Genomic DNA, 72089 nt, shown 5'->3' on the forward strand with positions numbered 1-72089 from the left:
CAGAGCTTCCTCGAGGACAACCATCTTTTCCCCGATTGGATGTTTGGCTTTCGCCCATCCTTCTCTACCCAGAACGTCATGCTCCAGCTTTCCGAAGAGGTCCTTCACCCTCTTCACGCCAAGTGCACTCGAAGGATTATTGCACTGGACTTGACGAAAGCATTTGACAATGCCCTCCATGCCGCCATCCTAGGCACCCTTTCCACCCTTACCGTGGGTTTTATCACTTGTTACATCAAGGCTTTTCTTGCCTATAGCAGGGCTGAGATTCGGCCCCTCTTCTTTCCCGCTTTCCCTCTTGGAAATTGAGGTACCCCCAGGGTTTTGTTCTTTCTCCCCTTCTCTTCAACATAACCCTTTTTCCTATGACACGGGCCTTAGCTGCCATTTCTAACCTCTCCCATGCTTTCTACGCTGATATCACCCTCTGGGTGACTACCGGCAATCTTGGAGAGATGGAAGCCGCTCTCCGGGCGGGCGCTAAAACGGTCGCCGATTATGCTCGCATGGTCGGGCTAGCTTGTTCCCCGTCCAAGTCGGAGCTCCTGCTCCTCCTGGCTCGAGGTGTAGTTCCAACCTCATCTCCTAACCTTAACGTCACTATCGACGGACATCCCATCCCTTCTGTCTCTTGCATCCGTATTCTCGGTCGCTTTCTGCAATCCTATGGCACACTACGGTCCTTTCCCGCCTTACTACCGCCAACCAGCAGACAGTACGGCTGATTCAGCGGGTTGCGAACCGACACTACGGCATGTACAAGCACGACCTCGGTCATCGTGTGCAGGCCTTGGTGCTAAGCCACCTTGTCTACCCCCTCCCCTATCTCTTTCTGTCTCGTGCCGAGGAAGAGAAGGTCAACCGTCTCATCCGCCAAACCTATAAGTGGGCTCTCGGACTTTTCACTTCCACCCCCACTTCTCGTCTGCTGGCGATGGGTGTTTATAATACTCTTTCAAAACTTGTGGAGGCCCATCGCGTGGCACAACTCAATCGATTATCTCGCATCATCCCTGGCATAGCCCTCCTACCCTTTGCTTGACCCCTGTCTCCCCTGTCTCTGTCACCCATTCCTTGCCCAGCTCACTCTTCTCCATGCTCACTGTCAAGCCCCTTCCCAAAAATATGAACCCTGAGCATCATGCCGCTCGCCGATCTGTCCGCGCCCCCACCCTCTGGTGCCAGTACGGTACATGGTCTGACGCCATCTATGTTGATGCAGCATCCTACCTCTCGCATCCCGCCTATGCCCTGGCCACTGTTTCGAATACACTGTTTCCCTCTTCGTCGCCACTATCCTTGCTCTCGCTTCCACTGCCACAGAGGAAGCAGCCATCGCCCTCACCATTGTCAATACTCCGGCCCTTTTTATATTTAGCGACTCTAAGACCGCAGTCCGCAACTTTGCAAAGAGTAGAATCTCTGCCTCTGCTCTCAACATTCTTAAACACTCCACCCCCCGTTCCATGATATCCAACTCTTCTGGGTACCGGCTCACGCAGGGCACCCTCGAAATGAGGCGGCAAATTCCATCGCTCGCGAGATGACCGACTGAGCAGGCAACCTCAAATCCGGGATGGACAAGCGTGACTCACACCTCACCTTCCATGACATTACCCTCCACTACCGCTACTCCCACTTATCACTCCCTCCTCCTCACAAGTCCCCATCTAAAATCGAACAGAATACGTGGCGCCATTTACAGGCTCACACTTTCCTCTCCCCTGCAACTCTCGCCCTCATTCACCCCGGTGTCTTCTTGCCCAAACGCACGCTTTGCAGCTCTCCCCAAGCAATGTTCACATTCTGTACTCTTGTCCGGCGCACTTTCCCCCCGTCTCCTGGCAAATAAACAGCCCGCAACTGCGGAAGGCTGCTTTTGCCAGCCCGGAGCCGCATATTCAACAGCGGCTTACTACCTGGGCAGTGGAAGTGGCCGCCAGGCGTGACCTGAAGGGCCACGACCACAAGCCTGAAGCAACCCACGGAACAGCGGCAACATAATTTTATTTTTTGGCCTTCACTGAATAAAGTTTTTACAACCATCACCCACCGCTCGAGCACTCTACTGTCCGCCTTTACGTCCACCTTCATACTGTCCCTTACGGCGTGGTTCAGGCGTTCACAGAAGTGTGGCAGATAATGCGCCTTTCCTTACCTGCGAACCAGTTATTTTAAATTATTACCTAGTTAACGTATTTGCCCGATTATTTTTCGCACACATTACGTCACCTTTTATCGATTGACACCACAAATAACCTCAAACACTCCTCAATGACAACTGCTGCAGATGAAATTTTGCGGACACGTTCTGCGGACACGACCTGCGGACACGGTCTGCGAACAGAAATTTGTGAAATTAGTGAAGTAATGATTTCGCATTAAAAAGAATCAATCGCGTCTCTGCACGCTTGATCCAGAATGACAACATTTCGCCTACGAGAAAAATGCTTTCCCAATTATCGCCCATGACAATTGGTTGATTTTCGCGTAAAAGGGGAATAACCAACAAATCTCGAGAATCTGTTAATGTGCTCTCGACTGGAGCTCAGTTTTCGATGTGTAGGTGTACCGTCTTTGCCAAAAGTAACCAGGCTGCTCCGAAGGCTGCGGGAGCAAGCGCGTTGCCGTATGGCGGCGTTGCGCTCGCTGCGGCTTATCGGTGCTCGTCAGCTCGAGGGTACAACAGCTGACATAACTTCGCACCCTCACTCTCGCCCGTTGGATGATAAAAACTAGGCGCGTATGATGTGTGGGCTGCGGTTTCACGCGTGCGAAGCCTGGTTGTGCCCAGCGAGGGCGCTCAGTATAGCGACGGGGCTATTCGCTCTCCTCGTCAACTGCGGAAAACAAAACAGCAGGTGATAGTAGACACGGTGAGCTGTTGTTCGTTTCTAGGACGAATATGTGCTAGATTTGCAAGACAATGCTGCTCTGGAACAAGGGTTCCGCGAACGAGAAAGCAGTCACGTGCATATAATGGCTAAGCGTGAGGAAGCATTCCTTATCGTTTGTTACCTATACCAAAACTTACCTACAAGCAAATGCAAGAATAATCAAACATTGATCTTATTTATACACAGCCTCCCCAAGGGACTAGCACAATTTTCAAGCCTAAAAGAGAAATAAGGTGGCTTGGAAGGGTTTACAAGCTTTCCCATAACTTTGTACCGGAGTTACGGTCCGTAAAATTGCAGTACGCAAGGCACCTCGGAGAAAGCATGTTGAAATTTCAAGGTGCGTTATCATTCTTTATGTACAGGCGCATCAAACAGGCAGGAGAGCGCAATTCTGCTGGTGTGTTTCAGTAGCGGGTTGCAGAATACAAGCACGTATAATTATATAGCGAGAAATGCGACATCTGCTTCAGGGCAGTTGCCGAGGAGAGCGAATAGCCCCGTCGCTATACTGAGCGCCCTCGCTGGGCATAACCAAGCTTCGCACACGTGAAACCGCAGCCCGCACATCATACGCGCCTAGTTTTTATCATCCAACGAGCGAGAATGAGGGTGCGAAGTTACGCCAGCTGTTGTACCCTCGGAGCTGACGAGCACCGATAAGCCACAGGGAGCGCAACGCCGCCACACGGCCGCGCACTTGCTCCGCCAGCCTTCGCAGCAGCCTGGTTACTTTTGGCAAAGACGGTACAAGGAGAGTGCTGGCTTTGTTTTGGCTGGCACGGAATGCTTGATTGTTGTCTCGCATAGTCTTTCCACTACCGCCAGCGCAGTAAGATAACTTCGGTAGCAGCCCCAAGGTGGCGACACGCTCACGTACCTTCACTGAGCCGGAAGCCTCCTTGGCTCCATCCAACAAGTCTATGAGGTGTTGCTCCATCCGACCAGCCCTGATGGGGCTGGGACAGGTAGGTCACTGCCGCTTGCGGCGGGGGCAAGCCTGTCCGAATTTTTACCTGTTGCAGGCCGTCATTGCACCCGCCACCTCTTCGGTAGTCGACGGCGGCTGTTGTTGCGGCGCGCGTCTTTCTCTTCCTTTTCTGTGCTTTCTATTTTCTATTCTTTCTGCACGAGGCAGCGGAGGTGGCTCAGCGACAGAGCCAGTAGCAGGCCCGTGCATTTTAACGCGATAGCGTTAAGGAGCTCGTGTCGCAGAAAAGCCGGTGTCGTCGGCGTCGGCGGCGCTGGCCGTGAGCGATAAATCCCGGCATGCATTTCATAAATAGAAAGCAACTTCCAAGATGGGCAGGGTAGGAATCGAACCAGGGTCTCCGGAGTGTGAGACGGAGACGCTACCACTGGTGCAAAAGCGCTTCTAGTGAATGCGGCGCTGCCTTAGAAACGTGCCGTAGAACGTTATACTGCGGTGTATATCGGTAATTATGAGCATGTTGCTTACAGAAGTCGCAGTTACACGAGTAGCGAAGTACGTTTCCGCTACATTTCTTCTGCGCTCTGCACACATGCAGAGCCATCTTGCGGCAAACACAGAAGAACCCCTCCTCGCAATGTGCGGCGCTGCCCCGACACGTGGCGTGCCACTCGCCCCTGACGTTTTGCCGTGCACCCTCACGGGTTGTAGAATCAAGCGTCTTTCCTTTCTTCAGATCACTATCTTCGCTCACCCGCTTCTCCTCTTCGGGCCGCGCGGGTACCGGTGCGAGGATGCCCCAATACCCTTGCGTTGGTGTGTCTGTATGTGTGTGCTGACTGACCGACATACTCAGTGCGTGTGAACGCTAAAGGAACACGGGAGCAAGAAACGTTGTAGTGTGTACAACACAGTGTGATAATGTAGATTCTGAGAAGCACTTGTTTGAACAAATAATTAGAAAAAAGTTGTACAGTGCACTTAGAAGTGTTGAGTATTAAAACTATGTCTTTGTGTGACTCAAGAGCATACCGAGCGAATGAGTGGGCGGTGCGAACGAGGTGCAATAACGCTATCGCGTTCCAGTCTTGAAGGCGAAGCTTAAGCGTCCTCCAAATTTTCGTTTCTTTCTTCCTACAGCCACAATAACAACTCCATCCGATTTGTGGCAGGCGCCAAGTCACCCACAATGGCTACTCAACCCATTCACTCTGTGGTAGATCCACGAGCCGCCATGGCAGGTTTCCTGGCAAGCTGTTTTCAGCCGGCGGCACTCAGTGCACGCTTCCCACCTGTGGTTCCGTAACGAAGTAGCGCCGTGTTTACATCAAGCCAGAAACCTAAGCAGCACACTAATAGCGAACCTATAGTGGCGAAAAAATTGCAAAACTGGCGGAAATATGGGTCCTAACTTGGCGTTATGAAAAAGAGTGCTTTTTACGAGCGTCGGCCAAGGTTCACGCCAACAGAAGACTGAAGATCTGCCACAATGGCCCCATATGAAAATCATCAGTGATCGGTCCAATATTGGTTAACAGGGGTTTTATACTGATTGTCATATTTTGGCCACCCTCCGACATTACCAATATGGCAAACCATTGATTTCACCTTTAACCCCAATAGGAAATTACTTCGAGCAGTTTGAGGCCTCCACTTTGTTTTCAAAGTTGGGGGATTTTGATGTCTGTCATCACTCGAAATAACGTTTAAGAAATACTGCAGTATTTTGGTACCATGCGTTTTCACTTCTCAGTAGCAAACCGTATTATTCTCGGACTTGTTCACAAGGAGGAGGAGGAAACAACTTTATTCAAAGCACTATTATCCGTCGAGATTGTCCTGGGCCAGAGTCACCAAGGCCGACTGGTCCTTCAGCTGGCCAGAGGCTAACCAAGCCCGCCAGGTTGGGGGAGGAGGGTGTGGGAAGTGAGGTGACTGTATTGCAACAGGGCAGGAAAACATGCAGTGTTCTAAGTTTGCACAATGTTTAGAACTATTTAAGCATGTGGGAGAATGTCTGATTCGGTATAGAAATGATCGCGCAGGAGTAAGGATTCTATTTAGTTGTATGCATCTAAGTATGCGTATTTGCGTGGTGGTGGGGGATTTACCAGGAAGAGGAAGTGTACGAAGAGTTTCCCTAATGTTGTCATTGTGAGTGTTGATTTCTTTTTTGTAGTCAAGAGTAGCATCCCATGTGGGTGAATAAGGCCAGGGGATCCCAGGCGCCCGGTGCTGAAGTGCTGGAATCCCAGGCAATTAGGAAGTCCATCGCATCGCGGGCGAGTCGATTGACTACCTAATTGCCTGAGGTTGCAGAGTGACCAGGAATCCACCTCAGTGTGACAGTTTTGAGACGTAGTTTGTCGAGAGCTCTACTCTGTGTAGATCATATCGCAGTTCTTAGGATTGTGACCAGTGTGAATGGCGCGTATAGCCTGTATTGAATCAGTGTATATTGTATATCCTGAAGGGTTAGGGGGTGCTTGTGCGTGGTCTTGAATACTGGCGGCTATTGGAATGGTCTCGAGAGTCGCTGTAGGAGGAGGATCTATGTAAGGACCGAGGGTATGCGTCACTACTTCACTCTCAATTGAGTAAGCAGCTGCTCCGATGTCAGTTCGTGTTGCATCTGTGTAGACGATCGTGGAGTATGAACATGATTGGTAATGCGAGCGCAACGCCTGCCTAGGTTATATATCTGGTGCAACGTTTTTTTGGAATGGGAGTTACTCTTAAGTTACCTGGGAGCGGGGAAGGAGTAATGATAGGGAGGTCGATAGGTTTGAGTGCAACTTGTTGAAGTATCCAATGTTCTTGTTCGGTGCCTGAAAGGCGTGCCATTTGCCGGTCTAGATTTTGCTGTATGAGGTCTCCCAAGGGCAAGACAGGCCTGTTGAGTGTAGGTGCTCCGTGGACGTATGTACAGGGACGTTAAAGGCAGCCTTACACAATATATGAAGTTCAACCTCAATTGGATGTCTTGGCGACAGGTTAGGGTAAGGTACGGAACTGTATATAGAATTTTGCTCAGTGCTAATGCGTGGACAAGCTGCCTTACTTGACCCTTGCGTAGCCCAGCGTGCTTATTGACAATGCGGCGAACTAGATGCGTAAGTTTATAGTAAACTTTAACGGTTGTAGAAACAATGGCCTGATTAGTTGAGTCATGGATATGTAGTCCAAGGATCCGGCAGGACGATACGCGAGGGATGGGGTGACCTCCCATTGTGAGATTGATTAGATGGTTATGCTGCCGTTGATAGCGAGTTTTTGCAATCAGCCGCAATTCGAATATTTGAGGTGGAGGACGTTGCCTTGCTTTGTCAAGATGCTTAGCTCCTGCAGCGATACCTTGCTGTGAGGTCTCCTCTACTGCTCCAGGAGACCCAGAAGTGCACCAGAGTGAGGTCGTCTGCATAGAATGTATGTTCTAGGTTTGGGATAAACGCTAGAATACGAGATAGGGGAGCGACTCCAAGGTTAAAAAGGGTGGGTGACAGAACAGCATCCTGAGGAGTGCCACGTGTGAGGGGGAAAGGATCAGAGACAGAATCGGGGAGGCGGAACTGAGCCGTACGGTCGCGGAGAAATGCAGTGAAGTAGCCGTAGATCTTTGGAACACAGTTATTAGAGGCCAGGATGTTTAAAAGAGGATCATGGGCAAGGTTATCAAAAGCCTTACGCACATCAAGGGCAACAGTGGCTTGGATCTGGGAAGAGGGCGGAGGATCAAATTCGTGCATGAAGAGAAAAAAGAGGTCCTGAGTAGACACACCTTTTGGGAAGCGAATTTGCTGAGGAATATGCCACCAGGTGGATAAGGCATGTATCGCGGCATGGCACATAGTGAGCTCAGTGAAGCAGCAATCAAAGAGATTCTGGGGAAAACATTTATTTATCAAATAGATTTGTGTTGAACCGTGATCAACGAACCATCTACCCTCCTCCTCATAAATCTATGACTAAGCTACAACAGGTGACGTGGCGCCAGCTTCAGTCCCGTACATTCCCATCCTCTGCTTTCTTTTCTTTGATCCATCCAGGACTGTTCTCGCCGCAGTGCACCCTGTGTGGGTCACCTAAAGCTGATTTTGAGCATATTATGATCAAATGCTCGGAATTCCACCCTCCAGCCACTTGGCAACTCTCCGACATCGAGCGATGGGAGGCTGCGGTGTCCAGCTCTGACCCGGCCGTTCAAAAGCGGCTGACAGACTGGGCTTTGGGTGTCGCTGGGAAGCACCAGCTTCCGGCCACAACACGCAGCCAAGAGCCGACCCATCATTAGCATGTATTCCCTTAAGGCTCCCAAATATAAAGTTTTTCACCACCACCACCACCAAGGATTAAAAGGGTGGGTGACAAAATGGCGCCCTGAGGAGTGCCACGTGTGAGGGGGAAAGGATCAGAGACAGAATCGGGGAGGCGGAACTTAGCCGTACGGTCGCGGAGAAATGCCGTGAAGTAGCCGTACATCATTGGACCACAGTCAGTAGAGTCCAGGTTGTTTAAAAGAGGATCATGGGCAAGGTTATCAAAGGCCTTAGGCACATCAAGGGGCACTGTGGCTTGGATTTGGGAAGAGGGCGAAGGATCACATTCGTGCATGAGGAGAAAAAAAAGGCCCCGAGTAGATACACCTTTTCGAAGCCAATTTGCTGAGGAGTATCCCACGTGGTGGATAAGGCATGTATCGCGGCATGGCACATAGTGACCTCAGTGAAGCAGCAATCAAAGGGATTCTGGGGAAAGCATTTATAAAATAGATTTGTGTGGAGCCCGGCACCAGGATCCACATTTTTCTTACCACCGTCCTACTCTAACGAACATGGCACTTATTTGCGGATTAATCCCAGGATATGAAAACGTACACACTGCCTTTCACGTATGGCATCTGTAAAAAGAGTAAAACATAAGCCTAACTACAGGATTCTGAAGCAATGTTTGTTATTCAAAGACAAGCAGAGGAAGCATAGAGATGCATACATGTAAGTCAAGCTAATGAGTACAGCAGTAAACCCATGGTTAACTAACCAAACAAAATATTTCCACCTATTTAGCTGAAAACGAATGTCTTTTTCTGATAAATTGAGCAATATCAATATCATGGTGAGACGGCAGACGACTGCCGGCGTTAACACTGCTTCCTGGGCTGCTTGGTGCATACTTGAATTGGGGGGAGAGAGAGAGAAAACTTTTAATGAGCATAATAATCAGTAAGAATTGGCAGGAGCTGGGCGGTTGGTGCCCCTAGTCCAGGGCTCCGCTGGCAGCAGCTGACTTGCGGACTAGCTGGATAATCCAGGCTTGCTGGTCCAGGTTGTAGCTGGTCAGGGCCGCCTCCCACTGCTCGTGTGTCGGGCATGGCACTAGTAACGTTGGGTCAGGTTTATCCTGGCATTCCCAAGAGATGTGATAGATTGTGGGGCTTGCACCGCACCAAGGACAGTAACTCGTGTATTTTGTTGGGCTTATCTTATTTAAAATGTGAAGAATAGGGAATGTGTTTGTTTGTATTTTTCTCCAGTCTATAGCGTCCGAGGAAGGAAGTTGTGTGTGTGGTGGTGAGAAAATTCTTCTTTCTAACCGTAGGTGTTCCAGCCTGTCGCCGTAGGGTCCTAGGAGAGGGGTGGGGTAGGGATTGGGATCCGCCCGGTTTGTGAGAGCTCGGGCTAGATCATTCGCTACCTCATTTCCTTCTAGGCCTTCGTGTCCAGGTGTCCCTGTAATTGTGTGCGTCTGGGAGATGGAACGTAATATTGCACACGCTCTTCTGTGAGGTTTTCCGGTCAGGTAGTCCCTGCAGGCTGGTTGGGAGTCCGTCACTACGCGTGATGACTTCTTTTGGTGGTCTTGTGTTTTTATGGTGACGGCTATTGCCAGTGATTCCGCTTCCGCAGGATCCTTGGCATAGATCGAAGCCTGAATAATTGGCCTGTTCTGGTGGTCAACTGCAGCTATTGTGAACTTGCCAGGCTCGCCGTAAGCCCCTATGTCCACGTAGACAGCTTCCGCGTCTTTAGACAATTGTTTTTCCAATGATTTTACTCTGGCTTTCCTTCGACCCTTCTGTAACTCATGGTGCATGTGCTTGGGTATCGGGTTCACATAGATGTTGTTTCTTGTGGATGTCGGAATTTGTGATTTGATCTCAGAAGTTCTTAGTGCCTGGCATAGCCCTAGTTTTGACAGGATTTCCCTACCCGCCTGCGTTGTTGTTAGGCGTTGTTTCTGACTCTCTAGAACCGCCTCCTTGAGCTCCTCGAAGTTGTTGTGCACTCCGAGGGCCCAAAGACGTTCCGTTGATGTTGTTGGCGGGAGGTGTAGGGCCGTTTTATAGGCTCCTCTTATGATAGTGTCAATGGCCCTTTTATCAGTGATTCTAATTTCGTGGTATGGGAGCCTGTAGGTAATCCTGCTAACGACTAGGGCTTGTACAAGGCGGAGGGTGTCCTCCTCCCTCATCCTTTTCCGGTGCCAGGTCACCCTTCTAATCATTCTGGAAATTTGGTTGACTGTCGTTTTGAGTGTTTTGATTGTATAATTCACCATCAAATTGCTTTGCAACCACAGCCCCAAAACTCTGATCTTGTCCTTCTCTTGAATTATCTGGTCTCCTAGAGAGAGCTGAATTTCTCCTGGGGACTTGTAATTTCATCAGTGTAGCCTGATAAGTTCGGATTTTTCTGGGGAGCATTGCAGACCGCTCTCCCCGGCAAATTCCTCGACTAGGTCTATAGCGGCTTGCAGAGCTTCTTTTTGCGCCAAGGATCCCTGAGTAGCATAGATAGTGATGTCGTCCGCGTATAAAGTGAAGACAATATCATTGCGGGTCAACAGTTTTTTTGCTAAATATATCATTGCTATGTTAAATAGCATTGGAGATTATAGAACCCTGCGGTGTACCTTTGTTCAGCATGGGTACTTTTGGTGATCGGATCTCTCCAATTCCTATGGTGGCTGTGCGATCTGAGAGGAAAGCCTTCACGTATTTCAAGGTTTCCTCCCCGCAGTTGATATTGTTTAATTCGTGCAATATGGTTTGGTGGCCAATGTTGTCGAATGCTCCTTTGAGATCTAGTGCCAGAATGAAATTTTCGCCTTTTCGGGGTATGGTGTTGATGACTTCTTCCCTAATCCGGAGGAAAGCATCTTGCGTGCAGAGTCCCTTGCGGAAGCCCAGCATCCAGGAAGGAAAAATGTTGTTTTCGTCGATGTAATTTTGTAGCCTGAGGTGGACTACTTTTTGATAGAGTTTTCACAGGCAAGAAGTGAGGGAGATAGGACGGAGACTTTCCACAGCCGGTGGCTTTCCAGCCTTTGGTATGGTGATGATATTCGCGTGCCTCCAAGCTGATGGGACCTGTCCCTTCTCCCACAGTTCTTCGTTGATGTACTTCGTTAGGTCTTGCAGATGTTCGGTGCTTAAGGTCCTAATCATGGCGTAGGTGACTTTGTCTCCTCCAGGGGCAGTGTTTCTTGCAAATGTACGGGCGGCTGAGTAGACCTCCGCCAGTGTTATGGGGGAGTCAAAGGAGGGGTTTGGTTGACCCGCATATGAAGTTTGGCAAGCCGGAGCAGGGTCTCCTATGTATTTCTTGTGCATGGCGATGATCAACACTGCATCTGTGCCCGGGCATTTATGGGCTATGGTGTGGAGGGTTCTTCTTGTGGCCGTTTTGGTTTTTGAGGGTCTATCATGCTTCTTAATATTGACCATGCTTTTGCCCTGCTTAGGGTACCTTTCAGCGAATTGCAGAAATCTGCCTTGTTTTACTTGGCGAGCTTTATAGCATACTCTTGTGCTTCAGCCGTAACCTGTGCTATCTTCACTTTAAGTTTTCTATTTAATTTTTCCATTTTCCACAGTTTTAATAGACTTTTTCGGGCTTCCCATAAATGTAGGAGATGTCTGTCTACCTCTGGGGTTTTTGTCGTTGTGTTGATGGTCTGGGTCGTTTTTGCATGAGCATCCTTTAGGCTTTGAACCCAATCTTCAATTGTTGTGATGCCGTCGTGTGGCGGTCTAATTTGTCTGAACTTATCCCAGTCCATTATTTTAGTAGAGCCAATGTTCCTTTTCATACGGGTTGTCATTAGGGATAAGCTAAGGATTTTGTGATCGCTGCCGAGTGTTTCTTCTAGATTGGTCCAGGTGCAATGTCTTTTGTTTTTGGTGAAAGCTAGGTCTGGGCAGGTGTCTCCTCTTACACTGTTTCCTATTCTAGTGGGGGACATAGTGTCCGTCATAAGACAGAGATCCAGCTGCTCAGACGCTTCCAACAACTTGGTTCCCTTCGGTGTGCCCTTGTGGTAGCCCCATGCCGTATGTACAGCGTTTAGGTCCCCCATAATAATAAGGGGGTTCGTTCCCGCTATGCGTGTGCATTCCATTAAAAGTGGCTTGAAATGTTCCTGCGTGTTGCTTGGAGGACTGTAAAGGTTTAGGACAAACACACTCTGCTTTCTTCTTTTTTGAGAAATGACCTCGATGATAACTTGATTAATTTCACTGAAGGGAAGGTCGTGCGGTATGACTGTTAGTGTGGGGGCCACTAGTGTAGCTATTTTAGATGCCGTGTCATAGGTGTATGTGAGGTATCCTTTGAGGTATGTTGTGCATCCTGTTTCTTGGAGACAGATGACGTCCGGAGGTATCGGATTTTGAATAAACATCTGCAGGGAGCTGCGTTTCCTCTTGAAGGAGCGACAGTTCCACTGCCAGAGCTCTAGGTGGTTTGGTTGCCGGTTAGGGGAGGCAGCCATCAGCGTTGCTCGCCACTGACTCGCAGTCGCTGAGATCTGTCATGCCAGCGGACCTTCGGTGGGCTTTTAGTCGAGGGTCATCGGGGATTCCCGTGCGTTTTCGCACCCCCTGAGTTATTATTTGGATTTTCGAATTGAATTCTTCTTGAACTGCCGCAAATTGAGTTTGCGTGGCAATTTGTTGGTCTTGGAGTTGTTTGGTTAGTTGTGTCATGGTCTGCTGCATTTGTTTAATCATTTGTTGCATTTGAGTAAGAATGCTTGGTGCGTTTTCTTGAGTGTGAAGTCCGAGAGTTTGTGTAAGCGGTTTCTGCCGTTGCGTTTGGAGTACACTCGCCTGTTGAGTTTGAGATGCGGAGGCGTTTACAGCATTTTGTACCGGTTGTGGCTGTACCGATACTATTGATGAGGGTTGGGGGGCAGTTTGCTTCTGACCCATTTGTCGGAGTTGTTGTAGTTGTTGTTCTACCTTATTGAATTGGGGAAAAAATTGCGCCGAACCATGCACACCTCAAAAAAGAAGAAAGAAGAACGCTTGTTTTTCGTCTTCTTTCTTGTGTGCATGGTTCGGTGCAATTTTTTCCCCAATTAAAGACGACTAGCAGACGAAGGACAACTGACTGTAATGCCTTGAAAACAATTAGACATGAACAGTTCGAGACCCTCTGCTCTGAACATGGGCAGCTTCTGTTATGTTACTGATTTCTACACAACGAAACGTTTGAGATAACTAAGTTTTAAATAATTTAAGCAGCCTCATATCGACCATTTCTTATATAAAGAGATGGTAGAGAACGGTGAAAACTGAAACAAAAGCTAAAGTGCAGAAAAATTCGATCATCAGAAATTTAAATGCGTGCACCTTGACAATATTGTAATTGAAAGCTACAAATAGAACATAGTAACAAAAAATGCGGGTTTTCTTGTACCCAAGGATTTACAGGAGTTACAAGGGCGAAAGCATTTCAAAATTTTGAAAAGCAAATGAAAATCCTTGTGATCGTTGCTGCCGCGTCGTAAGAAAAGCTGTTTCGAGAACTTGCGGTGGATCAAGCGCTAATGCAACGACATTCCAGAAAAAATCAAACTTTCGTCGCATTCCGCCTTCTCTCACCAAATTCGCTACGTCGTGTTCTTTCAAACTAGCTAAGAGACGTGCAGCTGTAGTAGAGCACGCGCTCCTAATTTTCTCTTCTGAATTATAGATATATAATAAACTTCTTACCTTTTGGTTGCAATTGCTCTATCCACAACGTCAGGCTTGACATTTCCCAGAGAGAATTTTTGAAAAGAGTCTGTCTGTCTGTCTGTTCCTGCCGAAAAACAAAATAAAGCAGAATGCAGTCCGAACTCATATCCAATGTATCGGATGGTAAAGTGAGGGTGGTACTCACAAGTAGGATTCCTTGCTGGTCAGACAAGTTTTTTATCGTGTATATGATATAGATGCAACTTCCGCAGATTGCAAACGAATCCATATCCAGCGTGCAAGCTTTCTTTTCGAGGTGGTTGAGTGTCTTGGGGACAGCGTCGCCGCCACGGCACGGAAGCGTATGACAAGTCGTGAGGGGAAGACGAGACCGTTTTTTTTTTTGGAACGAGAAGGTATGTAGCCTAAAGTTGGCTCAGTGAAATCGCCAAAAGTTCAAGGAGGCGAGGGGACAGTTGACCTTCGGCGTGGAAGCAAGTTCGAAGGGCTCAGCACGTAAAATCACAAAATAGAAAACAACGCCTTGCAATGTGGAAGCTAGCGCTCTTTCCCGAAAGTGTTCCGGCAGGAACAATAGAAGCAGAGAAGCGACTTTTTGACGTGCTGTTCTCAGCAACACGGGCACGGCATGCGTGTCTCATTTCCTCCTGCTCCTGCCCGCGCTGGTAAATGTCTTTAACCCAACAGGAAGAAACCCGTCCCATAAAATTTCCTTGCCCGAGTGCCTGACTTTGGAAAACTTGTCCATATGCATCCACAGTGACGGGCGAGGGCGGGTGCCATGCCAATCTACGAGGCTTTACCATTATTGTAGCGAAAGCTGCACTGGGCTAGGCTTTCTAACCTTCGGCGTGGCACCGTGAAAAACGAAGACAAAGAATAAGAACGCTCGGTTACCCGCAGATAATGATTTCGCTGCAGATTCGGTTCAGAAGCGTTGAACCCTTCTCACTTTTTTAGCGAAAGCTACACTGCGCTAAGTTTTCAAGCCGTTGGCGTGGCACCGTGGCACGTGGCCGAGACTGAAAAATAAAAGAAAAAGAAGTACAATAAGAAATGAAGAAGGAGAAGAAGACAGATAACTCGGTAGTTGGTTTCGTTTCAGAATTCATGAATAAAGAAAATATCCTAAGCCCTTGCCAAATTGGTTTCCGTCAAAAGTGTTCCATCTGGAATGCACATGGGGATCTCGAGAGTCGAGTTCGTTTAGCGCGGCGCCAAAAAATGCACGCTGCCTTGATAACGCTAGATATAGCCAAGGCCTATGATAGCGTTGAGCATAGAATTCTATTGCAAAAATTAAAATCTCTTCAGTTTCCACATGATTTAGTAGCCTGGATATCTGAATTCCTCCAAAACCGAGAGTTTTACTGTGCATTAAATGGCGTTCATTCTGACAGATATAAGCAAGCCAAGGGAGTGCCGCAAGGAGCAGTCCTTTCACCAGTCCTTTTCAACATACTACTCAGATCAATACCAGTTTATCATGACGCTCGCACTTACGTCTATGCGGATGATATTGCGTTTTTTGCAACTGCATCGGATATTCAATCCCTTTATCTCCACTTGCAAACGTGCCTAAACTCTATTGAGTATTGGTTGTGTGGCTTGCGTCTCACATTGAATGTAAACAAAAGCGCAGTCCTCATATTAAATATAAAAGATTCTGTAAGTCTGTCTGTAATGTATCAGCAGCAAATAATACCACAGGTTAAATCAATAAAGTATTTAGGGGTCACTTATGATGATAATCTTTCATGGCAGCCCCACATTAACCATATTGCTACGAAAGGGGCTCGGGCCGTGGGCATGTTGCGCCGAATTAGTCGTACCAGGTCTGGAATGCGGAGAGATGTCCATTTAATTATTTATGTTATGTATGTGCGTCCAATTTTAGAGTTCGGTTCAGTCTTGTTTTCAGGATCAGCAGCTTATAAAATTCGACCGCTTGTTTTCTTGGAGCGAGGAGCGCTTCGGTTTTGTCTTGGACTTCCGAAATTTGTTGCCAACAATGTGCTCTACCTTGAAGCCCGGATTCCACCCTTGCTATATAGATTACAAATTCTAACCGTTCAGACGTACTTAAGGATATATGAATCAGAGTTTCACCGATCTATGTCTATTTTTTGCTGTCAACCGACCTCCTTTTTCAGTGTCCATTGGCCTAAATTTCACACCCCGCAGGTTGTTATGGTCAAATATTTGCTGGACCCTTTAAATGTTTCTCTTCCTAGTATTCTACCCATACAAACCATCGGTTCATCTATTGAAATTGTCTTTGACGACATATTCCCGATTAATGCTAAAAACTTATCATCCGTTATTCTAAACGGATTATTAGAAGATCATTTAAGAAGCCTTTCTGCTAATTTAGTTGTAGCTACTTACGCATCTCAAAGTAATGAAAAGGCGGGTGTGGGTATATATTGTCCACATTTAGACAGGTTGTTTTCTGTCCGGCTTCCGGACTTCACCCCAATTTTTGAAGCGGAGTTTCTGGCGGTGGTACTCGCTTTACGGAAATTAGACTCCTCATTTTCTAAAGTGGCTGTAATTTCCGACTCTCTATCCTTGTGTTCATCTCTCTCTTCGTTGGTGGATTCTGCAATAGTAAAAACCTTTGTCTCCCTGATCCCTAGACATTTGAAAATTGTACATATGGTATGGGTACCAGGCCACAGCAATGTGACTTTAAACGATTATGCTGACAATTTGGCAAAAGAGCCCCTTAATGGCCCCGTATTATCTATCCTTCCGGCGACCGCGTACATCACCGCAGCGAGGTTTCGAAGAAACGTTCTATTAAGTATAAAATATGGACATCTTTTAAGATCTGATGACTACCTGCATCTAAATTATTCTTGGAATAGAAAATGATGTCAATCACGGCAACTCGAGATTTCACTAACAAGGCTGCGATGCCGTATCCCACCTATTTAAATTTCTATCTTTATAGGTCTGGTTTGGCACTGTCTCCCGTCTGCGCATTTTGCGGTGAACAAGAAACATTAGATCACTTTTTATTGTTTTGCCGCCGCTTTACTACGTTGAGAAAACAGTTGATGGAAAGGCCATTGCAACAGCTTGGCCTTAGTTTAAGCAGCCCAACATTGTTATCATTTGGCGCCACCATCCTTGGGCACAGTCACAGGTCTGTTTTTACCACCATGCAAAATTTTTTACTGGACTCAAATCGTTTGCCTTGCTAAATATTTAAACATCACTTGTTCTACAATTGTAGTGTCAATCTCCCGTGAGTGTTACCACTTTTCATTTTATATTTCACTTATTTCTCGTTTTGCTTCCTTTCCTCTATCCCTCAAATAATGTTTTTTATGCAAGTATATTTAAAAAAAAGAAAAAAATATTCTTTGCTACCCAATTCTTGGCCGATCCCCCTCTCTGGGTATGTGCCATAAGTTATTTGGACAAGAGCAACAACAACAGCAAATAACAACAGCAAGTTGCTAGTACAGAAGGTTCGTTCGAACATCGTGACGGCGGCACATTAAATGCAGGTGTGCGCAGAAAAAATCTCTGCAACACTGGCAGCTTTCGCTCTTCACTATGTTCACCCTCTCTGTTGTCCTCAGGATAACCGATGGTCGCTTAGGGTAACAAACTGGATTCCAATTAGGGAAGGAAAGCGTAGCAGGGGGCGGCAGAAAATTAGGTGGGCGGATGAGGTTATGTTCGCAGGGGTCAAGTGGATGCAGCCAGCACAGAACCGGGTAATTGGAGAAATATGGGAGAGGCCTTCGCCCTGCAGTGCGTACAGTCAGGCTGATGATGATGCTGATGATGATATTTACCCTACGCTCAACCCCCACACCCCCCTCCCCCCCACACACAATTTTGTTTTCTGACTACCCTCCTTCTTCTTACTGTCCAGGCTGTCCCTTTCTTTATGTAAATTTATGTGTGCACAATAAACCTGTTAATCTCTGTAATGTCTTCAGTTAAATAGTTATATTGCTACTAATACAATACAGTTAAAAACGCGCTTCGCAGTCATGTATTCCTCCGAACCGGCGGCCCTTTGACATGTAGGAGTAAAAATGCTGCGCCAGAATAAAACATTTCTCAGATAATATGCATGCATTTCGCTAACTAGAATAACAAAATTCTAACCAGAATCAATCGTCTTTCTGTTTATTTCCGTGTAGATGATATACCTCTGATCGGCTTCACAGAAGACGTTTCGCACAGCACCTTGCGCGGATATAGGCTAGTTCGGAGGAGGCGATTGCTGTAGAATCAAGTTAGCGATTTGAACACGTTTGCATTGCAACTGCATTAACAGAAACAAAATGAGCCAGAAACAATTGAAGTACATATAAAACTTGTCATATGCTTTTTAATAATGTCGCCATATGAAGCCCAAAACAGGTCAAAAAAGGAAACAAATACACCGGCAAATATACAAGATACCGCAAAATCATATTAAACACAGGAAACAAATCATTACCCATTGCAAAAGGCTGTAAGAATGAAAACAGCGCATCACAAAATGCAAGGTTGTAGTATGGCTAACACATGGCGAGACGTAGGCCAAGAGTGGAATCTTGGCGCATGGCTGCCTGCCTTCACAAAGCCTGCCGCATATTTCGCACGTGCGCCACGTATGATTCCGATGTAATTGTTTTGCTTATTTGTACCTAATAAAACCACGTGCATTGTTGCTGAGCCGATAGCCTCGCATAAAAAGTTTAAATGTTGTAACTTTGGGTCCCTTGCACAGACTGCGCTTCAGCGGTGTCGAATCAATTCATTATAATGAAGAACTGTTGTGTTCGATACCGGTCCCAGAAAAGCACACCAGTTTCAGCAGACAACATGACGATCTCTTAAAAATATTCACATGCTTGTGGTCAGACATCAGGCAAAGTTCAACTGATATGCGGTACCTTGCATGTTTTGACGAAGAATGTATGCGTGATTAGCCGCTTGGCTAAGCCATACTTCATTCATTTCCTACGGGTTGCGCATGCTTGTGAAATTTGAAATCATGGAATATTTTCAAATGTCATTTCATATAATTTTTAAAGTCTTGTTGCTTCAGTTTATTGTATTTCGTGCTTCAGTCACATGAAATTACAAACGTCAAAAACTTCTTATGGCTCTTTAGCTACATACGCTTCGGCAAAAAGTTCATATCAGACTTTTCACGAATTATGCCCTTATTCCCCTCGCCCCGCCGGGGTGGCGCAGTGGTAAGACGCCCGACTACTGTGCCTGAGTTCCCGGGTTCGAACCCGACCACGGCGGCTGCGTTTCGATGGAGGCGAAACGAAGTGGCGTCCGTGTGCTGTGCGATGTCAAGCACGTTAAAGATCTCCAGGTTGTCGAAATCACTCCGTAGCTCTCCACTACGGCTCCCCTTTCTCTCTTTCCACTTTCACTGCCACCTTCCTCCCTTCCTTTACGGTGCGGTTCAGGTGTCCACAGAGCAAATGTGACAGATACTGCGCCTTTCCCTTCCTGTGAACCAACCAACCAACCAACCAACCAACCAACCAACCAACCAACCAACCAACCAACCAACCAACCAACCAACCAACCAACCAACCAACCAACCAACCAACCAACCCTTATTCCCCGTAAATGAAAATGTTCAAGGATCGCCGGCAAATCACGGGCAAATACTGCCACCTTGTAGAAATAGCGTAGCCGATAGTGGAGCAGATTTATTAGCTGCGGCCATCAAGGGCTCTGTCATGGTGTGGCATTGCCAATATGGGGGAACAGTGCACAGCTAGGCCTTTTGTTGGAAGTGTAAAGAAGTGTTAGACCGCCGACATCATATGCTGCACTTTTAGTCTGGAAATTAATAAAAGTGTACGACAATGTTGAGCTTAGGCCCATGCTGCACAGACCTATTTATCATGTAGGTGTCAGCATTCTTTACAGGCAAGAGGTTTGACTGCTGCCAACATGGGGTATCTTCACCTAAATTCAAACAAGCCAGAGGGGTGCCCCAAGGCGCAATTCTCTCTCCCTTGCTTTTTCATCTTTTACTCAGTTCTAGTCCGACAACCCTTGACGTGTCTAGATATGTGTATGCTGATGACATGACGACTTACGACTGACTGATGACTGACGACTTACATTCTCTTTATAGGGTTTTGCAGTCACACCTAGAGCCTCTTGTTCAATAGTTAACAGATATTCATTTAAGTCTTAATGTACATAAATGTACATTGTTACTATTCCTCAATTTTTTATCATCCTGGCCTCGGTGACCGCTTTTCAATGGAGGCGAAAAGCAAGGCGCCCGTGTGCTGTGCGATGCCAGTGCACGTTAAAGAGCCCCAGGTGGTCGAAATTTCCGGAGTCCTCCACTACGGCGTCTCTCATAGCCTGAGCCGCTTTAGTACGTTAAACCCCACAAACCAAACTAAACGAAACCGTTTCTAATCAGGCTCAGCAAGTTAACATTCCACTAACTTACCGGCATATTGTGATACTTTAGGTGGGCTCTGTAAAGTACCTCGGGGTCACACATGATGCCTCTCTGACTTGGCAGATTCATATAAAGCAAGTTCCTGCGATAGGAAGCATTGCGTTGGAAATGCTGCGTAGGCAGAGCAGCCCCAGGTGCGATATGGGCAGGTTCACTTTTTGATGATTTACAAAATGTATTGTCGCCCAATTTCAGAATTTGGCTGTGTCCTGTTTTCTGGAGCCGCTCCATATAAATTGCATCAGCTTCTACGCTTAGAGAGAGAAGCACTTCGTCTCTTTTTGGGACTCCTTAAGTTTGTGTTCAACAATCTTTTATGCCTTGAAGCAAGTTTGCACCCCTTACCTCGAGGTTTCCAATTCTGACAGTCAAAACATTCTTACAATTAGGCTAATGGGAGGGACATATGACCAAGTTGATTTTCCGTGCTCATCAGGAGAATTCTTTATTGTAAGGTGGTCTCAATTTCAGTCTGTTCACAATTTTTTTTTTAATCCTTGCTGGGACCACTATATGTGCTAATGGCTGACATTGTTCCGGTATGATGGATCACATCATTTTTTAATATAATCGTAGATGATATTTATCCAAATTCCCACTTTTTCTCTTGGTAAACGGCATACTACAGGAATACTTGAGGACCTTTCGCTCACATGTTATAATTGCGACAGATGCCTCGACATGTGATGAAAAGTTGGGTGTGGGCATTTTCTCTCAATCTCTTGGCTGGACCTACATCGGCCGTAGCGGGGCAAAAAATGGACATGCCCACATGCTGCCCCAATCGGCCCCTTGTAGGTTACTTGAGGGCAGGTGAAATATGAATAAGAGGTCAATTTGGGATTCGAAGGGAAGGAAAGCGTAGCAAGGGGCGGCAGAAAGTTAGGTTGGCGGATGAGGTTAAGAAGTTCGCAGGGGTCATGTGGATGCAGCTAGCACAGAACCTGGATAAGTGGAGAAATATGGGAGAGGCCTTCGCCCTGCAGTGGGTATAGTCATGCTGCTGATGATAATGACGATGATGATGATGGTCAGTTTCATAAGGCAGACTTAGCTAAACCGCTTTAAGTCCCACATAGGCTGTAATGGGGCTGGAAGGCGGGCATGCCCGCATGGTACCGAAATTGATCCTTGTGGGAAATGTGAAGGCACGTGCAACCGCAGGTAGGCTCTAGGTTCAAAAACAACACCCAGCCCAATTGGGGCTGCCCACACAAAACCGCTGTAGGTCCCACATTGGCCGCAATGGGGGTAGAAGGCTTGCGTGCAATTGTGTAATGATTCTTTCCAACCTTTATTTGTATTAGCTGCTCTCCTATATTATTATTATAGATGATTAGTATAACAGTTGTTGCCATGTTTAGTCGATTAGAAACATTACGTGGCTTTAATTCTCGCGCTCATGCAAATTGCACTAAAAATACTAAAACATACTTATTGCTAGCTGTTGCTCCTAATGTGGTTGCTGTGGATAGCCTGCAACACTCGACACAAAATTGCTGTTCTGAGCTCTCATCTCCATAGCCTCAGTAAGATGTACACGGAGTCATTTAGGCTAGATTAATGTTAAGAATTATTGTAAAATTGAATATTGTGGCTGTTTAGAAAGGGCAGATATGCATGAAATAATTACTTAATTATGTGCATAAATAATGATTGGGAGAACTCGTACAAGGGCTTCCCATCGATTTCCTGCGTCGGACCCCTCTGGAAATAATGTGGGAAAGCCCAAGTGCGGCTTGCCCTGTAGACCCCGCATCGGTCCTATGTCATTATCTGAGGGGCTAACCGAAAAAAAAAATGTTCATCCAGAGCGGCTGCCCGAATCTGTCCGAAGTAGGACCATCGTGGGGAGTTGGCGGGATGTGTGCTTTTGGCAATGCGGGAAAAATGTGGGCAGCCCCGCAAGGTCTGCCTGCATCGGTCCCTAGTGGGGCCCATCCGGGCATTGTCGACAGCCCCCTTCAGGCCTACGTCGGCCCCTCTTGCAGCAACCACAGTGAGCCCACCGGGGCGGTTCTGCATTGCCTACATCGGACCCACCAGGGGCCCCCATTCATAGCCCACTTTGTGCTACCTGGGGCACAACTGCTACATAACACTCCCGATGGCAATGGCACCTGTGGTGCGAGAAGTTCTACACAAATTCATTGAATGTTTATATATGGCGAACGTTCTTTGTCATTGAGCATGGTTGTCGTCGTCCTGATGCAGCGGCCACAGCATGATTTGCAGTGAACATGTCTCTGGGTTATTTCGCAAGACCAGCAGCGCTCAAGCTTTTCCTCCAAGTACGAGGTTTTACCAGCACCAGTTACAAGAACTTACTTGTGGGGCATTTCAGTCCATGTCGATAAGCTGTCATCTGCTACCGACGTCTCGGGAATCGCGAGCCTATTCTCCATGCCCGAATTAATTGTGGCTATAGATGAAGCCAACCGAAAGACAGCGTCCGCTCCGGACTCCATTACATACGAGGTTTACAAGACCCTCAGTGGTGATGCACTTCCTCAACTCTTTGACACCATAAAAAGGTATGGCTAGACGGCGATGTACGAGAGAGCTGGAAATCGACTATTGTGGTCCCTATTCCAAAGCCGGGGATAACGCCAACAGACTTTAAGAACTTTCGACCTGTATCCTTAACGCCAACAATTTGCAAGCTTGCTGAGAAAATGCTCGCCACACGAATATCGTGGTGGCTTGAACATCACGGTTTCAACCACCCGGCCCAAATTGGCTTTAGACAATCTATAGGCGCAGAAGACGGCCTGCCTGTCTTAGCATCCTCAGGTTGTATACTACTCTACCTGATAGATCAACACTAACGTATGATCTGCGAACACGAAAACACTTGTACCTATTACTCGAACCAACTATGGAAAGCAGAAATTAACTTTTCAGGTGCCATCCCTAATCAACAACACAACAAATGTGGAATTTTCATTGGCACCTAGGGTATTTAAAAAGAACGTAACACAATATTTAAATGACTATCCCCTTTAATTTCAATGGTTGTAGTAACTGTATTTTTCCCATGTGCAATCGTTGTTGTGTAAATATTTTTTGCTATGAAATTTATGTTTTGACAGCGTGGTCTGTTGATTTGTATATCCAATGAATACTGCATGTATTGATATTTTTTACATATCGGATGTAAGTGTTGCATAATGTTTTTTTTTAATATTTTATATACACTAGAGGTGTGTGCTGTTGTCTGTTCTTATCTGTTTTGGGAGCCTTATGTCGCCTTTTGCCTTGGCTTCCACTTTCTTGTAAAAAAAAGAAATAAACTTTAACTCCAATTATCATCCACCCGCTACCACAATGTACGCACCGTCCTCACCATGAATGTCGAAACGGCTTACCATAATATCAGTCATGCTGCCATTCTGGATTCAATAGACATGCTCCATTTACCACATAGAGTACGCAACTTTGTAAAATTTTTCCTTGAAGGTAGAAAATTTGCAACACGCCTCAGTGGTGATGCCATAGTAATATTTATCCCTCTTCGCGGTGTACCCCAGGGATCAGTGTTGTCACCAACATTACTTATTATACGCATTGATCTCCCTTTTATGGCGGTTACATAAAATTTCTGATGTCAAATTCGTAATTTACGCTGATAACATTACAGTGTGGAGCACACAAAACGACCTACTTGACTTAATACGCTGCCCTGCAGTCAGCTTTAGATATTAAGTCTACATATACATCGTCCATTGGCCTCGAACTTCCCGCCAGAAAAACTACGCTTATATCAGTCGCCAACCGCTGGAGGCGCCCTAAACTAGGGGCAACACCTATTCATATCAATCCGTCCGGAACCCCATTTCCGGAAAGTTCAAAACTAAAATTATTGGGTTTAACGATTCACGCGTCACGAACTGGAACTTCATGGCTGCGTCAGGCTAAAAAGCCGGTATTACAAACCCTGGGTCTGATCAGCCGCATTGCTCAAAAACGGGTGGCGCTCGATCAGGTATTGCAAGACAGTTGGTGCGGGCAGTTGTCCAACCGCGCCGTGTTTATTAAGCCCAATTCCAGCATTTGGCAAGACCCGGTCTGGATATTCTCGCAAGGGCTCTGCACATCAAACGGACATTCAGAGCCGTCGAATTCCACTAACAAAACGATGGCTTCGTACTATCTGCCGACACGGCTGCGAACATTCACTGAGAAGGCCCTACACCACAACACCCCGCATGCAGGGTTATCCCTATCATTTTACCGAACCGCAGCCACGGCCTTGAGTAACTGGAGGAAAACTCGTCTGACATTGACGTACGAACCATGCACCTGAAAGATATTATAAATATGATCACCCCTTCGCTCCCTGCCCGCCTATCAAGCTACATGCTACGTGCAGAAAGACCCAGCTGGCAGAACATAACCGCCCACTTCTTCGATGCACGCCGAGCCTCCCTGATGTGGACGTTCGCATGAGGCATCTTACCAATCAGAAGGCGTGCCTTCGTCTTTGCGACGTTGAGAATTATTGACCTGTTCCCCTTCTGATTGGCCCGAGAGACAGCGGAGCACATCTTTCTTGACTGCCTAAATCCCGCTGCACTCCTAGAGCATCTGAGAGATATGTTCGGCCTCCCCGGGATCCCATACCCCACCGTGCGCTACTTCACACCGCTTCCAAAGGAAGGGCGCAAGCAGTTTGTCTTGACACTGGCAAAGGTCAACTATCAGGTGTGGTTGGCCCGCTGCAAAGCCGCATACTCGAACAAGGCACCCTCCCCTCCATGAAGTGAAGGCCAAATTCAGAAAAGAACTATGGTTCCACCTAGAGAGAGAGAGACGCCACTTAGGGAGAAAGAAGTATTTGAAGAATGGGGACACCCCCTGGTGATCTTCAAATAAAACGGAAAAGTAGACGTGAGACATTAGAAGACTTGCTCGCGTCAGGCTTCGACGTGGTGCATATGCCCTGCAACCCCGCCCCGGTGGGAACAGGCCGGATTGCATGAGCCCCTTGGCTGGAAAAAGCCCGCTCCCCGAAACAAAAAACCCACCAAACCTTCTCTGTGCGGGAGGCCTTGACTGGGGTAGCCATAGGACGATGATGGTCGCAGAATGAGGTCTGTACCCTCACAGGAAGATCTCACCTAGTGCATCCTTCCTTCCATCTGACAAGGCAAGGGAACAATGAAATTGCCTTAGAGCTATAAACTGAGAGGTAATGAGGGTCATCACCTGCCTCCCCCGCATGACACCAAACCTGGCACTCCAAAAAAACGCGCAGCTAAGCACAATATATGAATTGGTGCGGCAACGACATGATGCACGCTGGCTTAAGGCCACACTCTCTCGCGCAACGTCCACTCTGAGGGTTTATGCTTTGACACATTCACTACTACCGCCGATACTGCCAGTTCTTCCTCCATGGCGTATTGTACAGCTGAGCGATAACAAGCCAACTGATTTACGACGGCCTAGAACGCAGGAAACGGCGTCGTCAATTCGCGAGCGAATTGTAGGATCCGTTATAATTTACGTCAACGCGAGCATCCAAGCCTGAGAAATCGCAACTGCAGTTCACTGCCGTAGCAAATATTCACTGAACAGGATATCAAAGTTTCAATTACTGCAACCTCCATCTTCTTTTTGTACGGAACTGCTAGCAGTGCAAGAGGCGATATGCTCTATGACCATCATTCCCATGCCTCCCATGGCCCATATTGTCACACGCACTGATGCCCTCCAGGCGACAAAGCTACTTAGACACGTTATTGGTAGCACAGAAATGTGCCAAAGCACACACTGTCTAGCGGCACGCATACCACAGACTATTCGCGTTGAATGGATTCCGCGTGCACTTTAAGGGCTCAAAGCCAGGCGGATTCTGCGACCCGCCTTTCACTCTCAACCTCGACATCACCGAACGTCATAAAATTGGGAAATGCAGCCTAATTTTGACAAGAAAAGAACACCTCCGACCCCGTACACGTGCTCTTATACGTCCGTGTATGGTAAGCCTCCCCCATGGTCTACCAATTGCAGAGAAGGTGGCGCTTCGGAGGATTAAAATTGGGGTACCCCTAACGCCAGCAGTGATCAGAAAGTGGCCTCACTTTCGACATTGGTATCCACAGCCCGGGTGCCCCGTCAGCAAATCCAGAAACACTGAAGCTAGCATCCATCACTTGCTGTGGGAATGTCCAGCGCAAAAGCCAACGCGGATCCGGCATCTGGTGGTGGTGGTAAGAACATTTATTTACACAAGGATGTTTGGATCGGCCCATAAGGGACCGGTCCTTACAAGCACTAGGTGGAGGTCCCTAGTTGGGGACCCCAGTGGCGGTTGCCGCCGCTCGGGCGCGTCCGACTAAGGCTTGTTGGGCCTGTAAGTCGTGGCAGCCGAGCAGGACCGCCTCCCAGGTCTCCCGGGTAGGGTTGGGGACGGGGGGAATAGCCGGGTTGGAGGGGCAGGCCCACTCCATGTGATAGATGTCAGAAGACACCGCTCCACATTGTGGGCAGCCGCCACTAATGGAGGGGTCAAATGTTTTAGGGCTGTCGGGCACAGCAATGTATTAGTGAAAAGGCGGAGAAGGAGCTGCTCATCCGCCTTTTTGAGACCTTTACATGGGCAGGGGTAAAGGCGATGACAATTTTGATGGTACGTCGTGATATCTTTGAAGGTGTGGGCCGGATTAAAATCGGGTTCCTGATCGAGTAGGGAGGAGAAAACAGCCCGGTGAGAGAGCGCGCGGGTGGCTGCGTCTGCTGCCTCGTTTCCTGCCAAACCCTGATGAGCAGGTGCCTATATAAGGTAGCGGTGTGCGGGGTCCGTATCCCGTATGCAATTTAAGTAAATTTTATAGGCTAGTAAGGGAGTCCACCATGTCTGACGTTCCGACAGGCTCCTCGCGAGTCGGTAATTATGTATTTTGAGTCGGAATGAGAGGCTGCGAGAGCAATCGCCACCTCTTCTCCGTGTGTTGTACTGTGGGCTCTGAAGGTGAGACCGTTAACCGTTTTGCTGTTGTGAACTACAGCGGCCGTGTACCATCCCCCGTGGTGAGGGCCGGAGGCGTCCACGTAGTATACACCTGTTTTGTTGCCATAATGTCGGGCTAGGGCTTCCGCTCGTGCCAGGCGCCGATCATTATGATCTTCGTGTGACTTATTCGCTGGCAGAGGTCGCACGCAGAGGGCGCGTCTCCACAATTCTGGGATGCGAAACCTGTCTTCCATGAGTGTGGTGTATTGGATATGGAGTCGAGCAAGAAGGCGGCGACCCGACTCCGTTTGCGACAAACGCGTGTACTGATTTGTAAGGTGGACCTCCCGGAGCTCCCGGAAAGTATTCACCACCCCAAAGGCCATAAGACGGCTGTTTGAAGTGGTGATGGGGAGGTCCAGGGCACGCTTGACAATTTTGCGAGGGATAACCTCAAAGGCATCCTCCCCTTGTTTCCGTAGGTGGAGATAAGGTGTCGAATATAGAATCCAGTGGCAACTGGCCTCTCCCCCATAATCTGCAGTCATAAGCGGCTTGGACGCAGTAATCACATCGTTCGCTCCAGGTCACCCCCGCTTGCGGCGGGGGCTAGCCTGCACTGAATTTGTATGTGTTGTAGGTCGTTATTGCACCCGTCACCGCTTCGGTGGTGTTGGACGATGGCTGTTGTTGCGACGCGTGTCTTTTTCCCCTTCTTCTTTCCTTCTTTCTTGTCTATTTTCTCTACAGTCCGCACGCGGCAGCGGAGGTGACTCACCTACAGAGCCAGTAGCAGGCCCGTGCATTTTCTTTCCTTTCTTCCTACAGCCACAACAACAACGACTTCATTGCATTAGCCAACCTTTATTCATTTATTTGACCACACCCTTCAGCATTCATAGCAATTTTATGCCCTGAGGCAATAGACATGAGGAGAAAAAAATCGAAATTTCTCCCTAGCCCTCCCACTATGGCTCCTCTTTCTCTCTTTCCACTTTTTCTCCCACCTCCAACCCTTCCATTCCAGCGCGTTACAGATGTCCAAAGAGTAAGTGTGACAGATATTCCACATTTTCTTTGCTCTGACCCTATTTATTAGTATTATTAGATTAATATTAATATATTATTAATAGGATAATAGATTAATTACTGCGCTCTGCGTATTGGCGTCTCCGGTTAGAAAGGCGTTCTTCCTTACTTGGGCGTCTCTGCAGTCGGCAGTGAATTAGGTATGTGGCCGCGGCGGCCGCGAGCTCTGCGTGCGCAGCGCAGCTGTTAATCATCTCCGCTTTCTGCGTATGCTCACTAGTGACGTGTCTTACGCAGGGCTAGGGACCATAACAAGGTGGAATGCACTGCTGACTAGCGTAGTGTAGCTCTCGCAACAGAAGATCCCGGATCCAAAAGGGCGCGTGTGGCACGCAGCATTCCGATCGTGACACGTGGCAGAGTATGAGCGGCCACTGAACCGAATTGCAGAGAGTCCGACAGAACGCGAGCAAGAAGTCAATTAGGTTCCCGAAACAACTATACAGATCTGGGACTCTGCTATATGCGGAAGATAGAAAGCGTTTCTCTGGTTTACAGTGAACTGCTGGGAGTTCCACGGCGTCCCAGTGGCTGAAGACGGACAGCCCCCTTTTAAAAGCTGCGATCGCAGGGTGAGAAGCCGGTACTCAGACCTAAAAGCTATAAAGGCCGGACCAGGCTTCGCTCAGCGGGCGCAGCGCAAGGGATTCCAGCGCCTGAACTATTTCGAGACGAGGATGCTTCAGCGGCCTCTGGTTCAAGAAGTGTTCCAGCCCGGCAACGCATTCGTTCAGGCGTCTACTTCCCTGGTGCGTGACTTGCGTGGCTTGCTCGAGGCGGAGGAGTGTAGCCTGGTAAGTTACAAACCGCATCCTGCACTGCGAGGCATTTCGTTGGAAAAGCGTTTACAGCTTTTTGACCCTCTACGTAAAAAATAAAAGTGAAGATCCAAAACAGAAAGCGCTCCTAATACCATGCACCCGTTAATACCAAGCAGTTAGCACCCACTGCAGTGTATTTGCTGGCTGTGACATTCGGTAATGTTCAAGATATCGGGTTTGAATACCGTGGCGGACGCATCTCTATGGGCGAGAAGTGCAGAAACGCCCTTGTGGTCTGCGATATCAACTGTGTCAAATGAAAGTTCTTTGTTACTTCAATCGTCACTATGGCGTCCCTCAGATGGCCTGTGCTATCGTTGCGGGATGGCGCATTGAATTATACAGCATGACACCATGCAGCACCGTACCGTATGTACCAAGCTGAACCTACCGAGGATACATAGCACTTTACAAAAACATTGATCAGGTCTGGGTGATGCAACATGATCAGGACAGGGTACAAAAACGGCCACAAGAGGACGGGCGTCGTTTGTTTTCCGTGTTCAAATTTGTGCGGTAATTTCTGGTCTTATGTGCTTGGAACACTGCCCTGTATGCAAATTCGTTACCTATTGCTATAAAATTGGCGAAATGCTTCTGAGAAATAGAAAGCTGCAGTAACAGTCACTTTCCCGCGGAGATTGTAAGTGTGCGGGAATAGAAGGCATTGGAAGAAGTGCTCGAAAAAGAAGTGGAGTGGAGGGCTGTGAGAATTATTTCGACCACATGGGTACCTTTATCTGCACTTACAATTCCACTGAAATTTACTTGTTTGTTTGTTTCCAACCTTCTGGAGTGGGGCGTTTGATGTAGCCAGCAAGCTATATCAGAACCATACCTAATTACGGGACTGGTACGTCGCGAAGGCTTAACAGAGGTGTATTCTTGCAGAGTAAACAGGACAGTACACCAGTGTCCTTGGGCATCTGAAAGCGCGTTTTGAACAGCTGTGACGCTTATTACGTACCGCTGAATGCAACCTGAGAGTTTAGGAAAACTTAGATAAATACTGTAAATTAAGAGGGCTCCGATAATTTCGACGAAGTGGCGAGTATAGGCGGCGATCGCCGTGTTCAGGGTCGGACAGCGTCTGCGGGATCATCAGTCCAATTCCCTGTCCGTGAACTAGCGCTGCGGGTTATATATGAAATTATTCATAGGTGCAAAAGATAAAAGAGACGATATCGTGATATCGCATACTTTATTAGTTTCCTGTTCACTAGAGATAAAGCGTGTCGATGAACCTGCCACTGCCTGTTTAGCGCTACAGCTAATAACCGTAGCTCGTCCGAAATCTTTTCATCACGCGTTCCTAATTTTCGTAGTCCAAAATAGACGTTTATTGTATTTTTAACTTTAGCCAGTGGACACTTAACCTCTGCGCTATGCTCAACTCAACCGCAGAGGATCCCCCCGACGCGCTGTTCGGTCTCAGTGCTGAGGGCTTCCTGGGACGGCAGATTTGCGAGGCCGGTGAAGTGCCTCCCCTTCCTGGTCCCCCAACACCGGAGCAAGGTCCAGCTTCATGACATGCACTCGGCTTCCCAGCACGCCATCCTGGTAGCTGCCAAGGTAGGCACTGGCATCTACTCAACGTATTCACTTCTACAGCAGGAACTTGTCAAGCCAGCACAACGGAGGGGGGGGGGAGGAGATATAGAAAAATATGCCTATAAAGACAGCATTTTTCTATTTTATGAGCGGCTGATACTGCAGGAATTTTTTCCGCCCTTTGAGAAGGAACCGTCACATGCCAGCTACATGACTGCCAGTACATTAACATGCATATAATTAGCGAAACGTTTTCCAGCTGATGCATTCGTACTACAAGCAGCTGAGGTGGGGCTGACTACCTGTAGAGCTATTATATCAGTAGTGAAAAATATACTACGAACCATTTGGCGCGCTGATGTCTGAGCTGACAAAAATGACTGATCTAGAGAAATCAAGTGCAGTTAAAGAGTAGACTTATTGCCGGCGCTCTCTGTTGTCTGCCTCCATTGCTTAATTGGTATGAGCAGTGCTAACAATGACGTCACTTCCTATGCTCTGTAGCGACTTCTTGAAATCAGCCCACGTACAGTGACGTGTCTGTGCTTGCTGACGCGGAAAACGTCTGACAGCTCTGAACGCTGCCTGATTTTTCCGACGGACCGCGGCTAGGGTGCCCAGACGCCAGCGCGCAGCTTTCAAGAGTGCTGACACCCTTTGACACTAACCTTGCTTTGACCGGCGCCGGGCCTCCGTTTTATCTGCCCCCGCGATCTTGGGGCAAGCCGCTGCTGGCCACGCAAGGAGCGCTGCTGTATAGTGTGGTAAAATGTTTTTCCATAGTGCGCCGATCGCGGGAGACTGAACGATGTTCACTCAAGCAAATTAGTACGCCTGGCTGTTCTCTACAATACCCTACCGGATCGTCAAGAAAATTACTCTAAACACCGCCGTTATTTCCTTCACGCGATAACGTTTCACACGCTCTAAAATTTTCTTCTCAGTTCTTATTTTTTATATATTTTCTGTTATGGCGTACCGAATGATGACGTCAGCGGTAAGCTGGAAACCCATTTCTTTGAACGCACCCTAGTGCGCATTCAGCAGTGCGCATTGGGAGGAAGAGCAACGCTGGCGGACTCCACCGTAAATTACGCAATAGCGTTTCACACACATGGGGACTGTTTTTAAAGCGAAATCTTTTCTAGGCACATGGAGCAAAATCCTGTGCACGAGGTTATCTGCGAAAACTGTGGCACGAGATCCGTCACATTCCGTGATATCCTGGATAAGTGGTTCGTCTAGCGTCCCTGACATATGCGATGCCACAGTTGAACGCGCGCCAAGGAACGCCACGCTACAGGGGTTATGGTGCACCATCCAAACTCCCACTTACCGTAATGTGTGTGACAGATGATGCGCTTTCCTTTCTTCTAAACCATAATCATACGCAGCACTCCAACGAACGCCGATAATAGTAGCCTTTCGTCATTCTCTTAAGAAAAATCTGACACCTATATTTCTTTTATTATTTGCGTATTTCCGCGCTATATTGACCAAAAACGCAAACACCGGATTTTCTGCCAAACGGCCAAAAGCGTAAGGGCTTACGCTCTCGCCTGATATTTAGTGGTCAGTGCAAAAACTAGATTGATTACTTTATTGTTATTGGGAGAACTGAAGTGAAGAACAGAAAGTGGTGTTTAACATACCAAAATCTGACATTGTTGCCTTCGAAGTCGAAAAACAAACAGTGCACTATTCCGTTTAACTCGACTAAGATATTGCAATGATCCTGTGCGAACATTCAATTTTACATTTGCATAAATTTTACCATTGGGGCAGTGTAAACGTATGCCAATTTCTTTAGGTCTGAATCTTTGTTCTTCATGCCATATACCGACTTCTTCTGCCTTTCACACTCGTAGGAATGCCACTTGGTCGCTGGGACAACCGTCTGGTGAAGGGATGCTACGGTTCATGGCAGTCATCAGTACGGTAGCGACCGCGACCTCGGCAGTATTCGCCGCTTCTCGTCGACGCAGCGAACGTTAGCTTGCGGCGTGTTCGCGCTTCTGGGTTCCTTGGCACTCTGTTTCGCCAACGCGGAGCAGTCATGACACACGCACATGGCCGCCAGGGAATGTCCCGTGAACAGACTTTGGGTCCACCACCTTAATTATGCGCATATGTGAAATCGGCCTATGTGTATTTAACGTAATAAATTATATGTAGCATTCAAGCGAAACCATTTGCAAGAAATGTCATTTTCCTAACGCATGCATCAGGCGCATCATTATGATGGTCATGATTTAAAATTTCGTATTGCAATTGTGCGAAGAAATATATGTGCTTTTTCTACAGTATGCATAATAGCTAGCTTTCTTCAGTTATTGAGCATTACGAAAGATCCGAGGACGTTCATGGCGTTAGACCAAAAATTGGTGGTTGCTTAGCTTGGTTAAGCCTGGTTAAGCCTTGCGAGACTTTCAAGATGGCAGCGGAATAGTTTGCATGAGTGGTCGGCATGAGCATTGGAACACTCAAAAGCTACAACGGCAGACTCATAGAAACGTGTCGAGATGCCTCTCAGAATCTCGTTTTCAAAAATTATCGAGAAGACATTCCCGACAGTTATTCAGAGATGGAAGTAAACGAATGCAATGAATTGCACAGCGAGATACCTGTCAGAGTGGTCTGGTGAAACATACATAGCAATTCTAGGGGTGAAAACTATAAGGCTCTCGGAGGTGGATGATGGAAAAGGGTCGATAGGCAAAGAATAGGAGAGCCATCACCGTTATTAATGTGAAAATTGTCCAATTATTCTAAAAGTTCGCTAAGCTAGCCCATTTGGGCATGATACCTGGTCGGATGACATCATAGGAGCGAAGGTATCAGAGAAAAAATTAAATCATGTGCTCTTTTACAGCACATGGTTTTCCTTACAGCTCCCTTCTGATACGATCTGGTGAGTCGTTAGATTACCACTGTTCGGTTGCGTTTCAGGCCTGCGGTAAGACTCTACTTTGAAGTGGTATTTCAAAAAGGACTGGCACATGAAGCGTCGCTTCAGGAAGGTTCCGCTCAAGGCGGCCTTCCGCCTCCCATAATCTTTCTTCGATCCACCGTGGTCATCGCAACCGCGTCGGGCTCCTGCCTGCATCCTCCTCAGTTCTCAATACCCCATCACTCACACGTTCTACTCCCCTCCCGGCTCCTGCGCGCCTCTGAATTTGCCGTTTTATTTTGACATTGTTGTTGCCATTAAACACTGCTTATTTTTGGTGCTAATGAACTTCTTTGTGACACTGCACACGAAGTAGGATTTACAGTTTAGTTTCAAAGCTCTAATCTGGAGAACGAGGAAGTGAAAATTGCCCTCCTCTTTCACTTTTCTGCTCCTGCGAAAGCTGTCTCTGTAACTGCTTGTTCACTAATTTGGAAAAAATATCACTGATTATATTGTTATTGTGTGATTTGTTTTCCACCCTTAACCATGCGTCGACGCATTCATGGCTGCACAGCTACAGACGCACTGGCGGATGAATGCGCACGGCGCCTCTCCATGCGCAATGTCACCCGCGCGGCGGCGCTTGCTAACCGGAAGAGAATTACAGAGCACTGTAATTCTCTGGAGTAACGCGGAAGCACGGATGCTGCTGTTGATTGCTCCTAGTTGCTTAACGAAATTCTTGTTTGCCCATTTTATACTTGCGGTTCCGTGATGTCACATCCTCTAGCTCACATTAATGCACTCCATGTTTACCAATTTTTGTCTTCAGTACTTTCAAATTGCGCGCCAATCCATTCCCATGCTCTTTTTTCGGCTCTACTCCCGGTGGAGTGACGTCACAGGCCATATCCAATACGAAGATCCCCAGGTGGTCGAAATCCCTCCACTACGGCTCCTCTTTCTCTCTTTCCACTTTCACTCCTACTTTACTCCCCTTCCCTTATCGCGCGGTTGCGGTGTCCACAGAAAAAAAGTGAGACAGTTACCGCGCCTTTCCCTTCCTATAAATAAATCAGTTTTTCCACAGAACAGCCCCGCCGGGGTGGTGCAGTGGTAGACTACTGTGCCGGAGTACCCGGGTTCCAACCTGACCTCGGCGGCTGCATTTTGATGGAGGCGAAACGAAGAGGCGCCCATGTGCTGTGCGATGTCAGCGCACGTTAAAGATGCCCAGGTTTTCGAAATTACTCCGTAACCCTCCACTACGGCTCCTCTTTCTTTTTCCACTTTCACTCCCGTCTTTCTTCTTCCCTTACGGCGCGGTTGCGGTGTCCACAGAAAACATAAGAGAGTTACCGCGCCTTCCCTTCCTATAAATAAAAAAATAGATCAGCCCACAGAACAAGTGTGGCAGATACTGTGCCTTTCCTTTCGTAAGAACCAGTTATTATAAATATTTACCTAATTACCGTATTTAACCAATTTTTTCGGCCACAACAATGTCACCCTCTATTTATTGACACCACTCATTAACCTCTATCGCTTCTCAATTACAACTGCTGCGGATATGTTTTTGCGGACACATTCTGCGGACACGGTCTGTGGACACGGTTTGGTGTTGTGGTTGTAAGAAGAAGGAAAAGAAAATGCACGGGCTTTCTACTGGCTCTGTAGCTGAGCCACCTCCGCTGCCTCGTACGGAAAGAAGAGAAAGTAGATAAGAAAGGAAAAAGTAGAGGGAGAGAAAGATGCGCGCAGCAACAGCCGTCGTCCACCACCTAAGCAGTGGCGGGTGCAAGCGGCGTTGACCTATCGTTTCAGCCCCATAGGGCCAGGAACTGCCACCTGACACAGCCTGCGGACACTGTCAGCGGACAGAAATTTGTGAACATAGCGAAGTAATGCTTTCGCATTAAAAAGAAGCGTCTCTGCACGGGCAATCCGACGCAAGGCGATAGCGGAGCTGTTCTCACTTTATGTCAGAATGCTCATGTATGAGGCGCGATTCATTTTTCGGCCAGCAGACCACGATTCAGCTTCTTGTTCATCGTCATCTAGCACGATGATACTGTTTATGAGCAGCACGCTGCTCGAGGGACTCGCGTTCCAGACGCGGAGTTGAACGGACGTGCTTTGCATGAGCTCCAGGGCTTTTGACCAGTTCTACCTGTTCTCCCCAACTTTTCCACAAGAATCTTCACCGATTCATCCGTGAAGGTGAGAGGATCGGTTTGTCACCTTCGGTGCTCGATTCCGTTCATCACCGGACTTTCTGGACAACGTTTTGTGCTCTGTCACGCCACCGACGCGCTAAGCCTAGCGCCTGGCGTTCGACACCGAGCCCCTGCGCAGCGCGCAGCTGCGTTCCGTGCCATACCTGCGTTTGACACCACAACCACCGCTGGCGTTGGTAAACATACAGCGCGTTGCACAATTAGAGGCGCGATGTAAAATGCTTCTCCCAGCTAAACCGTGGAATGCTGGCAGTTCAAAATTTGCACAGAAGGGGCATTTTGTAGCTAGTGTGTTTTAACACCAAATTTGTTTGGGGTACTTGCCGGATTCGATCAACAGAACTCGAATGTTCCCATCCTATGCGGCGATGACAGCGCCAGACGAGCCGCTGCCTCAGCGATGGTACTGATGGCGCTGCCTCATGCTGCTTACAACTCTGTAGCAGCAAACTAGGGGAAGAACGTTTTTTAGCAGAAAGTTTGAGTGGTTGTAAGGAGCATGAGGTGGCGCCACCGCTACCATGGCTGGGACAGCTGCTCGTCTGGCGTCGCCGCCGCCGCATAAGATGGGAACATCTTCTGACGTCTTTTGATCGAATCAGGCAAGTACCCCAAACAAATTTGGTATTAAAAAATACTAGCAACAAAATATCATTTCTGTGCAAAATTTTAACTGCTAGGATTCCGCGGTTTAGCTGGGAGAAGCATTTTACATCGCGCCTCTAATTGTGAAATACGCTTTAGAAGCCACCGACATGGCCTACCAAGTCGAAGGCGTTTATATCACTCCTGCCGAGCTTGAAGCAGACTCGCACTGGGTCCGGGCCATGAAGCAAATCGTGCAGCTGCGTACCACCAGCTCAGCGTCTCACAACCGCCCGCCTCGACCTCATCCAAGTCCGACACTCCACCATCAACTACCACAACTTCTACTGCCATTCTCCATCGTCACGCTCCCCTCCCTCGCCTCTCTGCGGAAGGCTGCAAAATTGTCTTCAGACCAGGAGGTGGGCTGTATCTCCGCACTTGTACTAACTGAGCGTTGCTCCATATCCTCTGCACCCATGCCAGCATCGATTACACCATCGAAACTGCCACCGACCGTGTGCGGATAAACCCGTACAGAGAGAGAAAAAACATTTATTGCTCTAAAAATTTCTGGTTTTAGCGGCGGGCCGATGTCTTCATATCTTCGGCCTCTTCACAAGGTCGGCGCCCCCATTCCAGGGCACCGTGGAGTCTTGCTGCTTGGCAGGCGTGCCGCACCAGTGCCCTTTGGGCCGTGAGCTCGCTGCTAGTCAGCAGACCCTCCCATTGTTCCGCACTCGGGTTATTTAGTTTGTGGAAGGCTCTGTTTCGTTCGCATTCCCATGTGATGTGGCATAGTGTGGCGGTTGCCCCGCACTACGGACATGTGTTCCTGCATTGTGTAGGGAACATCTTGTGTAGTATGTATAGATTGTGGAAAGTCCCTGCTTGCAGTCTCCGCCAGCAGACCGCCTCGTGCTGTGTTAATGATGTGTGGGGTGGTGGGTATTTGAATCTCCACCCTCTGTGACAATTTAGTATTTCTGTATACGTTGGTTCCACCGTTATGGTGTCCTCCAGGGCTTCTGACTGCCCTGCTCGGTTCGTGATCTCGCGAACTAGGCTGTATATCCTCGAGATACCCTCTATCCCGGTAAGTGCCGGTATCCAGAGTATCCTGTGTCTTAAGGTCTTATTCTGAAGCCTTGCTTCGAGGAGGATGCTCAGCGCTTCCTTGCTTATTTTGCCCCGTGTGTCGTTCCTGCATGCTGCTTTGGAGTTTGTTAGGATTATCAGAGACTTGTTCCTACGGTAACCTTCGGCCGCCGCTAGAGCTACGGCAGCCTCCTCCCCCTCCGTTACCGTACAGTTTCTTAACGTCGCACTGCTGATTGGTTTCCCCATGTGGTCTACCACTGCTGCCGAGACTCTGAACTTTCTGGTCCTGCGGTCCCATGGGTATAGGGCCGCGTCTTTGTATAAACCCGTACAACTTCCTGACAATCAGCACCCCATCTGAGCCTCGCGATGGTCTCTATCTCCGGATCTCCAAACTCCGCATCGGGAAAGCTCTTACCTCCTACGTTCCTAGATCGCCGCACCCGACAACGCCCTCCGCGGCATTATATACAATGCTGTGGAGTTCCAAACGCAAGACAAGATCATCCATGACCTGCAGTCCATGATCTCGACACTCCTTACGTCATCGCCGATGCGCAGATGGGGCGCACGAAATCTACCCTTAAAGAACCCCAGGTGGTAGAAATTTCCGGAGTGCTCCACTACGGCGTCTCTCATAGCCTTAGCGCTTTGGGACGTTAAACCCCCAAAATAACCAACCATCTCATGACCTTCGTTGGCACTACCACCCTCCTCAACAATATTGTGTTTAACTGCGGGACCTACCGCTGCCACCGGTTTCTCTCAAAAGCCGAGGTCTGCACGAACTGCTGGGCTGCAGGCCACCGCGCGGACGTATGCATAAATCCCAAATCTGACCTCTGCCGCCGATGCGGTCAGGCCCAGAAGGCAGTCGAGCACCCCCCGCCCCCCCCCCCCCCCCCCTGCGTCCCCTGCTGCATTCTGTGCAAGGAGGCACATATCACAGGCTTGCGCCTGTGCTGGTTTCGGTTCAACCGGAACGGCCCGTTGTCTCCCCCGGCTACCTCCAAGCAGCAGCCTCCACCACCAGGGCCTCCCGCCGGACCCATCCTCAAGGGTTCCCGGCTTTCCCGCCCCCGCCGTCGGTCTGTTTCCCGTGCTGCACAGTCCGCCAGCCCCCACCGCTCCGTCATTTTTCCGCCACTGCCGAGCCAAGACACCCCATCGATTTCTTCCCAGGTGTGTAGGCCTTTGCAGCCTCCCACCTTCGACCCCGAGAAAGAAGACCTCAAAGCTCAAGTCGCTGCCCAAAACAGGGAGATTGCCCTTCTAAAACAACAGCTGTAGACGTTGCTAGGGCACCCCAAACTCCCCGCCTCCTCCACACAATGCCCCCCCCCACCATTTGTTACTCAAACGTCCCCGTCGCCCTTTCCCGCCCCCATGTCCATCTCTTCGAGTGCTCCCTCCCGCTCCACCTCCCCTTCCCGCAGCCCTCCACAAAAGGCGATCCACCAACGAGTCCGCATCCACCGCGGAGGTGGATGCCGTCATCCGCCACACAGCCTCATTTCTTGATGCCCATTTATTTATAGCAAGGGAAAGGCGTGGTAACTGTCTCACTTGTTTTCTGTGGACACCTCAACCGCGCCGTAAGGGAAGGAAGGAAGGTGGGAGTGAAAGTGGAAAGAAAGAGGAGACGTAGTGGAGGGCTACGGAGTAATTTCGACCACCTGGGGATCTTTAACGTGCGCTGCACAGCACTCGGACGCCTCTTCGTTTCGCCTCCATCGAAGCGCAGCCGCCGAGGTCGGGTTCGAAGCCGGGTACTCCGGCACAGTAGTAGGGCGTCTTACCACTGCAAAACGCCCGACTACTGTGCCGGAGTACCCGGGTTCGAACCTGACCTCGGCGGCTGCGCTTCGAAATGCCTCATGACCGCAATTTCTGCCCTGCGTACCGACACGCAGAAATGGATGCAACAAATTAACGAACGCGTAGCCAGAATTGAGGCCCGCCAGAGTGCCCAGAAGCCAAACTTGCCCAGGCGACCCTAATGGTGTCATCATTCCTTCCCTCCTCATCTCCCATGGATGGATGGAAAAACTTTATTTTCGTCAGAGAGCATGTGTGGGCGATTCCGTGTTAGATGGCCATCAACCCATGGCTGACGGCGACCTGGGTGGCCCACTCCACTGCCCTGGTCTGGACGACCGGGTATGAGCTGGCCAACATGGCCTCCCACTGCTCGAGGGAAGGCTCACGCCTAATTACAGTGTACTAGAATTCTAGTACAATATAGCATAATATCCGCCGGTGGCGGTGCTATGCTGCAGCTCCATAAATGTGGTCATAGGTTGCCAATTCCTGACACCATTTGCACTCCGGCTGAATGTCCGGGTAGATTTTGCTCAACATGTATGGGTTGAAGAAACATCTAGTCTGCAATCATCGCCAGACGCATTCCTGCGCCTTCACCAATTGCTTGTCCGGGGGTGGGTAAACCTGCCGCTCAAGTTTGAAATGATTAGTAATGTTATGAAAGGATACCAGCCCATCTCTCGTGGACCTTCCCGGAACGTCCGGCGCACCTACTCGGCTGACGAAACCTCGAGCATTCATGTGAGCCATCTCGTTCCCAGAGTGTGCTGGTACCCAGACAATTTCCGCCTCCGTAGTCCCTCGCCCCGTGGCCCGATTAAGCAATCGCGCCGCTGTGACAGATACTCTGCCCCTCGCCAAATTTCGGATGGCTGTATTTGAATCGCTGAAGATCAACTCAGCATTACTACTAGTAATAGCTAGTGCTATCGCGTCGACATACGTCCACTACCGCAATTGCAAATGCGTTCTTGTCCTTATACTCGGCGACATCTACATAGACCGCCCCGTTGTACTTCCTGTACCTAGCACGTAAAGCTTTGGCTCTTGCCTTCCTGCGGTCCTCGTGATGTATTGGATGCATGTTCTTGGGCAAAGAGTTTATGTACAAGCCCTTGAGCATTTCCCGCCTAATCTGAATTTTAGTGTCACCAGCTGGAGCGTCAACTCCAATGCTGATTCTTTCCAACATATTCCTTCCTGCTTTTGTTTTTGAAAGCCTACCGAGCTGCATCACCAAGTGGGCCTCCCGTAGTTCTTCTAGGGTGTTGTGCACCCCCAATCCCAGCAGCCTTTTGGTAGACGCATTGTGAGGCAACCTAAGGGCAGCTTTATACGCCTGCGTAATCATAGCCTCCACCTTGCCTATTTCCGTCGCGTCAAACTTCAAATAAGGCGTCGCATACACTATTCTATTGACTGCAAACGCCTGCACCAGCTTACACATGTCCTTTTCCTTAACACGTCTTTTACGATTGCCGATTTACCTGATTAGCCAATCCCCCTGCACAAACAAGCAGGTGGTGGTGGTGGTGAAAACATTTATTTCATATTGGGAGGTTTGACGCGGAGCCTTAAGGTCTTCGGCCTTATAATACTAAGTGGAGACCCTAGTCAGGGACCCCATTAGCGGTTGCCGCCACCCGCGCACTCCGCGTTAAGGCCCTTTGAGCCTGTAGGTCGCAGCAGCCGAGCAGGGTCGCCTCCCAGTCCTCCCGGGAAGGGTTAGGGAGGGGGGGAAGGGATGGAGTTTGTTGGCAGGCCCTTACCATGTGGTAGGTGTCAGCCACCTCCCCACAGTACTGGCACTGTCCAGTGAATTGTGAGTCAAAATGTTTAAGTACAGCCGGGTACAGCATTGTGTTAGTGAAGAGGAGCAGGAGCAGCCTCTCGTTCGCTTTTCCTAACCCTTTGCAGGGGTTAGGGTATTTGCGATGCGAGTTTTGATAAAAAATTACGATATCTTTGAATGTGTAGGCCGGATTGGAATCGATGTCCTCAGCCGATTCGAGTCCCGAGGAAACTGCCCGGAGAGAAAGCGCGCGGGCGGCTGCGTCAGCTGTCTCGTTCCCTGCAAAACCCTGATGGCTAGGAGCCCAGATGAGATATCGGCACGCGGGGTCCGTGTCCCGACAGCAATTTTGAAATATTCTATAGGCTAAGGGGGTGGTCCACCCTTGGGCGACGTTCCGGCAATCCCCTCGTGAGTCGGTGATGATATATTTAGAAGTGTGGTCTGAGGCGGCGAGTGCAATGGCTACCTCTTCAGCGTGTGTTATAGATTTGGCCTTGAATGTAAGGCCATCGACTGTGTTCCCGTTGTGAACGACAGCGGCCGTGTACCAGCCCCCCGGATGGGGGCCCGAGGCATCCACGTAGAACACACTTGATTTGTTGCCATAACGGCGGGCCAAGGATTCCGCCCGCGCCAGGCGCCGCCCATTATGGTCTTCTCTTGACATGTTGGCAGGGAGAGGCCGCACTCTGAGGGCGCGTCTCCAGAGTTCTGGGATGCGGAGCCTCTCCTCTGTGAACTGTTTATGTTGAATGTTCAGCCGGGCAAGAAGGCGGCGACCCGACACTGTCTTTGTGAGGCGGGTATATTGGTTCATCAAATGTGCTTCCCGAAGCTCCCTGAAAGTGTTCACCACCACTAGGGCCATGAGCCGACTGTTGGAGGTGGAGATTGGGAGGTCGAGGGCACGTTTCATGATTTTTTGGAGGATCACCTCAAGGGTATCCTCCTCGTGCTTCCGCAAGTGGAGGTAAGGAGTCGAATACAGGATTCGACTGGTTACGAAGGCGTTTGCCAGCCGCAAGGCATCCTTACTTCGCAACCCCCCGTGTTTGTTAGACACCCGGCGGACCATACGGCCCACCTGGCCCCCACCTGGCGGAACTTGGCTAGTGTTGTGTCAGGGCGTCTTTGGTGATGGATGAAGAGGCCGAGTACTCTGATCTCTTTTGATTCATGAATTGGACCGCTCGCAAGCGACAGCGAGAATAGTGTACTGCATCTCCGAGAGGGGTGGAGATGCACAAACTGTGATTTCTGGGGGAACATTGAAGACCACAGCGCCGGGCATAGCGGTCCACTATGCTCGCCGCTGTTTGCAGGCAGGTTTCAATGTCGCCCACACTGCCCTGCGTTGCCCATAGGGTGATGTCGGCGTAGAGCGCGTGCTGCACGCCTTCGACCTCAGCCAGCTGGGCCGGCAGACGCATCATGGCAATGTTAAAAAGCAGCGGGGAGAGAACTGCGCTCTGAGGTGTGCCCCGCGTGCCGAGCATGAATGGTCCGTGCTCCTTGTCTTGTATTTTGATTTATGATTGTCGGTCTGTAAGGAATTGTCTTATATAATTGAACGTATTGCTGCCACAGTGTGTTTCACTTAGATGAGTCAGTATGACTTCGTGTGTGACTTTGTCAAAAGCGCCTTTTAAGTCTAGGGCGAGTACAACCCGGTCATTGTGGAGGCGTTCGAATGGGTTGAGAATTTCTCTGTTAAGTTGGAGAAGGACATCCTGTGCGGATCTGTGTGGGCGAAATCCGAACATAGTGTCCGCGAAAGTGGGCCTGTGTTCAAGATACTCGGATAGCCGATCGCGCACCATAGTCTCCATTAGTTTGCCCACACAGGAGGTGAGAGAGATGGGGCGGAGGTTATCCGTGTCTATTGGTTTGCCAGCTTTCGGGATGAAAGTCACAAGTGCTGTTTTCCAATCGATGGGTAAGGGGGTTTCCCCTGTCCAGATTGCGTTAATTTATTCGAGTAGGCACTGGTACGTCGAGTCAGGCAGGTTCGCCAAAAGCTTGACGGTGACCTTGTCCCGACCAGGCGCGGTGCCTCTCTTCATTTTGACTAGACTGGCCCGAAGATCGTGAAGCTGGAAAGGTTTGTCCAGCTCCGAGTTCTCCTTGCTGCGTAGGAGTAGACCTATCCTCGGGGGTCTTGAGCTGTGCACAAGTAGCGGTCCCGGAGCGATTGTGCCAGCTGCATACTGTTGCCTTTAAAGGAGTGGATTGCTCGGTGTAAATGTTTTTGAGTTTCGGTGCGGGTCTGCGTAGGATTGATGAGAGCTCGAAAGAGCCTCCATGTATTACGGCTAGAGATTTGTCGGGCCGCTGTGTTGCAAGGATCCACCCAGTTCGAGTCAGCGAGCTGGGCCGCGTACTCGGCGACTCGATGGGTGATATCGGCAATACGTTCTTTAAGTTTGCGGTTGTGTTTCTGGCGACGCCAGCGTCGTTTAAGGCTGCGGCGAGCTTGCCAGAGGTGAATGAGGTGATTATCCACGTCCGTTTTTGCCTCTGTGAGCTGGATGTGCGTTTCATGTGTGCGAAGGTGTGACATCAGTGACCGGGACCAGTCGGTGTACCCTTGCTCTGCTATGGCAATGTTGGTAGTGGCGGGAAAATTTTGTCAGAAGGTAGTCCAATTTCGGATGTGGGCTTGTGTGGTAGGACGCTTGAGGGGGCGTGTGTAGATCGTGGTATTAAGAAGGCAGTGGTCGCTGCCGAGGGTGTCCTCGGTGTTAACCCAGTCTGCGTGTCGTATGTTGCGAGTGAAGGTAAGATCCGGACACGTGTCCCGCGTCACGGAGTTACCTACGCGTGTTGGGTAAACAGGGTCGGTGTGAAGGGTGAGGCCCAGTGTGGACACAAGCTCTGCCAGTTTTCGTCCTCTCACCTCCTGTTTACGGTACCCCCACAGCTGACTGGGGGCATTAAAGTCACCCAATATCAGGAGGGGGTCTCGACCCGCTGTCTTCAGCGCACGGCTAAAGATGTCTGCGAACGTCACTCGCTTTAGTTTGGGGGAGCAGTATATATTCAGTATGTGCATGGGAGGATCTGAGCAGCGGAGGGGTAAGACGCTACCATGACATACGAATAGGGAAGTGTTAGGTCTAGATCCACTTCTGTGGCCGTGTATGATTTGTGTACAAACAGACAGGACGAGGGGTCTCGCTGGAACGTCGTGTAGTTTGTTAATTTGGCCGCCGCTCCTGGATCCTGGAGGGCGACTACACCGGGCAAAGTTTCGAGTGTTTTTAAGTAGAGGCATAGACTCGCGCGTTTTTGGCGATTCCTGAAGCCCCTATAGTTCCATTGTGTTACCAATAATATTTGACATGATTTGGGGGGGAGGGGCTGCATGTTAGGCTGTCCCGCCATGAGTGATATTTAGTGAGACTGGTACAGACGCCACCCCGGAGCCAGCACCTGAAGTAGGTGCGGGGCTGGAGTCCTCATTATCTGAATCCGCAATAATTCGGGAGTATTTTGAGAGACGGGACATATGTTTAGGGTTCCCTGCTCGACGGCCTGTTTTTGTAAGACGGAACGTGTTTTTAAGGTTCCCAGCCCGACGGCTTGTTCTGGGATGATCCTGCATATATTTGGAGACAGTTTCAGGAACCATTGACGAGCATTTGGCTGCGACGCGGTCCATGGCGGCCTCCACCATGTTTTGCAGTTGGGAGGCGAGACGCGCCTCCATAGCGGCCATAGCTGACGCGAACGCGGCCGGCAGCTGCGGCTCACTCTCCATGGCGTCTGAGCTCTGGGGACTCGACGCGGCTGTGAGTTTGGCTTCCAAATTTTGAATTTTAGCGAGCAATTGCTCGTTCTGCGCCCTGAGCAGCTCGATTTGCTTGCGACTCTCGGCGTCTACGCCGGTGACCGCGGGAGGGAAGGAAGGTGAGGAAGGGATAGGAGAGGGGGCAACCCCTGCCCAGCTGCTCACCTGCTTATGTTGCGGCGCGGAGGCATGGGTGCCGGCAGCGCCGCTTGTCTGAAGCAAGGAGGTTGTCTGAAGGGCCGGAAAGTGTCTGTCATTGTTGCCGCTTGGAGGCGGTGGGGGCGCCTTCTTCTTGTCTTTCGATGACGTCAGGTTACGGGAGGAAGAATCGTTGACGTCACTGTCACGTGAGGCGGTGGCGCGGTTGCCGCGTTCCGCGCTGTCATTGGCTCTGCGAGTGGCGTGACCTTGCTTTTTGCCAGGTGTGTCCGTTTTCAAGATGACACGTTGCCGAGGCTTGTTTCTGGGCGTCCGAAATCTTCGGAATTTTGCCGTGCAATCCTGTGAGCCCATGGTGTGGGCCAAGCCGCAGATTACACACGACGGTTTACATTCATGTGGACCTGGACCTTCTGGAGTAAGCTCCACGCATTGACCACACAGGCCGCACTTTGAGGGGTTCGGGGCAGGACACGTGTCTGCCCTATGCCCGATAGTACCGCACCTCACACACGCTGGCACAGTACGCTTGTATTCACGCACGACAGCCAGTTCCGAATTGTAATGCACAAAACGCGGCACCACCTTCCCCACAAAAGTGAGAACCGCGACGTTCGTCTTTCCCAGCTTGCGTACTTCTGCGAGCTCGCCAGCTCGCCACTGCACTTTCTCTTTCAGGGTGTTGCTTGTCTCCTGGTTGGCCACAGAGATCACACCTCGGCAGATTTCGCCAGTCTGTTTCAAATGCCCACCCATAGGGAGGGGTCCCTTGTTGGTATCCAAGTTGAAGTCGCCAATGAAGCGGTCCGCTGTGGGTGGGTCCTGGGTTCCCACTACTACAAGATTTTGGTCCCATGCCGGGATGATATTGAGAGTGCCTCCCGCCTGCTTGCCAAGGTAGGCGGTGAGCGCCGCTCCCAGTTCGCCATGTTGGAACACACTCCGCAAGTTCGCCGTGACGCGGGGCTTGAGGATTACAACAATGTCTTGGGGGTGCGGGTGTGGCATGGGTCGTGGACGCCATTGCATGCCTGCTGCAATTTTCGGTTGGTCGGCAGTTTGGACAGGACGGGCGTGCGGCTGCGCGCCAGCGTCCTTGTTGGCTTGAGGTTGGGAGGCCGTGGACGTATCGACCGCCATCTTGCGTCCGCTTCTGGACTGGAAGCGGCGTTGTACAAGTTTGAAAAGGTTCTCGTTCTCAAGGGGCTGTGAGACTGAAGAACCAGTATCTTGGACCGTCGAGATGGTGGACCATGACATTTCGGACGGATCATAGCCGCGTTGCAAGGTAGAAGTCATATTGGAGAAAAAGGGGTGAGCAACCCAGTGGCGGAAAGCGGCGCAGCCGTTAGGCTTAGCGCCGCTGCCGCGATGCACGGATGAAACTCAGCCCTTAATCGGTGAAATTGGGGCCCACCTGGATAAAACTGGTGGCTCCAGATGTCGGGTCACTTGCGTGATGCAGTCGCTCTGATTTCTTCAAGGGTCGAGTTGCTGTGCCACGATCACAAGCGAAAAATCACGGAGCCGATGCACCATGCGTCCGCTTGCGTGAAGCAGAGGCACCCAGGCCTCGTGATGGCCTGACACCCGTCACGCCTTAATTTCTGGCAATGGAGCTGCCGTGGTTTCCGCAAAAAGCGGTACGCGCTGCAGATGCTCATCCAGAACATCCCACCTTTCGACCTTCCCGCTTTAATCACCTTGCAGGAAACTTTCTCCCCAGTTAAGCTGCGCGACGTAACTACTTTTCATCCTCCTTCCCCGTTCCCCCCCCCCCGAACACTACCACTCTGGTTCACCATAATTACACGGCGATAGAGCATCGCTGTTGGAAGATATCACTGAGTCAAACCTCTACATCGCTAACGACATTAGATGCCCGACGAGGGTGGGCAACAGTGTGTCAGCGGACACAAACCCGGACTTGACTCTCTGCCATAGAACTGGCATAGTCAAGTGGACGAACAAGCATCAGGATCTAGGTAGCGACCACTACGTGCTAGAGGTAGAACTAAGTAGGAAAGTGAGCGTTAAGCGCGCTGTGTGTCGGACGGAAACCCAAGTGGATTGGGATAAATTCAGAGAGATCAGAGAACGGGAAGAAATTGGAGATATAGAGTGCATTAAAAATTGGGCCGCCCAATTAATTACCCATGTCAACGAGGCCACCGAAGAAATTAAAGGCAAAGCTCTGCCTGAGGCGATGGATAGCAGGCTATTCGGCATGTTCAAAAAGAAAGAAGAGCTAACGAAGAAGCTCAAAAAGCAAATAGGGAACCGCAATCTCAGGAGAGAGATAGCCAGACACAACGTCGAAATAGAAAAATACGCCCGGAAACTCGAGTCGCAACGTTGGGATAACAAATGCGACGAGATGGAGGGCACCATGAATGGGGCCAAGACGTGGCAACTGCTCAGGTTCCTGATAGACCCGACTAAGTCCAAAACGGTCGCCAATATAGAACAGGTCAAGGCGAGGTATAACTTTAAGGGTACGGACAAACAGCTCATTGACAAGCTCAAGTCCATGTACGTAGCTCCCCCGCCACAGCACATTACAGAGATTACAACGGACCGGCGAACAGCGAGCTTGACGTGTCCATAACAGTGGTAGAAGTCAGAGCGGAGCTGCACGGCCTAAAAAGACGCTCGGCCCTCGGGCCGGACGTCGTTAATAACAAGATGCTCGCAAATCTGGACGACGAATCGATCAGTGCCCTAACCAAATATTTAAATCAGGTGTGGGAGAGTGGTCAAGTACCCCAAGAGTGGAAGAGGGCTAAGATCACCCTAATCCACAAGCAGGGAAAACCACCGGGCTTGGAGAATCTCCGCCCAATATCACTAACATCCTGCGTAGGCAAACTACTTGAGAAAGTTATTCAGAGGAGGCTAACCAAATACACCGAAGAGAATGATGCGTGGCCGGCTGAATTGGTCGGATTCAGTCCCGGCCTTTGTACGCAAGATATCATGCTCAGACTACATAACGATGTTGTCAGAGACTTCAGGAAAAAAAATACGAAAGCTAGTCTAGGCTTAGACCTTAAGAAAGCTTTTGACAACGTCAGTCACGACGCCATTCTCGACGGGCTCGCTGAGCTTAGAGCAGGCGAAAGAACCTACAACTACATTAGATCATTCCTGCGAGACAGGACGGCGATCATCAGCTTTCAGGGCTTATGTTCGGACGAGTTCCCGCTGGGTAACAGAGGCACTCCGCAGGGGGCAGTGCTCTCACCTTTCCTTTTTAACATCATAATCAGGAAGCTCCCCAGTAAGCTTGGCCATCTCGATGACTTAAAACTACGCATCTACGCGGACGATGTGACCGTCTGGATGTGCGAAGGGAACGACTCGTACATCACATCCAGGCTCCAAGAGGCAGCAAATATAATCAGCTATCACGCAGAGGACGTAGGTCTATGCTGTTCGCCAGAAAAATCGGAGCTCCAGTAGTGGGAAGAATGACCAGCAGTAGTGGGAAGATAACTCCAGATATCAAAATTAAAGTCAACGGAAACGAAGTCCGGAAAGTAGATTTTATTTGAAAATACTGCAGCCCCTCAAGGGGCTATAGCAGGAGTGGGTACAAAAATGTGGAACAAAAAAGTACATACAAGCATTACAAATATAAACGCTAGAAAAACAACATACAATGCTATGACTCAATTGCCGACGCAAAATCAGAGATTGATAGTGCACGAATGTTGCCATCCAAAGAATTCCAACACTCCACAGTGCGCGGAAAAAAACTGTATTTGAAAACGTTAGTGCGGGCAAAAAAAGGTTGGGATATTAAGATCGTGATGGCTCCTAGTTGCAGATGGTTTTCAAAACGAGATATGCTTACCCTCTGAAAGGCAATTAGCAGAATGAACTATGGAGTGAAGAAGTTTTAAGGACTCAGTTTTTCGGCGGGATGCAAGCGGGCTTATGTTTAGTGAAGACATCGTAGATGAGGGTGAAAAATGAAAGTCGTAGCGGCGAAAAATAAATCTTACAGCTTTACGTTGCACAGATTCTATTTGATCGATTTCACATTGCTTGTACGGATTCCAGACATTAGAAGCGTATTCAAGAATAGGGCGAATTAGAGTTTTGTACATGAGCAATTTTGCTTCTTTAGGAGCATCCCGTACTGTGCGTCGTAAGTAACCTACCTTTTTAAGAGCTTTAGCTGTGATGTAATCAGTGTGTTTTGACCATTGCATATTGTGAGAAAAAACGACGCCAAGATATTTATATTCATGAACCCTTTGCAGTGATGCATAGTCGTAAATAGAAGGTGATAGGCGGTTGGTGAAAGACATGACAACTGTTTTGCTGAAATTGATGTTCATCTGCCACGTATTGCACCAGTCACGGAACATACCAAAAGACACATTCAGAAGGAGGTGATCATTAACAGAGTTGATAGTGTGGTACAGTACGCAATCATCGGCGTATAGACGGATCTTGGAGGTTATACTGTCAGGTAAATCATTAATAAAGAGCAAAAATAGCAAAGGGCCAAGGACAGAGTCTTGGGGAACACCTGAGGTAACATCGGCTAAAGAAGAATCGACGGAATTGAAGCGAACAGACTGGGAGCGGTGTGAGAGGAAATCGGCAATCCAATCAGCGAGTTGAGAGTTATTGAGAATTACTTTTAGTTTGCATAACAATTTAGAGTGAAGGACCGTGTCGAAAGCTTTTGAGAAATCGATGAATATAGCATCGATTTGGTTACCGGCGTCTATGCTGAGAAGAATGTCATGTGCAAATTCGGTTAACTGAGTCACTGTACTAAACCCCTTACGAAACCCGTGTTGAGCTCTGGACAGAAGATTATTTGCTTCAAGAAATTCCATAATGTGTTTATAAATAATGTGCTCTAGGATCTTACATGAATGTGCAGTTAAAGAGATCGGCCTATAGTTAGAAAGCAGTTGTTTGTTGCCAGATTTATAGAGAGGGAGTACATTGGCGAGTTTCCATGAGGAAGGGACAATGCCAGTGGAAAGAGATTTTTGAAATATAATTGAGAGATATCGAGATGACCAGAGGGAATAATGAATATTATTGAAATGAAATTAGAATATTAGGTATGATTATCAACCGCAGGGGTAGTAACAAAAGCCTGATTAAGAAATTAAAAGATCAGGCGGAGCTCGTAGTCAGAGTATTTAAGAAGACGTACAACAGAAGGAGTGGTTTCACGGAGGCTAGTGGACAGACTCGTACAAGCTTTTGTCACGAGCAGAATGTGCTACGCGACTCCATTCCTAAATATCAACAAGGCCGAAGAACACAAATTAAACACCATAATTAGGAGATGCACGAAGTGCGCTCTAGGACTCCCCATAACTACTTCTAGCGACATTCTAGAAAAAATGGGGTTGCATAATGAGTGAAAAGAGCTGGCTGCGGCGGTCAGGCTGTCCCAGAGAGAGCGACTCGCAGGAACGGCGGCGGGTAGGCAAATTCTCGATTGGGTAAACCTACTAGCGCCCGGGGAAGGCGAAAGTGTCAGAGAAAGCATAGATCGAGAAATCAGAAAGCATCTATACGTCTCGCCCATACCGAAGAACATGCACCTCGTACACGACGAGGGGAGGAGGAAAAGCAGAGCTAAGCACCTCGCTAACAAATTGGACAAACTCCCGCCGGGATCGGTCGCCTACACCGATGCAGCGATCGGGAAAGAAGGCGACGTAACCTCGGTCGCCCTATTGGACACTGGGATCGCCATAGGAATAGAAAGAAATCGAGATCTACCGCCAGTAGAGGCGGAGGAGATTGCAATAGCCATTGCCATTGCACGACCAGGCGTGAAACACGTCATCAGCGATAGCAAAGCGGCGGTTAGAAATTTTAGCAAGGGTAGAGTCAGCAATCGTGCTGCAGAACTTCTGAACGAGTCGTCTCTCGCCGAAAGCGTGACCATAATCTGGACCCCAGCACACGCCGGTCTCGCCGGCAACGAGGCTGCCCACATGCTCGCCCGCTCCTCGCTACCTCGGGGTGCTGCGGACGCCTCCACAACATCTATGTTGCGAAACCGAAACCGAAACAAGACAGCCCCGAGTCGACAGACAAGCCAAGACGAGAAGGCTTCAAAGACAAAACCACGGAGAGACGCTTGGGGTGTCAGTCGTCTGCTGTAACCAAAAATAAACGGATGTCGTTTGTGCTCTGTTACGAAGTTGTCTCATTTAACGAACGCGACATAAAGATAAAATTGGTGCCGAAACCCGGGATGTACGCCGCGACCTAACGAAGACAACTGCCGGTCCTGGAGGCGACTAATAACGAAGAAAAAGCCAATTTCTACCCCGAAGCCGCCGCCCAGTGCTACCAGAGTGCAGCGACATGGAACGACACAAAGCGAAGAGAACGGCTCTTCGGTCTCAGGTGACCCGCCTCTTTTCCGATATTGACTCCTGCATGAAGAGCCGCGTGGACAATGTAAAAGAACTCAGTGTTTTGTTGGCGAGACTTAGCGCTCTGCAGACCCAGCTGAACGAAGTTAACGCCTCTGTCGAGACGCTACTGCCAATGAAAGAAGCTGAGCAGGACTACGAGGAATCTATCGAGTATGACGACCGGGTCGTTACATACATCGCGAAGCTCCAAGAGGAAATTAAAGAAATTCAAGGAAAGAGGCAGCCGAAAGAAGCATCACACCCCAACGACGCAGCCACGACGAGCGGGGCCTGCCAGGTGAAGCTTCCAAGGTTAGAGCTCATAAAATTTGATGGCAAAGAAGTGTCATGGCAAGAATTTGGGAGCAGTTCGAGCAAATGATTCACAAAAACGACCGTCTGACGACCTTGGATAAATTTGGATACCTAAAATCGGTGGTGACAGGCGAAGCAGCGAGAACGATACAGGGCCTCCCTCCCACATCGCAGTGCTATGACGACGCCATATTACTGCTCACCAGACGTTTCGGCAAAGCGGACGCCATTGTGCAAGCGCACATGCGTGCGCTCTTGGACCTCGAGCCTGTGCGGAGCGCCGAAGACATACGCTCCCTCCGGAGGTTATACGATACCCTCGTCTCTCGGATCCGCGGCCTGCAGGCGCTTGGCCAGGAGCAGGAAACGTACGGAACACTGCTCCTCCCCCTCGTACAGCGCGCTCTGCCGAAAGAATTATTGCTCGACTTCCATCGGACCGTGGCGAGGGAGGAGGGGTCGGAAGCCATAACACGGAGCCCGGCCGGAGGAGGAATTCCGCTGCGGGACGACGACGCACCGGGAGAGTCAACAGAAAGAGAAACAGCTACAAAAGGTACGCTGTCGTTACTTAACAAGCTTGTTGACTTTCTGAGGATCGAAGTGCAAAGCCGCGAAAACCTGGTTGCGCAGCAAGGTATGAGTAAGAAGCAGCAGGCGTCAAAGCCGAAGATGTTCAGCCCAGCAGAGAGTAAAAAGAACAGCGCTGGAACGAAATTTAAATCGTCAGCAGCTCTACTTCACCCGCAAAACCAAGTTGTTTCTTTTGCAAACAGAGTGACCACGAAACTGCCGCTTGCTGTGCTAGCATTCCATTAGAAGAAAAGAAGAAAATGCTACGATCGGGAGGACGTTGCTTTCGATGCGTGAAACCGAGTCACCGTGCTAACGAGTGCAGAAGCAAGATTAGATGCACAATTTGTGCAGGACGACACGCAACAACCATGTGTGATCCGGAATTCACCCATCCGAAAGTCAAGGCTAATGTGAACGATGTGACGACTGTCCCCGTGAACTTGCAGTCTACGTCAGAAGTACCTAAACAGCGAGAAGTACTGCTGCAAACGGCAACGATATTGTGCGTCGGCGAACGTAAAGCCCTCTACTTACGTGCTCTCTTTGACAGCGGAAGCCAACGGTCATTCATCACGGAGAAAGCATCTGCAAAACTCGGTTGTAAAATTGTTGGAAAAGAAACGCTGAAAGTTGGTGTGTTCGGCGGGCACCAGTCACAACGAGATTTTAACAGAGTGCTGGTATCGCTAACCGCGCGCAATAAGATGTATCAGATCGAAGTTCTTGAGACCAACATAATCTGTGAGCAAAGGATCCCGATCCCTGACCTCAAGATTAAAGAATTACTTGGATCCGTGACTGCCGCTGACATGACCTGCGATAACGAAAGAGGTGACGTAGACCTGCTTATCGGCTCAGAGCACTACTGGGAACTTGTAACGGGAAGAAACAAGAAGCTCAACGGGAAACTGCGAGCAGTGGAGACACCCTTTGGGTGGTGTATTCAGGGCCCAGTAGGGTACAACACTTGTGACTCCCAATGTATGCAAATCACTGCTCTTCGCGTATCACTTGCCGAGAGAGAAGCTGCAAACTGCTTGGAACGATTCTGGACTCTCGAGTCGATCGGAGTCATGGATGATGACAGCTGTGCGGAGCACAAGCTGCTTGATTCTTTCGAAGAGAATATCAGGCGCAGTGGTTCTAGATACGAGGTAGCCCTTCCATGGAAGGAGAATATAGATTTAAGCGACAACAAGGAAGTTGCTGAAAAACGCTTGTCACAACTGACAAACCGCCTTCGAAAAACTCATCTCTTGGAGGAGTACGACGCTGTCATCAGACAGTATTGCATGGAAGGCATAGCTGAACCGATAGTAGAAAAAGAGGAAGAGGGAAAGCTGATCTACTACATGCCCCATCAGCCGCTTTTTCGGGAAACGAGTAATACAACGAGATCGCGAGTAGTTTTTGACGCTTCATCGCATGGACAGAAGGTAAATCCCTGAATCAAAGCCTCGAAAGTGGTCCGAATTTGACAGCCGACCTTGTAGCACTGTTACTAAATTTCAGAAGCCACAAAATAGCTTTGGTAGCCGACATTGAAAAGGCATTTTTGCAAATCGAGATCAGAGAGAACGACAGAGATGCATTGCGCTTTCTGTGGCACCATGAAAAACCGGATGCAAATGGAGCAACAGGCGAGATACAGACTTGGCGAATGAAGCGAGTTCCCTTCGGAACCACCTCAAGTCCTTTCTTGTTGACAGCGACTCTCCAGCATCATTTGAAGATAATGGAACGAGACTATCCGGAGACTGTTTTGCTACTGGCGCAGTGCTTGTATGTGGATGACCTTTTAACGGGAGCAGAAAACGAAGACGAAGCGCTGCAGATCTATGAAGAAGCTAATACAATATTCAGCGCGGCATCTATGAAGCTGCACAAGTGGGCATCCAACAATCCGGCATTGAACGAGCGATTTGTGGCGGATGATTGCGAAGCAAGGCACCTCGGGTACCTCCCAGGAGTTCTCAAAGTGCTGGGATTGACGTGGAACCCAAGCACAGATAACCTGACATTCACCCCACTGGCAAGCGATCCATCCGAGCCAGGTACAAGCACAAAAAGGTCTGTGCTCAAGACTACGGCGAGACTCTATGACCCACTTGGATGGCTAGCTCCATTCACTGTCAGGGCAAAGGCTTTATTCCAGGAGTTGTGACAGCGAAATGTGGAATGGGATGATATCCTACCGACAGATCTGGACACGAAGTGGGTGCAGTGGTGTGAGGAACTAAACGAATTGGAAAGAGTTCAAGTGCAGCGGTGCTACAAATCCGACACTGTCGAGCCTACCATGAAAACAGTCCTACACGTGTTTGCTGACGCCAGTCCTGTAGCATACGGAGCAGTGGCCTACATTTGCGTAACATATGCGGATGGGATTACAACTTCGAGCATCCTAATCAGCAAGTCAAGGGTCGCCCCGATTAAACAACTGACCCTGCCAAGACTGGAACTGATGGCGTGCCTCTTGGCTGCCAGACTGAATCAATACATTCTGAACAGTCTGAAATAGCCACCGCAAACGACGTATTTCTGGACAGACTCGATGATAGCACTGCACTGGATTGTAGGAGAGCCGTCGCAATGGAAGCAATTTGTGAAGAATCGCGTAATGGAAATCCAGCGTCTTACCGATACCTCAGCGTGGAGGCATTGGCCAGGGTCAGAAAATCCGGCGGATATCATGACTCGAGGAGTTACAGCTGATCAGCTTGTTGAGAGCTCCACCTGGTGGGAAGGAACGCACTGGATGAAGGTTACGGAAAACGCTTGGCCACAGATGTCTTCGCTTCCAAGGAACATTCCGCCAATGGAGGAAGAAAGACGAAGCATAGAGGTGCTTCAAGCGACGAATACCACAGAAGTTCCCATGCTGTTGGACACAGATCGATACAGCAGTGCCACACGACTGTTCCGAGTGACTGCGTGGGTATTTAGATGCATCATGAAGTTGCTACGTCTGAGCAGTGACAAGGGTCCATTGACGGCGGTTGAACTGAATGAAGCCGAAAAATATTGGATACGGCCAACTCAGCGAGATGACCTGAAAAGAGAAATTGAGTGCGTGAAAAAAGGCGAACGCTTTCCCGCAGACTCGCCTCTCAGAGACATTCCAGTGTTTATTGACAACGATGGTATCATGCGCATAAGCGGCAGACTTCAACAAAGCGGCAAGCCGTACAACGAACGTCATCCAGTTGTACTGTCAAGTCGACATCGACTGGCAGAACTGCTCGTGCGTCAAGCACATCAGCAAGTGCTTCACGGTGGAGCAAGAGATACTCTGGTGCAGTTGAGAGAGAGGTATCATGTTGTGCGAGCCCGTCAGCTAGTGAAAAGAATTATCAAAGGGTGCATAACCTGTCAGCGCTGCAATGCCCGTCCAGCCACTGAAGTGACAGCACCGCTTCCAACTGATCGAGTGAACGAGGCTCAACCATTTGAGGTAACAGGAGTTGACTTCGCGGGACCACTTCTTGTTAAAGGAGAAAACTCGCTGCACAAGTCCTATATCACACTGTTCACCTGCGCTGTAACAAGAGCGGTGCACCTAGAGCTCGCAAAAGACATGTCCGCAGAGTCTTTTCTGATGACCCTCAGACGTTTCATCTCAAGACGAGGTATACCTCGGGTCATTTACAGTGACAACGCGCTTTCCTTTAAGAAGGCCAACAGAGATCTCCTTTATCTATGGAGCTCTATTCGAAAACCAGAAGTTCTTGACTACGTCGCAAAAGCACGAATCGAATGGAAGTTCATAGTGGAGCGCGCCCCATGGTGGGGTGGCTTTTATGAGCGCCTCGTCGGATCAGCGAAACTTGCGCTCAAGAAGGTGATCGGATCCAAGTTTCTGACCTTCGACGAGCTAACCACTGTACTGGCAGAAATTGAAGCAGTCTTAAATTCTCGACCTTTAACTCACGTCTACGACGAACCCGGAGAACCGGAACCCCTTTGCCCTTCATTCTTCTTGACGGGAAGACGCCTCACATCGCTGCCTAGCGGGGGGAAAATCGAAGCAGATGAGGTCAACGTATCAGTTCACAGACTATGGGTACGACGCCAGCAGACTACAGAAGCCTTCTGGCGCAGATGGACAAGAGAGTACCTCGAGGAACTGCGAAATGTGCAAAAGAAAAATGAACGCCAAGGAAAAACACTCAAGGAAGGGGATTTGATACTCCTTCGTGATGGCCTGCAGCCACGGCAACAATGGAAGATTGCAAGAATTGAGAAACTGCTTCCGGGAAGAGACGGAAAGGTGAGATCGTGCCTGCTGAAGCTACCTGGAGGATCATCTCTCAAGCGACCAATCCAACTCTTGTACCCCCTAGAAATCACGTAAACGAAGAAAAATGACAAGTCATTTTCGGGGGGGAATGTGTTGCGAAACCGAAACCGAAACAAGACAGCCCCGAGTCGACAGACAAGCCAAGACGAGAAGGCTTCAAAGACAAAACCACGGAGAGACGCTTGGGGCGTCAGTCGTCTGCTGTAACCAAAAATAAACGGATGTCGTTTGTGCTCTGTTACGAAGTTGTCTCATTTAACGAACGCGACAATCTAAAACCAAAGAATGTATAGGTACCTTTAGGGATGTAACCGACAACTTGAAGAAAGACCGGAGGATATATCCGCCACCGGTTAGATCCCTGAGTAAAAAGGAATCGTACGACTGGAGAAGACTCCAAGCTCGAAATTTCTTTTCGCCCCTGTGGAGGAGTTGGACGGGTGCCAAAGGACGGAAGAGGGACGGTGCAGAAACCGAAATTTGTAAATTTTGCAGCCGCGTGGCAACATTAGATCATATAATATGGAGATGCGTTCGTGCCCCAGGGCGCAACGCGATTAAAACTAGCGATGAATGGGAGACCACGCTAAGAAACTCCGACGAAAAAACACAGCGATTCGCCGTCCGCCTGGCGGCCGAGGCTGAAGACCTCTTCTCCTAGACGAAGCCGGGTGTCCTCTGGCCGCGGTGTGACAGACTGCCTCCCCGGACGCCTGCGTGCGGACACGTAGGTGGCTGCTGCACCATATTCGGCGGAAATAAATGTTCTTCCTCCTCCTCCTCCTCCTCCTCCTCCTCTCGACGTTCCAGAGTGCACGCACCTTTTTCTAGAACTACTCCCCCGGCGGCGACAGGATGCGAGTCTGCTATTAAAGCGTACAGCTCTCCTCGCAAATATTCAGCGCCTCCCACCCTCATCCCTTCCCTTACGGCGCAGTTCAGGTGTCCACATAGCAAGTGTGACAGATACTGCGCCTTTCCCTTCCTGTGAACCAATTATTATTAGGGTCTCGCGCTGTTGACATTCGTACAGAACGAGCAGTTATCCGTCCTTAATCAATTTTCTGACCCAACCCGCATCGGCTCCAGCGTCCAACGCAACACTAATCCGGACCTTTCCATCTGCAATGCCCCGCCGGGGTGGCGCAGTAGTAAGATGCCTGACTACTGACCGGAGTGCCCGTGTTCGAACCCAACCTCGGCGGCTGCGTTCGATGGAGGCAAAACAGAGGCGTCCGTGTGCTGTGCGATGTCAGCGCATAGTAAATCCCCAGGTGGTCGAAATTAATCCGTAGCCCTCCACTACGGCTTCTCATTCCCTTTCCTTACGGCGCGGGTGAGGTGTCTACAGAGAACAAGTGAGACAGTTACCGCGCCTTTCCCTTCCTATAAATCAATCAATCAGCCAGGTGGTCGACTGGGATCGATTACCACTAACGGCAACATGCCCCCACCTCCATCTCAAACCTTTCTAAATGCACTGCCACCTTGCTCAAAGATGTTTCACCTTTCACCTCTACCGTCCCTCCTTCACTCCTCCACGGCCGACAGCCGCCTCCTTCACCAATGGGAACGCCTCATTCTCTGCGCCGCTGGCTTTCACAAAAACACCACCGCTCACTACTCCTTCGCCTTGCCCGCCTGGCTATGGAAATTGAGGAGCACTGCTCATATCTCACCAGGCAGCAGTGGAGCCAGACTTGCAGCTGCATGGCCGGTAAGCTCGGGCTGAGGGGCACGTGGATGCTCCTATCTGTCCTCCTTGACCCGTCGCATGCCAAGGCCACGCAATGCAGGGATGTGACGCGCCTCCTACAATCTTCTCCACTATCCGATTCAGATTTCCTTCTTGCACTCCGAGACCGCTATCTCTGCACTTGCCTCTATCCCCCCTCCCTTCCCAGTCTTACATCGGCAGGCACACTTAATGCTGCGCTTGACGCAGATATCCCACTGGGGGAGGTTTGTATGGCGCCACATAAGCTCCGCCCCACTTCCGCATCAGGAGGAGACCAAATTTCAATCAAGGCCCTCCGTAACCTGGGCACATCATCCCTAGAGGTCATTACGTACCTCTTTAACAAACATTGGCACGAAAGCACTCTGCCTTCTGAGTGGACCCAGCTAATGTAACCTTCATCCCCAAGCCCGGCAAACCCATAGACATCCAAAATATCCGCCATATTTCCATCACCTCTTGTCTCGGTAAGCTTTTTGAGCACATCGTTCTATACCGCTTGCAGAGCTTCCTTGAGGACAACCATCCTTTCCCCGATTCGATGTTTGGCTTTCGCCCATCCCTCTCTGCCAGAACGTCATGCTCCAGCTCTCCGAAGATGTCCTTACCCTCTTTACGCCAAGTGCACTCGCAGGATCATTGCACTAGACTTGACGAAAGCATTTGACAATGTCCTCCATGCCACCATTCTAGACGCCCTTTCCACTCTTAATGTGGGTTCCCGGATCCATTGTTACATCAAGGCTTTTCTTGCCAATCGCACGGCTGAGATTCGGTCCCCTCTCCTTTCCCGCTTTTCCTCTTGGAAATTGATGTACCCCCAAGGTTTTGTTCTTTCTCCCCTTCTCTTCAACATCATCCTTTTCCCTATGGCACGTGCCTTAGCTACCATTCCTAACCTCTCCCATGCTTTCTACGCTGATGTCACCCTCTGGCTGACTATCGCTAATCTTGGAGAGATGGAAGCCGCTCTCCAGGCGGGCGCGGACATGGCCGCCTATTATGCTCACACGGTCGGGCAAGCTTCTTCCCCATCCAAATCAAAACTCCTTCTCCTCCTGGATCCAGGCATGGTTCCGACCTCATTCATCTTCCACTCTTAACGTAACTATCGACGGACATCCTATTCCTTCCTTCTCTTGCATCCGTATTCTCGGTCTCTTTCTGCAATCCTATGGCAAACACATTACTGTCCTTTCCCGCCTTACTACCACCATCCAGCAGACGGTACGGCTGATTCGGTGGGTTGCTAACCGACACAACGGCATGTGCGAGCATGACCTCCGTCGTCTTGTGCAGGCCTTGGTGCTAAGCCACCTTGTCTACCCCCTCCCCTATCTCTTTCTGTCTCGTGTCGAGGAAAACGAGGTCAACCGTCTCATCCGCAAAACCTATAAGTGCGCTCTCGGACTTCTCACTTCCACCCCCACTTCTCGTCTGCTGGCGATGGGTGTTTATAATACTCTTTCAGAACGTGTGGAGGCCCATCGCGTGGCACACCTCGATCGTTTATCTCGTGCCATCCCTGGCATAGCCCTTCTTACTTCCCTTCGCTTAACCCCTGTCTCCCCTGTCTGTGTCACCCATTCCTTGCCCAGCTCCCTCTTCTCCATGCTCACTGTCAAGCCCCTTCCCAAGAATATGAGCACTGAGCTTCATGCCACTCGCCAATCTGCCCACGCCTCCACCCTCTAGTGCCAGTACGGTACATGGTCTGACACCGTCTATGTTGATGCAGCATCCTACCTCTCGCATCCCGCCTATGCCTTGGCCACTGTTTCGAATACACTGTTTCCCTCTTCGTCGCCACTATCCCTGCTCTCACATCCACTGCTACAGAGGAAGCAGCCATCGCCCTCGCCATTGACAACACTCCGGCCCTTTTCATATTTAGCGACTCTAGGATCGCAGTCCGCAACTTTGCAAAGAGTAGAATCTCTGCCACTGCGCTCAACATTCTTAAGAACTCCACCCCCCTTTCCATCCTATCCAACTCTTCCGGGTTCCGTCTCACGCAGGGCACCCTGGAAATGAGGCGGCAAATTCCATCGCTCGCGAGATGACCGACCGAGCAGGCAACCTCCAATCCGCGAAGGACAAGCGTCACTCACTCCTCACTTATGACATTACCCTCCACTACAGCCTTTCCCGCTTATCCCTCCCTCCTCCTCACAAGTCCCTATCTAAAATCGAACAGAATACATGGCGCCATTTAAATGCCCACACTTTCCTCTCCCCTGCAACCCTCGCCCTTATTCACCCCGGTGTCTTCTCGCTTAAATGCACGCTTTGCAGCTCTCCCCGAGCAGACTATGCTCACATTCTGTACTCTTGTTCAGCGCACTTTCCCCCCCGTCTCCTGGCAAACAAACAGCCCGCAGCTGTGGGAGGCTGCTTTATGCGGCTCTGACCATTCAACAGCGGCTTACGACCTGGGCAGTGAAGTGACCGCCAGGCGTGACCTGAAGGGCCACGACCACCAGCGGGAAGCAACACACGGAACAGCGGCAACATAATTTTAGTTTTTGGTCTTCACTAAATAAAGTTTTTACAACCGCCACCCACCGCTCGAGCACTCCTCTCATTCCGCGTTTACTTCCACCTTCAGATCGTCCCTTACGGCGCGGTTCAGGTGCTCACAGAACAAGTGTGGCAGATACTGCGCCTTTCCCATCCTGCGAACCCGTTATTTTAAATTATTACCTAGTTAACGTATTTGCCTGATTATTTTTTCGGACACATTACGTCAACTGCTATCGATTGACACCACAAATAGCCTCTAACACTTCTCAATTACAACTGCTGCAGATACAATTTTGCGGACACGTTCTGCGGACACTTTCTGCGGACACGGTCTGCGGACATGGTCTGCGAACAGAAATTTGTGAAAATAGTGAAGTAATGTATATGTATGTATAACTTTATTAGGGAGCCTGCAAACGACGGGTCAAAGCGTCGTGACGCTGGCCAAGCGTCTACCCGGGGTTAAGCCCTACTCTGCCCTACCTCATTTGGCCCGTTTGTGGTGGGTTGTGAGGCTTGTGCTTTTCGAGCGCACCCCGGGCCTGCTGGACGGCCCATAGTTGCATGTCCTTGTCTGTATTCTGCACAACACTTAATGATTTCGCATTAAAAAGAATGAATCGCGTATCTGCACGCTCAGATCCAGCATGAAAACATTTCGCCTACGAGAAAAATGCTTTCCCAATTATCGACCATGATAATTGGTTGATTTTCGCGTAAAAGGGGAATAACGAAACATTTCGAGAATCTGTTAATGTGCTCTCGACTGGGGCTCAGTGTTCAATATGAAGGTGCACAAGGAGAGTGCTGGCTTTGTTTTGGCTGGCACGGAACGCTTGAATTGTTGTCTTGCATAGTCTTTCCACTACCGCCAGCGCAGTAAGATAACTTCGGTAGTAGCCCCTAGATGGCGACACTTACGCTCACGTAACTTCACTGAGCGGGAAGCCTCATTAGCTCCATCCGGTTTGTGGCAGGTGCCAAGTCGCCCACAATGGCTCCTCAACCCATTCACTCTGTGGAAGATCCACCAGCCGCCATTGCAGGTTTCGTGGCAAGCTGTTTTCAGCCGGCGGCACTCAGTGCGCGCTTCCCCTCAGTGGTTCCGTAACGAAGTAGCGCCGTGTTTACATCAAGCCAGAAATCAAACAGCCCACTAATAAGGAACCTATAGTGGCGAAAAAGCGCCAAAAATGGCGGAAATATGGGTCCTAACTTGGCGTTATGAAAAATAGTGCTTTTTACAAGCGTCGCCCAAGGTTCACGCCAACAGAAGACTGTTGATTTGCCACGATGGCCCCATATGAAAATCACCAGTGATTGGTCCAATATGGGTTAGCAGGGGTTTTATACTGATTGTCATATTTTGGCTACCCTCCGGCATTACCAATATGGCAAACCACTGGTTTTACCTTTAAACCCCAATAGGAAACTACTTCAAGCAGTTTGAGGCCTCCACTTTGTTTTCAAAGTAGGGGGATTTTTATGTCTATTGCATGATTTGTTGTCATCACTCGGAATAACGTTTAAGAAAGACTGCAGTATTTTGGTACCATGCTTTTCACTGCTCAGTAGCAAGCTATATTATTCTTGAACTTGTTCACAAGGAGGAGGATGAAACAACTTTATTCAACGCACTATAGAGGCTTTACAAAAGTTAGCGCCATCTAGTTAAAGAGACAGAAACTGCGCGGGGGCCATGTTTTGTTCAGACCGCCCGCGCCACCCATCGAGTACGCTGTCAACGTGCGCCTTCGTGGAACCCGTGCTTGCACCGAAAGGTGCATTGGAATGATCACAAGCGATTGTTTCATTTTTTTAACATCACAGCAGTCGCTGCTAGCACCAAGCTCTATTCAGAATGATGCCAGCATGTTGCTGCGTGTCCTTCTGCAGCAAGCGCACCGTCGTAGATGCGTACGGAAACAAGGTATACGCGAGTATGCGACCGCTCGTGTGTAATCCTAATCGGTTTTACAAGTGTCACTTGCATTATGTAAAGCATTACTGCACGTCCTTCTGACTGGGAGCTAGCTCACAGAACGTGCTATCACCTAAAACAGCAAGGTTGTTTTGCGTGCTTTGGATCCTTGTTAACTTGAAGGATAAGCTTATGCTTCGATGGAGGACACAGGAGAAGGAGCAATACATGCATACCGGGCGCTACAGTTCAAATACGTTATTTGAAACATTTTGTACGTAGGTTGCGTTTACCATTGTGTATTTGATTTAAGACAAGGGCATGATTACCGAAACTACTTTTAACAGTCGTACGAAATTGTATTGCTTGGTGCAGAGAGCAATAGGGCTGTCTAGTGCGTCCGAGGTGCTTGTTTCACGCTGCAAAAGGGGCTACCAAACCCGCGGCGTCTAGTAAAGCAGGAGAAGATGACATCCCACTAATGTGTTGTAATATGCTCACGTCCAGCCCGTTTCGAAAGATCGATGTTATCACGTGATAATGCATGCGAAGTCCGGTCCGCGTCCAGAGCGCGCAGCACAGGTTTGCATTCTGTGCCTCCATACCTGATAGTGCGGCCGATAAAATAACGAAGTTTGCTTTCCACTTTTGTGCGTTTTATCGAGTCGCCCGTTGTTTTGCTAACTAACAGCCATCTGAAATTCAGTTGATCTTGTAAATATGCCGATTTCTTGTTTAATCCGTCTGTCAGATAGCAGACATTTGAAGCCTTAACCTTATATGAAAGTGCTGTCATGGGAAGCTTCGAGGAACTCGGAGGAGGAGGAACTCGGCTGAAAAGAAAAGAAATTTGAAAAGTCAACTCAACTGCGAAGTGTCAGTGCTTGGTGCAACTGGCTGTGTTCATAAAGTCAGATTTATATTATATTGCTACCGCTGGCCATTAAAGCATATTTCATCATCATGTCATGACGTCGTTCTGTTTCTGTTGTGTCGCCGTGTTTCATCGCTTGTCATGCCACCACGTAACAATATAATACTGTTATAAAACATTAGGGGGACACTTAAGCACTGCCGTTAAGGGTATGACGCGATAGCGTCTCTCTCTCTCACACACACACATTTTCTTTCTTCCCTTTTTTGTATTTTTAGCTTTTACTTATTTTATGTTTCGTTAATTTGTTTCTTTATTTTATTTATTGTTTTATATTTTTATACACCAATACTCAAGGTCAGCAACAATCACCTTTCCATTCTGAGCAATTTGACACCTTTGAACTCATTCAATTATTTCGATTAATCAATTACACATTCTAAATTTTCTTCATTAGCATCACCAAGTACTGGTTTTTCCTTCAGGGCATTTTGTCACCTTTAAACCCTCAATTTCCATTTTTTTTTCTTCGTTATTTTATTTCATAAATTGGTCAATTACAAATATTTTATTATCTCATCATCGTCTATTCCACACCAATCAATCTTCACTCACTGGGAGCTGATGTTACCATGACACATATTTCTTTTTTTTTTTACGCAGCCCCCGATTATTTCTGAGACCCGTGCCAATAACTGCGTCTACGGCATAGGCAGGAAAATGCTAAGCACCATTCCGACTTACGTCAAATTACGCACGATTCTTTCATCTCAAAACAAATTGCATCCTCACTCATTTCACCAACAAGCATCCCACTGGTAGCAGTGGGATGAGCGACGGTGATGCGCGCACCAAGCAAACTCGCGGTCGTCTCTCATAGTCGATAAAGAAAGTAGCAGAGGCACACGCCAAAAAATGTGCACATTACAAAACTCTAGATATGGTACCTGGATTCGGATGACGCTGCGCGGATCGAGGAGGGGCCCATGCACGACTCTTAGAGCAGTTTGTAACCGCTACGCCTCGGCTGTCAAAATACGCTTCTTGGCTTCGCTAACAGACACCGCCAGGGACAGAAGAGAGGTCCAAGCACAGCACACTAGGTTACAGCATGAAAAGCGCGGGCAGAACGGCGGGCGCTAACCGACGGACACGAAGTGAACCAATGCGAACGGATGGAGCGAACAAAATATGGCTGCCAGCAACGGATCAGCGTGCCGCTCATGGTTACCAGACTTACTTTTATAAACCCTCTATTAACCGTCGAGAATGTCCTGGGCCAGAGTCACCAAAGCCAACTGGTCCTTCAGCTGGCCAGAGGCTAACCAAGCCCGCCAGGTTGGGGGAGGAGGGTGCGGGAAGTGAGGTGACTGTATCACAACAGGGCAGAAAATCATGCAGTGTTCTAAGTTTGCATAATGTTTAGAACAATTTGGGCATGTGGGGGAATATCTGATTCGGTATAGAAATGATCGCGCAGGAGTAAGGATTGTATTTAGTTGTATGCATCTAAGTATGCGTATTTGCGTGGTAGTGAGGGATTTATCAGGAACAGGAAGTGTACAAAGAGTTCCCTAATGTTGTCATAGTGAGTGTTGATTTCTTTTTTGTAGTCAAGAGTAGCATCCCATGTGGGTGAATAAGGCCAGGGAATCCCAGGCGCCCGGTGCTGAAGTGCTCGAATCCCAGGCAATTAGGAAGTTCATCGCATCGCGGGCGAGGCGATGGACTACCTAATTGCCTGGGATTCCAGTGTGACCAGGAATCCACCTCAGTGTGACAGCGTTGGGACGTAGTTTGATGAGAGCTCTACTCCGTGTAGATCATATAGCAGTTCTTCAGGAATATGACCCGTGTGAATGGCACGTATAGCCTGTATCGAATCAGTGTATATTGTATATCCTGATGAGTTAGGGAGAGTTTGTGCGAGGTCTTAAAATACTAGCAACTGTTGGAATGGTCTCGAGAGTCGCTTTAGGAGGAGGATCTATGTAAGGACCGAAGGTATGCGTCACTACCTCGCTGAAGCTCTCAATTGAGTAAGCAGCTGCTCCGATGTCAGTTCGTGTTGCATCTGTGTAGACCATCGTGGAATGAGTAGTATGAACATAATTGGAAACGCTAGCGGAACGCCTGCTTGGGTTATATATCTGGTGCAACGTTTTTTGGAATGGGGGATACTCTTAAGTTACCTGGGAGCGGGGAAGGAGTAATGATAGGGAGGTCGATAGGTTTGAGTGCAACTTGCTGAAGTATCCAATGTCCTTGTTTGGTGCCTGAAAGGCGTGCCATTTGCCGGTCTCGATGTTGCTGTATGAGGTCTCCCAAGGGCAAGAACAGGCCTGGTGAGTATAGGTGCTCCGTGGACGTATGTACAGGGACGTTAAGGGCAGCCTTACACAACATATGAAGCTCAACCGCAATTTGATGTATTGGCGACAGGCTAGGGTAAGGTATGGAACTGTATATAGAAATTTGCTCAATGCTAATGCGTGGACAAGCTGCCTTACTTGATCCTCGCGTAGCCCAGCGTGCTTATTGACAATGCGGCGAACTAGATGCGTAAGTTGATTGCAAACTTTAACGGATTTAGAAACAATGGCCTGATTAGTTGAGTCATGGATATGTAGTCCAAGGATCCGGCAGGACGATACGCGAGGGATGGGGTGCCCTCCCATTGTGAGATTGATTAGATTGTTATGCTGTCGTTGATAGCGAGTTTTTGCAAACAGCAGCAATTCGGATTTTTGAGGTGGGGGACGTTGCCCTGCTTTGTCAAGATATTTAGCGACTGCACCGATACCTTGCTGTAAGGTCTCCTCTACTGCTCCAGGAGACCCAGAATTGCACCAAATAGTAAGGTCGTCTGCATAGAATGTATGTTTTAGGTTTGAGATAAACGCTAGAATACGAGATAGGGGAGCGAGCGACTCCAAGGATTACAAGGGTGGGTGACAGAATAGCACCCTGAGGAGTGCCACTTGTGAGAGGGAAAGGATCAGAGACAGAATCGGGGAGGCGGAACTGAGCCGTACGGTCGCGGAGAAATGCAATGAAGTAGCCGTACATCGTTGGACCACAGTCAGTAGAGTCCAAGTTGTTTAAAAGAGGATCATGGGCAAGGTTATCAAAGGCCTTAGGCACATCAAGGGCCACTGTGGCTTGGATCTGGGAAGAGGGCGGAGGATCAATGTCGTGCATGAGGAGAAAAAAAAGATCCTGAGTAGACACACCTTTTCGGAAGCCAATTTGCTGAGGCGAATGCCACGTGGTGGATAAGGCACGTATCGCGGCATGGCGCATAGTGAGCTCAGTGAAGCAGCAATCAAAAGGATTCTGGGGAAAACATTTATCAAATAGATTTCTGTGGAGCCCGGCACCAGGATACACATTTTTCCTGTCACTGTCCTACTCTAACGAACATGGCACTTATTTGCGGAATAATACCAGGATATGAAAACGTACACCCTGCTTTTCACGTATGGCATCTGCAAAAAGAGTGAAACATAAGCCTAACTACAGGATACTGGAGGAATGTTTGTTATTAAAAGACAAGCAGAGGAAGCATAGAGATGCATACATGTAAGTCAAGCTAATGAGTGCAGCAGTAAACCCATGGTTAACTAACCAAACAAAATGTTTCCACCTATTTAGCTTAAAACGAATGTCTTTTTCTGCTAAATTGAGCAATATCAATATCATGGTGAGATGGCAGACGACTGTCAGCATTAACACTGCTTCCTGGGCTGCTTGGTGCATACTTGAATTGGTGAAAAAAAATTGCGCCGAACCACGCACACCACGAAAAAGAAGAAAGAAGAGTGTCTGTTTTTCGTCTTCTTGTGTGTATAGTTCGGCGCAATTTTTTCGCCGTTTCAAGACGACTAGCAGACGAAGGACAACTGATTGTAATGCCTTGAAAACAATTAGATATGAACAGTTCGAGAGCCTCTGCTCTGAACCATGGGCAGCTTCTGTTTCGTTACCGATTTCTATTCAACCAAAGGTTTCGGATAACTAAGTTTTAAATAATTTCAGCAGCCTCATATTAACCATCTCTTACAGAAAGCGATGGTAGAGAACGGTGAAAAAGGAAACAAAAAATAAAGTGCAGAAAAATTTGATCAGCTAGAAATTTAAATGCATGCGCCTTGATAATATTGCAATTGCAGCTACAACGAGAACATAGTAGCAAAAAATGCGGGTTATCTTGTAACGAAGGAATTACAGGATTTACAAGGGCGAAAGCATTTAAAAATTTTGAAAAGCAAATAAATATTTTTGTGATCATTGCCACCGCATCGCAAGAAAAGCTGTTTCGAGAACTTGCGGTGGATCAGGCGCTAATGCGATGACATTATAGAAACATTCAAAGCTTTGTCTCATTCTGCCTTCTTTCACAGAATTCGCTAAGTCGTTTGCTTTCAAACCTGCTTAGAGACGTGCAGCTGTATTAGAGCACGCGCTCATAATTTCGCTTCGGAATGAATGATATATAACAAAATTCCTACCTTTCGGTTGCAATTCCTCTGCCCACAACATTAGACTTGACATTTCACAGTGAGAATTCTTGAAAAGAAGAGTCTCTGTCTGTCTGTTCCTGCCTAAAAACAAATAAAGCAGCATGCAGTCCGTACTCATATCCAATGTGTCGTATGGCAAAATGAGGGTGTTATCGTGTGTATGATGTAGATGGAACTTCCATAAATTGCAAAAGGCTCCATATCCAGCGTGCAAGCTTTCTTTTAGAGGTAGTAGAGTGTCTTGGGGACAGCGTCCCCGCCACGGCCCGGAAGCATATGGCAAATTGCGAGGGGACGATGAGACCGTTTTTGTTTTTCGAACGAGAAGGTATGCAGCCTAAAGTGGACTCAGTGAGATTGTCAAATGTTCAAGGAGGCAAGGGGACAGTTGACCGTCGGCGTGGAAGCAAGGTCGAAGGACTCAACACGTAAAACCACAAAATAGAAAATAGCGCCTTGCAAGGTGGAAGCTATAGCACTCCTTGGCGAAATTGTTCCGGCAGGAACAATGGGAGCAGAGAAAACAGTTTTTGACGTGCTGTTCCCAGCAACACGGTCACTGCATGCGTGTCTCATTTCCTTCTGCTCCTGCCCGCGCTGGTAAATGTCTTCACCTCAACAAGAGGAAACGCGACCGATGAAATTTCCGCACCCCAGTGCCTGACGTTGGAAAACATGTCCATATGCATCCGCTTTGACGGGAACGGGCGGGCGTCATGTCAATGTACGAGGCTTTACCATTATAGTTGCGAAAGCTACACCTTGCCAGGTTTTCTAGCCTTCGGCGTGGCACCGTAGAAAACGAAGACAAAGAATAAGAAGAACGCTCGGTTACCCGCAGCTAATGCTTTCGCTGCAGATTTGGTTCAGAAGCGTTGAACCCTTCTCATTTTTTTGTAGCTAAAGCTACACTGCGCTAAGTTTTCAAGCCGTCAGCGTGGTTCCGTGGCACGTGGCCGTTGCCTAGTAACTGTCACGTGGTATAGACCGAGAGCTGGGCGAGGAGTTCGAGACTGAAATAAGAAGAAAAACAAGAGAAAGTGAATTAGGAATTAGACGAATAAGGAGAAGAAGACAGATAACTCGATATTTGGTAGAGGCGAACTATAACAGCCAGTTTCTAGGACAGAAGGTTCGTTCGAATGTTGTGACAGCGGCACATTAAAAGCAGGTTTGCGCAGAAAAAATCTCTGCAACTCTCTCAGCTTTCGCTCTATCACTACGTTCGCCGTATGCTAACCCCCCACCCCGTATTTTTTTTTTATCTGACTTCGTCTTCTGTCCAGGCTGTCCCTTTATGTAAACTCATGTGTGTAGAACAAAGCTTTTATTCTGTTTAATGTCTACAGTTAAATATTTATCGTCCTACTACTACAGTCCAGTGAAAAACGCTCATCGCAGTCACGAATTTCTCCAAACCAGCGGCCCTTTGGCATATATAGGATTAAAAATGCTGGGCCAAAATAAAAGATCTGAAGCTATAATAAAGATTACTAGCATGAAATGCATACTTTTTGCTAACTAGGATAACAAAAGTCTAACCAGAATCAATCGTCTTTTTGTTTATTTCCTTGTAAGTGAAATTACCTCTTAACTGCTTCACAGAAAACTTTTTGCACAGCACCTTGCGTGGATATAGGCTAGTTCGGAGGGGGCGATTGCTGCAGAATCAAGTTAGCGATTTGAACACGTTTACATTGCAACTTCATTAAAAGAAATAAAATGATCCTGAAACAATTGAATTACAAATGAAACCTCTCATATGCTTTTTATTAATTTCCCCATATGAAGCCCAAAACGGGTAAAAAAGGAAACAAATACACTTGCAAATATACGAGATACCACACAAACATATTAAACGCCGGAAAAAAAAATTACCCATTGCAAAAGGCTGTAAGAATGAAAACAGCGCATCACAAAAGGCAAGGTTTTATGGCTACCACCTGACGAGACGTAGGCCAAGAGTGAAATGTTTGCGCATGGCTGCCTGCCTTCACGAAGCCTGCCGCATATTTCGCACGTGCGCCACGTATGATTCTGATGCAATTGTTTTGCTTCTTGTACCTAATGAAACGTGCAATGCCGTTGAGCTGATAGCCTTGCATAAAAATATTAAAAGTTGTAACTTTGGGTCTATTGCACAGACAGCGTTTCAGCGGTGTCGAATTAATTCATTATAATGAAGAACTTTTGTTACATTTTCGGTACTGGCCCCAGAAAAGCAGACCAGTTTCATTGGACAACATGACGATCTATAAGAATTATTCACATGTGTGATCAGGCATTAGGCAATGTTCAACTGATATGCGGTGATTAGCTGCTTGGCTAAGCCATACTTAACTCATTTCCTACGGGTCGCGCGTGCTTGGTACCTTTGAATTCGTGGAATATTTTCAAATGCCATTTATTATAAGTTTTAAAATATTGTTGCCTCAGTTCAACGTATTTTGTGCTTCATTTGCATAAACGTACAAATGTCAAAAACTTCTTATGGCTCATTAGCTACATACGCTTCGGCAAAAACTTCATATCAAACCTGTCACGGATTGTGCACTTATTCCCCGTAAATGAAGATAATATACTTATTTATTTATTCCTTAAAGGTTCGGAACATTACATGAGGGGTGGACTGTGAAATTTAATATGAATACAAAATATCTTCGATGGCGGTTTTGTATTGACTGAAGTTGGTGATGGTTGCCACTTCGGATGGAAGGCCATTTCAGTCTCGAGCTATTTTCAAGAAAAAAAAAAAAGACTGATAATATGTATCGCTGCGGACTTTCATTGGATAGACGGCGTTAGACGGCCAATGTTCAAGGATCGCTGGCAAATCATGGTCCAATACTGCCACCTTGTAGAAATAGCGTAGCCGATACTGAGGCACATTTATTAGCTGCGGTCATCAAGGGCTCTGTCATGGTGTGGCATGCGAATATGGGGGAACAGTGCACAGCCAGGCCTTTTGTTGGAAGTGTAATGAAGGGCAGTGTAAATATGGGGGACACAGTGGAAAACTAGGGCCTTCGTAGATAATGTAATAGAGTGGCATTGCCAATATGGGCGCAACAGTGCACATCCAGATCCTTTGTAGAAGTACTAACATGAGGTAAACAGGGAAAACCTAGTGCCTTCGTAGGCATTGTAATGGAGTGGCACTGCTAATATGGGGAAATTAGAGGATAACTAGGGTAATTGTTGAAAAGGTCATGAAATGGCATTGCCAATATGGGTACTTCATAGTAGTGGTAGGGCCACCATTGGTACTCTCAAGGAATGGCATCACCACCCAAGTAGCACTGAGCATTAGAATAATGTTATAAAATTGTTATCTATGTTGTCTGAAGGTTTCCTAACGCTTTTCTGCATAATAAACTTTAGTGGAGTATTAAATAGAGACATTGTACTAATGTGCAGGTTTGAATATTACAATGTTATATAATGTTTTATGTTGCATCATAAAGACTATTTTATTCTCCAACCAAATGTTGCTTAAATATTCTGTTCTGAATGTTAAAGCAATATTTTTTTCACAACTATGAAGCAACATAGCATATATATAACAAACGCTTAGTCCCAGCACTTTTACCCTTTTTCATCAAGTAACCATGTTTCTTCAATAACACGCCTTTGCAGCAAGTGCTTTGGATGATGTCCACCGTAGAATGAAGCACAGCCCTGATATTGTGTTGCAAATTTTTGCTTATTCTCCACTTGCCCCCATCAACCATAGAACAGCCGTCTGCGAAGGATATAAAAGCTTGACTCTGTGAATTTTGTTCAGAGATGAGTCTAGGAGATGTGGTGTATTTTGAAATTTTACTGCGTTGTGGTCT

Source organism: Amblyomma maculatum, chromosome 3 (assembly GCF_055883805.1).
Source record: "Amblyomma maculatum isolate TAMU_Amacu chromosome 3, ASM5588380v1, whole genome shotgun sequence".
NCBI lineage: Eukaryota > Metazoa > Arthropoda > Arachnida > Ixodida > Ixodidae > Amblyomma > Amblyomma maculatum.